Source organism: Vanellus vanellus, assembly GCF_965231255.1.
Source record: "Vanellus vanellus genome assembly, chromosome: 12".
In the NCBI taxonomy this organism is placed as follows: Eukaryota; Metazoa; Chordata; class Aves; order Charadriiformes; family Charadriidae; genus Vanellus; species Vanellus vanellus.
Window position 1 is genome coordinate 6,286,820 of NC_138917.1, and position 72,089 is coordinate 6,358,908.

Sequence of the window (72,089 nt, forward strand, 5' to 3'; positions counted from 1 at the left end):
TGGTTAAATACCTTTGAGCATCCGGCTGGGTGTCTGGTTCTCTCCCGCTTCTTTCCAATGGACCAATATTTTACTCTTCAGGCACTAACAATAAATAACAGGTCATCTTCCAAAACCCTGTGCAGCCTTCCGAATCTGCAGATTCACAGCAAAGTGGAGGTACCCCTGGAAGTGTAATCACCCATGTCATTACAGAGTTTGTACACAGGACGTGCGTTATGCAAAGCCAGGGGTGATGCGGGTGGCTGACCAGACTTCCAAAGACTGTGGAAAGGCAGCGTGCTTCAAATGTAACTAACTGCTGTGCTTCCTCCCTCCCCGCAGTTGTCCAAGCCACCAAAGGCAAGCCGGTGGCTTGCTGACCATCTTCTCATTAAATTCAAAGAAAATTTGGTCTCTGACTTCATTAGGAGCTGCCTCAAGCTTTAACGGCTTGAAAAAAAAGGCTTTTATCTGCGTGCTTTTTCCTTAAATTAAAATTTTAAAATATCTCAAACACTCAAGAATTTTTATTTTGAACTACTTTTAAAAAATGAAAAGGAACTTAGAGGAATATTAATTAGCATTAGAGCTGAGGACTTGCAAGGCAATTTCAGCTTGGTATGGCTTGAAATAGCTGCTTTATAAACCCACCTGAAATGCAGTTTCTGACGAAAAGAGCAGATAGTTTAAACTTACCGCTCCGTTGCAGCAAACAAAGAAGAAGGACACAAACGATGTATTTTGCTTGGTTAATTGATATTATTCTGATAACTGTTTCCATGACCACCAGCTGTATGCTTCTCCCTGGCTTCCGCTTCTGCTAGCCTTTAAGGCACTAAAATCATCTCACTTCTGAGCAGGTAGAGCCCACCCAAAATTATCTTTAGAAATTATTACGCCTTAAAAAAAAAACCCTATGCAGTTTTCTCATACCAATCATTATGTCTTTGGATGATGTCAATGACTAATAGCACCTATTATGACTTTTAAACTTGACAGATGTCAGCTTAGCATCATATTGAGAAGATAATCATGTGTAACTTATGCTGTAACTAAGTAAATTGCAGTAAACAAGCAGCAAAAGTCACTGTCAGTAAACAGAGCAAACGTCAATTCTAAAACAAGGTCTGTGGTTTCCAGACTGTCTGCATTTCATTTTAATCTTTCAGAAGAAGTGGCACAGAATAGACCTTTGTTAGTGTGTCTCATACTTACTCTTACGGATCATTAATTAAAGTTCTAAAAAAATATATATAATTTTGAATAAAATTGGCTGAATAATTCATAACAGTTACACTTGTCTGCGAGTGTTGTCTGCAAGTAGATCACGATCAACTTAGCTGTATTCATTATTTAAAGTAATTTGCCGAATACCTCCTACAGATAGTTCTTGATCTGTAGTTATTTGGGAGCTGCTAGTTGCAAATATTTCCAATTTATATGCTGAGCACCCACAGCTTGATAATTGGTCAAAACCGTACCTCTAGTTGTTTGCTTGTGTATGCGTTTACCATGCTTACAAAATCCCTCAGGCATCCTCGTGTAAACGTAGACCCGAATCAGTAAGAGTCAGTGCCATGAACCTTCAGCACTGACCAGTAAGTGTGTCCATCAGGCACAAGCCACGTGTTTCCTCCTTGAGACAAGAGCCTTCTGCTCCGCAGAAATGCAAAAAGAGCAAAGATTTTCTTGCCTGGAAAAGTGTCACACGGCAGAGACAGATGGCAGGGAGAATATGGGAAGAGCATCGCGATCCTCTGCACGCAGGGACAATTGGTTTGGGAACTAATTTTCAGAGATGAGAAAAAGAGGTGAACTGAAAGGACTGAATCCCATCTTCTCGTGCATGAGGCAGAAAACTTAGCGACTGAAATAGAGACAAACTGTCAGCTGAAATGCCAATATGAAATCCTCAGGAAAGAGATTTACCCAACTTGGCAAAAGCAGGTGCGTTCCAGATGTAGATCTTTCAAAGGCTCTTTGTTTATGCAGACAACGTCCAAATATTGCAGGAGTTTTAAGTATTTGATGAGCCAGAATCTGGTAGCAGACGCTCCAGTATAAACCCATCTTCCACCACTGCAGCCACTGGAATTACTCTGGATTTACTACAGCACAAGGGAGATGCGAATGTTTCTGAGTGAGAACTTCTGCTCCTTGATGATCTTTAACAAACCAGAATTCCTTAGACATATTTCTCCGAATTACTACAATTAAAACTATGATCAATCTTTCATGCGTATTTGAACGCTCTAGTTCAGTGTGAAGCCTGTTCTCAGTGCCGCATTAGGAAGGAAGGTTCTTTTAACTCTCACTCCCTGAAGCCACAGTCTCAGAAGGATAATCTGAGCCATAAAGAAGTGCATGACTGAAGACACATCAGATATAAGCAATTCGCTGATGTCTTCTATTTCTCCTGTTCCAAAAGAAGATGGAAAGGAAGGTGGTAACAGCAGCCTAAAAAGCAAAAGGATAGTGGAAAGGCAGCAGTGGAAGAAGTTGATTGCCCAGGCAAAAAAGGAGGCCAAATTATCTCGACGCGCCTCTGAATGTAGACAGTTGTATCATATGGAGAGCAGTGACTTTGGGGGGACCAACGTAACACCCGGATAACTAGTGCAGCTGATGTCTTTTCCTAAAGGGAGCAGTAAGCTTCCTGAAATCAGCCACAATTATTTCTAGTGCTGTTCCGGTTGAAAGAAACATCCCCTGTACATCAAGTCAGGAATTTACACTTTTTGTAACAGAAGACATCCGAACCGCCATCTTACATATATTCACAAGACCTTAGATTAAACTTAGAATGAGTCCCACCAGGAAAAATATTGACCTGCACAGATATTTTCTCAATGGTTTATTAGGTACAGAATACTAAATGGGCTGTCATCCACATAACTGCTTGTGCACCATTTGCCAGATGTTGTTTGTGTGTCCACAGCAATGTAGTCATATTAAAATGTATGAAACTGTGATTTTTGCCGGCTGCTCAGCAATACCACAGCCTCCGCTGAGCGTCCTGGCCTGATGCAGGCTTCTAGCAAGATACAGTTAAGCAGACATGAGCTGCAGATTTCATTTCTTCATTGACCTACGGTACAAGTCAATTAGTGGCTTAATATCGCTCAGACATTCATTAAAGCTTGAAGTGGGCAGAATTTCATCTGTTTGATTCTTGCTGTTTAAGAGTATCCAGGGAGAATATTTACAATTGGTGGGTTGTGACCACTTACTTTTGGAGGGAAACCACAGATTTTCTCGGCAGTAAACAGTATGTTATCCTGTTAAGAATTTGTACTCAGTCAAAATAGAGAGATATTCTCCCATTATTAGAGTTCTCAATGGCCAAGTTTTACTGTGATCTTAGAGACGTGCTACTTCCGTTACCACCTGCCTCATTTAATGTATTACATTTTGACAACTCCTGGCTCTGTACCATCCCTTTCTGTTGTCTCCTCATTTCTGATGGTCTGTTATCACCACTTAAGTAAGAAAACGGTCTTTAGCGGGAAGATAATACCAGCCACTAATTATGTTTCCTTTAAATTATTAAAATAGGAAACATTTTATTCTTTGATATTACTAAAAAGTAACAAGTTTACATTGGTTCAGTTCTGGCCATCCACAGTCACTGTCGTTTGTGTTTCCGTAGCACGTTAGAGGGATGCCTCCATACTCCTGATGCAGTACGTGGCTGCAGATTCAAATTTGTCAGAAGCTGAAGAGAGTTCTCATCGGGGATTAGCCTAGGTGCCATCTGCGACGATTATAAATCATCTTGATAGGAAAAGCCTGGAAAGTGCGTTTAGGAGTATGCAAAGTAAATCAGGCTGGGCCAAACGCATGCCGTCTGCTCCTAAGCACCAACTCTCATCTCCATATCCACCGCGGCTGCTCAGCGCCTTCAGCTCTGCCAACCTGCGCCCTGCTGCTTCTCTCTCTGTGCCAGTTAAGGATTGGGTTTCCGAGTACCTCTTCAGAAATGTCTGTATTTTCATCTGCCCAGTTGCTGTGAATGCATACAGCTAATTAACTGCATGACCGATCTAATACGCAGCTACTGTATTTCGTGTGTACAAATGGTATAATCTAAAGTTTTGGCATGCTGACCCTGCTCCAGCTCACCACCCCGGCACAGAAGGGACCTCACTCTTTTGGTCTTTCGTGGAGAAAACAGAAACAGAAGGAAAAGGGTGCAAACTCTCGTATAACACATATGGGGAAGAAAGAGAAAGATCCTCGATTGAAGTCAATAAAGCTATGATGATTTATACCCCCTGCAAATCAGCTCCTTAATCTCCAAAAGCTGGCTGTCAAAGGGAGGCCTGGGCCGCTGGAGCGCGTACAGCTGTGGAACAGCCACTCCGCTCCATTCTTGCCTCAAGCATCACTTGCAAAAGCAGCCGGCAACAACTCCGCTTCTCACCCCGGTATTGATTGTGGTGGTTGCTGATGTATGAAGCAGAACACAAGTTAATTATCAGATTCCGGGTTAAGTTTGCCTGACTGGCAGTTAGAGGAAACCTTATCTTGATGTGTAAACTCAAAGAATATGTTAAGGAAAAGAGCTGAAGGAAAGTAAACACGGAGAGCAAAGACCGCAGCCAGTGGGTTTGCCTTCTTACGCATGCAGCCCACAGTCTGCAACCTGTTCCCTGCAAACAGCTTTAACTCCACAGTTAAAACTGGCATATGGAAAAGATACTATAAAAAGCGACTCTACCGATGATTTATAGGTCTCTGGCTAACTGTTATCAAGCACAGAGGGTCTTATCTTCAGGTGATTTGTTCATGGCACTATCTTTACAGAACAGTAAAAAGTATGAAATATCTGTCATGATAGCACGCAAATGTCCCAGACTGTCCCCTCTTTATAATGGACGACTGCAGGCAAGTAACAGCGGGTAAGAACAATTAATATCTCAAGAAGAAATTAAAAAGGCGCTTTCATGAGCTGAGGAAATGACCGTGGATCCTTCCAGTTATCCGTGCCGCACCTAAGGGCCTGTATCTCCCATATGTTTACATATAGATTGAGGTTATTGCTCGATGAGTGCTAATGCCTCCACCTATGAGGATACAAAGGGTCCCTCATACCAGGGGATGGAGCCGCGCGGCCCGGCCCAGCCCAGCCCAGCCCAGCCCAGCCCAGCCCAGCAATAATGATCTCTCACTCTTCCAATGCCTTCTCTGATAAGGCCATCTGCCCCCAAAATTTAGCCTAGCGTTTCCTTTCTCAATTAAATTCCAATACTGTCCCCTCCAACATGGTATAGTTTAATGACTATAATACTTAAGGAAAGCAAGACGCAAATCCAAACTTCCACAGGTAAAGGTGGTACCCAAATACACGCTCCAACAGCCTGACTACGGCTCAGTCGCTGGGTACTGTAAGAAAAGGGGGCTATCGCTGGGATGCCTGTTCCCCCTCACCAAGCTTTAAAGACAGCAACATTTACCAGTGTATTCTGGGACGAAGCTCATCGAGTCAGAGTGATAAACATCCCCTGAGAAGGTCCCCCAGGTGAGACCTCTAGGTGACGTGGATGGAGAGGCACCTCATTGCAGATCAGGACCAGATGCTCAGTCTCATCAACACATTTTGATGTCTTGGATGATCAGAGATTTTGGGTGGCATGCAAGAAGCATTTTTGTGCCTTGCAGGGAACTTTACACAGAAAAAGGAGTTAATTCGCGAGTTAAGAGAACTAATTCCGGAGTTACAGAGTTAATTCCAGCAGAGCAGGTGCCTACCCAGGGTGACAATTTTAGCCTGAACCATTCCTGACTGGCGGAGCCGAGAGTGGGACCAGCTCCATTAATTCATCCTTTTCTTCAGCACTTTAGAGGAGGGGGAGTACATTTGCACACACTTGCCGCCCCCCAGCCCCACTCTGCGCCTTCTTCTGTTACTCCAACTGCAGCGAAACCCTCCTCGGCCATACGGCGCACGCCACAAAGCAATCCTATCCGAGCTACGTAGAAGAGGATTGTAACAAAAACCTGTCCTCTGCCAGGTTGGAACACAAAAGGTTCCTCCGACGGCTGCCTGAGCCCACAGCCCCGCTCCCACCAATAATCCCCTCCTCCATAATTTAATAAGCTTCACGGTAGCGAGGTTTGCCCTCCCCCACCACGCGATTCCCTTCCAGTTCCCCAGACAAGCTATGACAGCCGCAAAGAAGAAATATTCCCCGGTGCATTGTTAAAGGCCTACCTCCCCAAGCCAAAGACAGGCTCAGTTAACATTAAAGCCTTTTCCCTTGTGAGCAACCTGAGCTGAGATTAAGGAATGAGCCCACACTGTCAACCTTAACCCTGATATGAGGCTGGTAACTAGGGCAACAGCATCTCACAAATAAACCCTGCCACGCGATTCTGTCTTCTCACGCTGCAACACAAAATATGATAGGTAAGTGGATGGGTAAATAAAAACCAAACATCGCCCACTCCTCCGGCTCATATTTTAGACCCGGAGTTTACTAAGAGCTGCGAATGGTTATTTATTAATGCTGACATTCATGCAAAAAGATAATCTTTTTCACTCTGTATGTGTGGCGTAGACCAGAGGATAGCGCGCTCCCTTCTCGCTTGGACTCCAGTGTAATTATTTGCAGAAGGTAGCACGAAAGGATCTTCCCAATATTAGACTCAAGCTGCTTGTCTGGTTTAGCTTGATCTTTATTTATAGACACTGAGTCTGGGAGCTTTTTGTGTGCGGAGCAGGACACAGTGACCTACTCTGGCTCCCTTATATAATAGTTTCAAAGCAGACTTAGTGTAAATTGACCCTAATCTGATCTTGAATTGTAACACATTATAATTCCAAAAATAAATCAGCATTTATCTCACTCTATGCAATTCACTTATTTTCACAATTGGAAATAACCAAAGACCGACAAATCTAAGTGTTACTTAGTAATTCCTTAAATGTTTTTTAAAAAAATCCCTCAATAACTATGAATATTACAATTGACTAATATGCTATTGTACCACGCAGCTCAGGAGAGCTCTTGTAGTATATTTAGCTCAGCTTTGGAGTCAGTTTCCAAATGCAAATTCTACATGCACAGAAAGCAAATTTAAAGAAAAAATTTCCATGTAGTCTCAAACCATACCCTTAAAATACACCCACCCAAATTTGCAAGGAGATGGAAACCTGTGCACACCTTTCAGCACACAAGTAGCACTCTTTCCCCGTCAGTATTTGAGTACACAAATTTACAACTCCATCCCCACAAGCACGTGAGTGCACAAGCGCCCGCCATGGGCATCTTGATGGTACGTTTCAATTGTGCTCATGGAAAGGGAATACAAAAGAGGTATAAACATGGCTCATCAAATTAATTTTCAAACCTGAACCCGAATTTACAGATATTGTTACAACATCTGCTTAACCTGCCGATGAATAGCAGCTGTATGTAAATGCAGAGATGCGTTTGGGTGGGTTTTAACAACTTTGAACGATAACTCCCTGCCAAACAACTGATATAAAGGGATCTTAGTATCAACGGAAAACAGGTCGATGGCCTTCTTCCTTTATATCAGTATTAAAATTAATCGGCCAAACTGATTATGCACGCTATTCAAATTTGGCCTTTCTAAAATGCCATAGCTTGGGTTCAAAGAGATTTCTTACACGGTCATACTTATATTAATTTATTGTGATTATTTGCATGGCACAAAAGGCTCCAGTCCCGCAGAGTGGCCCGGTGTGAGCAGATCGTTCTTCGCAGGCAGTTGCCGGCTGAAGTCCTGCACAGATCAGATTGTGCAGAGGGTAACTAATTGACATTCATCTTTACTATCAGTGAGGAACATACAGAGGGGTTTTGGCGTTGTGCAACGGCAGTGAGTGTGTATGCTTTCAAGTGCAGCTATTAAGGGCCATATGATAGTCTTTGCATTATGCAGGTTATAAAGCATTTACGGATGATTAGAAGCCACCTTCTGAGATACTTGTCCATTCCTCTATATATCAAGTAATTCATTCTCTATTTGTTGAGTAGAATAGAGCCTCCTGCTTACTTACAGTATGTACAATATTTCACTTTGATGTGTGTGGGGGGGGGCAACAACTTTTTCTATTGCTGCTATCTGTTTGTGAAAAACTTTATTTTAAACTATGTTTGTCTGATACCTCTTACAAACGAGCATTTGTGTATTTTGTGTGTGTGTGTGTGTCAGGTAGTTGATTCTTGTGAAAAAATAAAAACCAACCAACCAACCAAAAAAACCTCTTGATGCAAGGCCCTCAGAACAAGGACAGTGCTCATTTTCTGTGCAGATTTGTATAAATTAATGACGAAACACTGCACCATTTGGAAGGGTATTCTCCTTCAGACTTCTTGGCAGCTTGGTTCCGGGCAAAAATACCTCTCTGGACACTGGCAGTATGTTATCACATGGAGACGCAGCATCTGATCCCGCTGTGATACCCACAGAGAGCTCCAAAACAAGAGTTCCGTACTGTCCTTCCAAAGCATTACCTAACTTGCATTTTCCCAATGCAGAGTCGGGGAGGGTTTGCTTGCTTGGGTAAAATTTCAAGGACAGCATACAGGGAAGAAAAAGGTCTTATTTCACCGTCCCCTCTGAGTCCTCTACAGATGTCTCTCTCTTTCCCAGAGGAGGCGGAGGAAGAGATGTCACCAAGGGAAGGCTGTAGGTAAGAGGGAGACAGCTTCTCCCAAGGGAGCTCTCAGCCATGCTGCAGGCACCGGCTTTGTCTCCAGCTGCTCCCTTCCCTCTATTACAGCCTTAAAGCCATGTCCCAAATCCCACTCGATGCTCCAGGCACCAGTTATGGGATATTTACACCCTTTATCCCCTACTTTGGCCTTCCCTTGCCACACAAAGGCTCTGGCATCATGGTGATGGTCCTAACATTCACTCCTGCCTCAGAAGAGCCCCAGGGTGGGGGTAAAGCCCTGCCGCATTCCTCTGCTTCTACATGTACCATCTCCCAGCAGAATAGATAGAAGCGAGGCTCCAGGCCAAAACTTTAAAACAAAATTAAGTCTTACTGCATCAGTTGCATTCCCATTAATGTGTTTTAATAGGCACCAGTATTTCATTTTTTCTTCGGAAATAATCCTTCTAAAGACACTTGTGTTTGCAAGTAGACATTATTTTTGGCACGCTGAATATACTGTGGAGGAAAGACTGTTGTATGCTGCTTTATCTGGGAGTGAATAAGGGGCAGTAGGAATGAATTGCTCTCACTCCAGAAGAGATTGGATTACACAGGTTTGGCCTGGAAGGAAATAAAAGTGAAAATGGTGCATGCTTCCTTTGAGATTTTAAAAAATAAAAAATAAAGCTTCTTTTAATTGACGTACCTTTGCTCTGAATAAATATTTTCATTCTTTACCCATAATACAAAAGATCTAATTGAATCTGTACTAATGAGCTTAAAATAGTTCATCTTGATATTGATTTTCCTTTTTTTTACTATCGCCATGTAGCATTTTTAATTAAGAGTTGAAGAAATTGAAAGAAAAAAATATAATCAATCCCAAAATATACCTTCAAAGAGATTTTTCAAACTGTACAAGAACAATACAAAGATAAATCAAGTGCAGAGGGAAGAAAATCTGTGTGCGTGTGAATCCTCAGTAAGAACTGTGTCTTGATAGCATCTTTGTTTTCAGAATGGTTAAGGAGCAATTATTACTCAGGGCAGGTAACCAGGTTGTGAGAATATGGCAAAACACTCGGAGGTAAGGCAGAGCAGTTTACTATTACAGGCATTTACCAAGAAAACACAGAAATCAGACAACCAAAACCCCACAAACAAATGGTAATAAACTTCAAATCCCACCAAAATAAATCGGATGATCACAGACTGCAGGACTGTATGGCAGGAATGAAGCTTTCCAGAGGCACAATTACTGAAGGTGTTCAAAATAGCACCTTTTAAAGGTCAGGTTCTAAGGCTGTCTAAAACTGGACCCCTACTGAGTACTTACAACTCTATCCGAAATAAATTTTTCTGATACAGATGGTTGGGGAGTTTCTGCACTGACTCTCCAGCTCCATGATAAAATGAAGGCTCTGAGATTAGCAATATGCCAAGAACATCTGTACCCAACTCAAGTTGTCTGTGATATTATGACTCTCAGAGATTGTGATGTCCCAAAGAGGTATTCTTGACTTAAAACACACCTTTATTTCAAAACCAAAATTCAGAAGGCAAAAGCTATCTCTCCTCTCTTTCCTGATTAGAAGGTTCAAAGTCATGGCTTGCACGCTCACCATCTGAAGTCAAGAAATCAGCACCTCTGAGAAAACCAGAAAAGCCTCAATACACCAGGCATTTCAAAACTTTTCTCTAATGACACCACCTGGGTGGTTTCTTTATAGAAGCCCACATATAGCTGGCAATTCAATTCCATAAGCTCATCGCATATAGCATTTTCTCTAGTCTTGCTAATGATGCCTGGATTACAAACATCTTTGGGACATAGTCTACCTCCCACCTCAGAGTTTTGCATGCCGTTCAGGAAAAGCGCACCAGGAGCTTCTGCTTGATTAGATCCCAGGGTACTGCTATAATTCAAACACTTATTACAGAAATACATCTGAAATCAGTAAGACTACATTGTATCTACCCCCTCATAGTCTCGGGGTCTTCAGGCAATATGCCTCGTCACGCCTCCCCAAAGAGAGGAAGAGAATGCACAGAAAAACTCAACCAGGTAGCGAAACAAACTCCGCTTCCAAGGGAAAACTCTTCATTTTAATTACCAACACACTCCAAACCTCCAGTCTAAGTAAACCTTAGAATTCTTGGGAAGGCTCACAGTCTGACCCTTTCAGTCTGCAGGGCCTGCTCTGCGCAGAGGTAAACTGGTTTACAGGCTGGAGGTGTCTCAGACCAGGAGCAGCTGGGGCTTCCTCACCCACCTCCCGCTGCGGGAGGGCAGGGGCCAGCTACCGGAGCAACACGGGCCACCTGGGCAAACCTCTGCTTCCCACCGCTTGTTTGGTGACCTGCCTGCTCGCCCAGAGCGGAGGGGCCCCTCTCCACCTGGTGGTCTCATCACCGCTCCTCACAGGAGCTGGTGACCTCCAGCCTCCCAACAAGTTCCTCCGTCCTTACGTTTCGGGGAACAAGATTAAATTAACTACACTTGAGAAGTCTTGTCGCACTCTACCAGTGTAGCTTTACAATTCCCTACTTTCTCCTTCCCAGCATATCCGCTTCACAAATTTCTCTATACCCACCCAATAACAAGAGTATTTATATTGCAGGTGCTCACTAACTACCCCAATTACCTTGAAACTTGAAAAATCTCGAAAATGTGAAAAATTTGAAAATCAGGATAGGTGAAGAAAGGAATATAAAGCAACCAACACTTTTCTATAAAACTATATAGCAAACGAAAAGATGCAAAAATATTAATTGACCCTTTATTTTGTATTTCTAGTTTACCTTTCACCCAGTGTTCTGCAATTTGTTGATGAAGAAAGTAATGCAACCATAATGCTTTTGAAGCATCATTATCATTTTTAGACCTATAATTCTTTAAAAGAAATTCACTTTTCACTACTGGTAGCAATCACACTCTAAATAGCACAGAGCAGGAAAAAATCCTTTCCTCAATAGAAGGCTCACTGGGAAAGCACCTTCAACTCATGGTTTTCACCTGAAAATTACTATCTAATCTCTATCTAGATTAAAAACTACTCACATTTTTTCTAAAAATTTCCCTTTCCATGGCCAGGTATCCATGCCAAGACTATTCAGAAGTGAGGAGTCCAGCGCCCGCTGCCCAGCCCTGCCTTAGCTCGCAGACAGCGCAATAATGCAGCGAGTCCATGGGAAAGATTCTTCCCACCTTTCCAAGAGAATAAGGACCCCAAGTTTCACTCATCTTCCTTAGGAGTTCCTCTCTTAAATCACCCAGAATTTTGTAATCAAGGCCCGTTGATTGTGCAGCCAATAGCCATCACTTTAAAAGCCCGCCTGTGCCCGAGGGCTGAGGAGGGAGAGAAAATGACAAGAAACCTCTCCATGCACTTCAGACGAGAAATGCCAAACGGATGCCCTGAAGAGCCAAGAAGCGGGACCTTCGGCAGCTGACTGTCCACACAACGCCAGTATGTACCGAAAACCAAGCTGAGCAGTAGTAATACGTTTGCGAACAGCTATGCTTTCCTCCAGCCTGCCTTTGGCATGTATTTTTTCCCTGCAGGGTTTCATGCGGGAACCAATTCACTTTCTCCGGGTAGATTTCAAATGTCATTTTCAGGAGAGAAGAATAATTTGTGTTGTACGTTTTTTCAAGCTTCATAAGCATTACTAGCTCAGTATAACATTAGTCATATCCTTACAGTCCAGCAGTGCTATAATCACTGCTTTACTATGCAAACACTATCACTCATGCTTAGACTTTAACTAACTCTTTTCTCACTGCGCTCAGCCTGTTAGAAATCTCGCTTGACAGCTCTTTGATATCTACACAGTATATTTTCAAGCCCTCAGCAACAACACTGAAGCATATACAATCTCTCACGATGTTGAACCTCGTCCAATTGAAGGGTCGAGTTTAGACTTCAATTATTTATGAACTATTAGTTTCCTGAGCTAATCAAATAATTTCACCTAAATAGTAGAATAGCTTTTACCATGCGAGACAGCGCAATACTTTATAATCCTTCTTGACAATCTGCTGCCATAGGCAGGGACAAATCGCTGTGCACGTGCCATTCAGATTTCAAATTGATAATGGACAATCAGAAGATAAACATCAATCTTCCAGACATGTTATACCATACAGAAAAGAAGCAGTGGCAAAAATGTTTAGGCAGAAGAAACGTCTGGCTGTTCCAAAAGCAGTCTAAGGCAAATACAAAAAAGGGACATTATTCTAAGAGAATAGTTTCTGTACGGGGACCTATTCCAGCTACTGTAGAAGTAATCTCTTGTGCAATGCTTAATGTCGTCCCCTAAGCAAATTTACACATATATTTACTTGGAGGACAACGTAACTCGCAACGTGAGTACAGCATTGCCATGTACTGTAAAAATCACAAACCAAGCCCCTCAAAATCATGAGACGAACTTAGAAATTTCGGGGGCGTCTCTCTCTGGCCTTGCCCCGCACTCTGCTCTTGGCGGTCACGTGGGTTGGGCACTGCACAGGCATCTCCACTGCCCCGTCTTCAGGTGGACTTTGATCTCCTGCTCACCTACTTTGGTTGCTGTGTACATTAGCTTCTCCGCCTTCCTCTCCTTCACCTTGACTACGAATCACAGCCTGCATTTAGATTCCAAACTCGCCACCACGCTCAGCTTCTCCACCTATTAAATACGGTTCGATCACAGCACCTAGACATAACCACTGAGAATGAGCGATCATATCTTGGTCTTGTTCGCCTAATAATAAGATTCTGATATGAATTAGTGAATTACCAAAAAGATATATGACTGGCCTAGTTTTGTTGTGTGGCTCTAGATTATTTTTGTATAAACACTGGTCATATTTAAAGCTTTTTTACCGAGCCATAAATCTGTTTTCTGAAGTAACAGCTATGATTTTTGTTTAAAGGATGAGCTTCTACAAACATCAGTATTTCATCATTTATGATAAAAGTGTGAAAGCTGGTAGTACTGTAAAGCCAAAGATAGAAGAATCTAGCCTAATTTTAACAACACACAAAAACGGTTTTCACATTAAACCATCTTTTTTTTATTTAGTCTTAACTTTGAGTTTTCCAAGGTTCCTTATCTGTTAGTTAGAAATGTTACCCTGAGCATGACAATTCAGAGTATCACCAATCCCAGGAAAGAATTTTTCTTTTTTTCTTAGTAAGATATTTTTCCACCCAGTTTATGCTGATAAAAGAAATATTTTCGTAGACTGATAAGCTCAAATATTTGCCTCGATGAAGCATTAACTACTTTTTATGGTAGGAATAAGTATGGGTAATTATGACCCCACTGCCAAATACATACAGCTGGCTTTGCACAAAACTCTCTACCTCCTTTCTGGAGCATTTTATAGTGAATAAAAATACGTATTCGCTATATTAGATTTAAAAACTACTGCAGTCAGTTGAAAACAGTCCATCAATATAATTGGATTCTGAAGTCTACTGCACATTTCACCCACAAAATTCTTGTCTCTTGACATATCTATCATATCCATCCATTCTGAGCCTGATCGACAAAGGCCTAAGCATCTAGATGCTCGAGTCCTCATCCTACATGAGCCTAGATGCATTCCTAAGGTCAGAAGAAGATGAAAGAGCTTTGCGAGTCAAGCTCTAGTAGATTTAGGAGTGGCAGTTCAAAACAACACTGTTTCTAGGTCTCAACCTCATCCTCCTGCCAGAGGTTAACGTCAGCCAAATGGGATGTAGTTATGCTTGAGATGCCGCCGTTTATTGCCCAGGGTGATACTTTAACCCACCGCTGATGACACATGGATACCTGAAGAGGGGTGGGTGGGACAACTGGAGCGACAGTTCCTTAAACTACTGCAGTTAATCGTCCAGAGCTATACATTGCATCTTTACCCACCTCTGAAGTTGGCCGTGCAATTCTAGTTCATACTGGTAAACCCAGTACGTGTAATTCATGAATGTGGCTTAGAACTGGCATTTTATTTTTATGCAATATAATTAAATTTCAAAGTACTACATTGTTCTTTACTTCCAGGATTTTTTAGCTCTACGTTATTGTTTCGTATTACTAAACTTCAACCCAATCCAAATGCCATCCCCCAGAACCACTGTACTCAGCATACACGGGAAGTTCTTTAGATATATTTAATGCCAGAATTACTGGGCTGGACTATGAACTTGTTCCATTTAAAAAAAAAACATCTTTATTTGGGAAAGTAAACAACTAAAAATGAGATGTAAAGCCTAAATGCAAGGATTTGGGTTACATGTTGGCGCTGTGCCTCATAGTAAGGATCTATTTATACGCGCTATGCTATGTTCACCAGGGGAATATTGGAAACACATTCGCAAATTAAAGTCTGAGTCAGAACAGTCTCTTGCTTAAGTAAAAAACAAAACCAACAATGACAAAGAGCCAGAGTAAAACAGCTTAACTTATGTCTATAGGGAACGTGTTTTTCCTCTAGCTTACACCTCTACAGTCGGGCCCATCAAACCTTCAGCTGATGGATGATTCATTTCAGACACAGGCATTGGTTATTTTCATGAATATGGTGTTAAACGTGGCAGGTCACCACTTCTGACTGCTGCTGCCCCCTGCTCCACGGTGCATTGAACACAGCCCCGTTTGCAGTCCCCTGCTACAGTTGCCATCTTGGTCAATGCAAGAATTATAGAATATCTCAAGCTGGAAGAGAACTGTAAGGATCAAGATTGAGGCCTCCAGCGCCAAATCCACACATTTCCATAGACATCATCTTAAGATCTGTAAGACACCCAGCTCCTCAGAGCATCAGAAACCATGGGAGAGTTTGCTAGCACAAGGGATGCAGCCGAGCAGGCCTCACTTTAAGAAAACCCACCTGTCCTGAGTGTGTGTGGAGGCCAGAGCACCCTCCTGAGAGGTCTTTGTCATCTGGTGGCAGCCGAGGGCAACCTGTCCTGCCACCGCACTGGAAGAGCCTTCCCGAGAGCCAAGTCCTTCTCTTCTTCCAGTCGTGCTCGGGGAGACGGATACAAACAGCCATCTGTGGGCAACACCAGCACAACCCCCACACAGCGCTTTGATCTCACTTGACACAGTGAGGAAGGTTTATGATGACGGTAGGAGACACGCACTCTGCTGGGTGATGAATCCTCCGCTCAGAAGCTCACTGCAGGATCCAAGGGTGATGCTGTGTGGGACCGACTGATCCCCTGCTTTTTCGGGTGCTTTTCTTGCCCATGGTATCATATGCTCTACCAAAAAAGTGGGCATATGCGTGCAGCAGTGGAGGAGTTATAGGATATTATGTTGTTACAGGATATTAGATTAAGTCTTAGAATACAAAGCAATATGAAAAACCCTTTCTCAATTCAAAAGATACATAGAAATATTGCCCCTAAAGTGCTACTGACTGACGTTAAACTACACCTGACCCCTATTAACAAGAGATATGTGCGTTTGTAACCAGTGACTGCAGCAGTATTAGCAGCGTTAGCAATGTGTAAACCATGTTTTATGTATGGGGACTATTTAAGCCAACAGCATACACATAACCACATCTGTGCAGATGTACTGGGTTTACATGCCCAACTTTCACAACAAACCCAAAATGACCTTCAGAGGGAGACATCCTTGTTTTATATCCCCACACGTAAACCCACTGATGTTAGGGATTATTGAGGACTGGCAGGCGGGACGTGGGCGTTCAGGCCCTGTGGGTCAGAGCCAGGCTAGAGCAGGGTTTGGAAGCAGGCGCAGACAGAGAGGCAGACCTATCTCTGCCCAAAACCAGAGAAGACAAAAAAAAAAAGAGTTGGGCTCAGCCAAGTGTTTAAACAGGAAGGCATCGTCAGACTTTGGGCCAAGAAACCCAAAACTACTGAGCCGAAGGGTAAGTTGAAAGCAGGATGAGAAGCCAAGGGCAGGGTCGGGAAGGCAGCGCGCGCGTACGACCGGCAGATTTGCGAAGGGGATCAAAGACAGGCGGTGAAGCCCGGGCAGGCTCGTCGGGGGAGGAATCAGAAGCAAAACAGACTTACAGCTTCAGCCAAGGGACACATCGAACGGCCAAGAACAACTGGAGGTGTTTCCACATCTGACTGCCAGGTGGGGCAAACCACCAAGAGCCCCTCCAGGCGCTGCTCGGCAGGGAAGGCTCCGGGGGCTCTGCACCCCAGGAGCCCCGCGGATGACCCGGCGGAGCCTGTCCGTCCTGCCCCTGGGCAGAGCTGCTCTGGGATTGCACACAGATGGAATGCAGAGGGCTTTTAGCCACTTTTGGGAACGGTGTTCCCAAATTAAACATATCTCCGCAAGAGCATGAAGGAAACACTTCAGTGTATCAACAACACAAGGCATTTTTCCCCTCATGGGGTTTCCTGCTGCTTTTTTCATCTGCTGTTATTTTCTTTTTGAATTACACAAGAGCCTCTCTTTCTAGTAATTGTTTTATTGCTTATAGTCTGTCAGGGAAGATCTGCTAGTGCCCTGCAAAATTTATCCTTAGCAAAAGAAATAACAAATATGTCAACTGAACCTGTCTCTCTTTCTAATGCTTTTGTCATTATCCTTCTTTGGATATGCGACTACTTTCCATAAAAGGTGATATCATATATACTAAAACTAAGAGTAAATAATCTGATTTTAACTTGCAGATGTGCCTATCAGCCAAGAAGATTGACTATTGCCCACATTATTGATTAGAGAAAACATATCAATGCACATTGACTCTACGTTGCCAGTGGAACCCCTTAAAACTAATGACTTTCAATTACTCAATGCAGCAGTGGCAGATGTGACAATTGCTTATTCAAATATTGATTCCAAAGATCACATGAGTGATGCTGTTTGAATTTATGGAGCACTAAACTGTGCCTTTCAAATAGCAGATGCACCTTTCGATCACTGATAGAGTTTGTTTGTTTTTTAATCTTAGTCAATGATGGGGTGAATTTCACTGTTCCGAGTTCTGCCTTGTCGACATCTCCAAAGGAATCTCTCTAGGACCTGTACCTAATGGCTGACAACAGATTTGTCTACAAAATGACTAAACTATCAAAGCCTGCAGTGTTGTGCGGCTTCCTTAACAGGCTGATAATTGCTTATTAATTGTAAAAGGTTTGCACATCATTAAAATGGTGTATAAAATCCTCTGATGACATAGCAGCCTATAACATTTTACTAGGCACTGAAATGTGAGGATTTTGTGGGTATTAACTACAATTGCAGCCTCCAAGAGTTTACATTTCTGTTCTCACTATCCTTTGCCTATTTTCTTCAAAGTGTGAAACAGGTGCGAGTAAATTGACCAAAGCTTTATGTCTTCTTTTTCTGTTAATTCATACGGATCTTTGCATTTTTTATGCTCTCAGGTTTTTTGTCATGTTATTGTTGTACCGTGTCATGCAGAAAAATATGTTAATGAAGGGGAAGAACTGATCTAATAAAAGGATATTATTGAATAACTCTTGCAGATATTCTAGAGAGATGATGATGTAACCTTGGGTATGTGTGCATGTACACATAAAAACACACATTCACATACACATTCATATTGTATATAAATGAAAACACTAATATGATGTAATTACTCATTTGCTTTATCCATTCCAGGCTTACAGAATAACACGGATAGCTGCCTTATTCTTTAATGTTCCAGAAGTTGTTAAACTGCAATTAAACTTGATCTAAAGCACCACGCTCACAACTAATATACACTGGGGTTTGGATCCACGTGATTTTGAGCTTGATATGTCGTCAAGAGAATTGACCTATGCCTGCATGTGTCTCATTAAGGCTGCCCAGATATGTCATTTCCAATTTTTCACGTTGACCCCTCCATCTTCCTTGCTTAGTGAAAGTGTTCAGTCAACTCCATCCTGCCAAAAAAATTCTAAGCATACAGCTGATCCTGAGCTCTTCTCTTGACCCTTCGTAACGCTTAAAATAGTAGATGCTAAGAAATGCTTCAACAACACTAGGATTAAACATTCCTTCTCATAACCTCCTTTAGTGTTTTGCATTAAACGTTCAAGATGACAACGAATGTCCTTAATGAAATAAATAATGCATTTTTCTACGTCTGTGTGCATTTGCAAATAGATCTCACTTTGAAAAATGTGCAATAACTGTGCAGTATTCCCTAATTTGTAACTCTTAGTTACAGGATCGACACTAAATGAGCATCTCCCCAGTGTCTGACCCTGTGCTTTGCGCGGCTGAGTCCACGTGCCCTCACTGCGTTCTTGCCCAGCGCGTAGGAGACTGAGGACATGCTGAGGACTCAAATACGGACCCACTGCCGCTTGCTGTGTTTTGCAGAGAATGGGGCAGTTCCAGAGAGTGCCCGTAAGGGGGAATGTGCCTCTTAAGGGAATGTGCCTCTTAACCTGCCAGATCAGTTAGTCCCAAGCACAGTGCACAGGGCAGGAGGAGCGATCTCTTACTGCCACTGCCATGCGGTGACAAGGCTAGAGGTGTGCACGCCGTACCGAAATGCGGTCATTGAGGTTCTCTGCTCACTATGGAGGGCAGAGATGAGAAGGGAGACAAGCGTGTCGGCCCTGCACCTCCATACACCGTATGGAGCACGTACCTATTCTGAGCTGGCTGCCACTCTTCCAAATATTGCGATTTCAGAAGCTGTTTCTGAGGGCTTCTCCAATAAATGACATTTCAGTTTAATACTATATTATCTGTAAATGACAGCTCGCAGGCCAAATTCTGCTCTCATTTGTCCTTGCAATGCCTGCAGTCCAAGAACAGTGTTACAGATTATGATAATCACCTTTTAATTAATCAGGTGTAGCCTGCTAGGGCTAGTTCTTAAGGAGCCTTATGGAAAGGGGATGTCTTCCCATGTAAATGTAACCACATATAATGTCCAGAAGCCTCAGCAGGATAAGACCTAAAGGTGTGACAGTGACTCAGTGAGCTGCACTAGTCACATCACCTCTGAGGAGGACCTGAGCTCCTGCCACCGCTCACACTGTTCACTATTACAGGTCATTTCTGCATCCACGGGCTGGCTCTTCAAGTGACAAATGAACCAGCTGTGGTGGGTTTTCCTAAATCATATTTATGTAATAGCAAAAGCAGTTGTATGCCAAAGTCCTGATCCAGTTAGGTGGAAATGCACTGGCCTAGACGCTGCAAAGCATGGACGTACAAGTGCCATTGATGTCAATGGGACCGTACACAAATTTGCCTCCTAAGCACACGGCTAAGAGCTCTCCAAGGCTAAAACAAGACTGCTCAGCATCCTTCACTGCTTTGACTCCAGCTGAAGTTCAGATAAAAGGGAACATTTTTTCTTTCACTACAGTCCTCGTGTTGCCACAGAAGTGTACTTGGGAAATAAAAACCCTTTGGCTGCCTGTGAGAAAATTCCCGCAGCACAATCAGTGCATACCATACTTTTGCTGTAATATACACAGGATCTCCTACCAACTTCAGAGTAGGAGGCAAAGGGTGGGAGGAAAAACTACTCCTCCCAAACACGCTGCTGAGGCAATTCATTGTGCTGCTTTATTCAGATTGGAATAGTCATCGCCCCAGTATCTGAGTGCCGAATTATTGTTCTTGAAAAGTAAAGCAAGTGCTAACAACATGAGATTTGTCCACCAGTGCAAACTTTTGCTGGAGGGCACTCAATGCCTTTATCAGAAACAACTGGAAGTACGGTTTCACAACACATACCAGAAGGGCTACTTTATAGATCTCTAAAGAAAACCGAAGGCTTTGGTGGAGATAGTTTTAAGTCTGGGAGAGTGAACGGCTCCTTCCCTGCCAGCAAATGCCTCTTCTACAGACAATCAACAGTTTCCTCTATTCCTATTCAGGAGAGGGTTTGCTTCAGAAAATACAGGGATGTCAATAGATACAGCCTACAACTGCCATTATTCCTGCAGCGATGCAGTTTTCAGAATTAACGTTAAATGATGTAGGTAGTACATCCACAGTGCTCTGCCTGAAGCAGCATGGAGCTCAGTCTCAGCTAATTAGGTACTCGGTACCAAGTGTCTCCATAGCTAGACTGCTACTGGTGTATAAGCAACCAGTTAACATTAGTTTGGGTATTTTCCACTACGCTGCAGTATAGATATATCCACAATGTGATTTACATAGAGCAGGTCTAAGCTATAATAGCAGAATTTTCAAGTAGATGTAAACCTTTATTCACTAAAGTTGACACTTGGGTCTTTTGCCACACTTCAGCTACATCCCTTATTGCTACTTCGCATTTAAAATCCTTTGGAAGGGAGAGAAATTTGTGGTAAATGAAGATTTCCAGGTTGGGAGGGGAAGGGAATATGTATCATTGAGAAGTAATGTATTGTTATTTTACTTACAACTTATATGATTCCAGTCTAGTTTCCTTCTTTTGTGTTGCAACACACTCAGACGCGTTTCTTGTTAAGAGTAGTATGAAGTGAAGACATTTTTGGCCTTACAGCAGGAGCGCTGCAACTCCCTGCACACCTTTTACCCTTTTAGGAACAGATCTTCATAACTCTTTCTATATGGCTTCATGTTTATCACCAGAAAAATCTGACTATATCATAGACCTCTACCGAAAATTGTTGGTCCTGTAGGCAATGGCAGACACTATCTTTCCCTTAACGTTTTCTTACGCTAATTATAAATGATGTGAAGTTCATGTCACTTAGCTACAGGACTAAATCTCTCAGCAAAAGCCTGTGCGATAAAGCCAAGTATTTCTTCTGGTAAATACGAAGTCAGGTACCAATCTGTAAGGAAGTCAGCTGTATGATAATACAGCACTGGATATTGCATTCTTAGCACTTCAGTGCAGGAGAAAATGCCAAAGAAAATCATCAGCAAAATGAATCAGTTCCTGATTCTCATTTACAACAAAAGCCCCTTTAAACTTCTGATACTGTAAAAGAATATTAAGTTGGGCATAAACATAATGTAATATGCTATTCCTCCAAGGCCCCATCCCTGCCAGCATGCTATAAAGGTGACTGGGCAGTCAAATCTGTTTCCTTATAACATTATGTCATGTTATATTCCATTTCAACGTAATGTTTAAACATAACATAACCGATTTGCCCTGAACTTCTAATTTGCAGCCCATTGTCCTTGTCCTCCAATGAAAAACCGCTGTCAGCATCCCACTCCTAGATACCATATAATCGTGTTAGGCAAGCGAAGAAGTCAATGACAGTCTGACCCACCACCTGTACCTGCTCGAGAGTTGCCTTCTGGTGCCTACGCCTATGCATAGGGATCGCTCTCCTGAGGGCTGGCCGAGGAACGTGAGCTCATCGGCATCCACTGCCCGCAGGGCTTTAGTTGAATGATAAAAATAAATTTCTTTTTGAGCTATGACCAACTCAGTCCACACTTAAAACTACATTTTCAGCTGGTGCGTACCCACGTAGCTACACGGATCCCCTCGGCCCAGTCTCCCGCCCTTTGTGGCACAATTTAAGCTCTCGGAGACTCCTCCAGGCATTGCTCCGGTAGTGGTGTCTGAAGGACCTCGTACAGAGCGCCAGAAAGAAAATGAAAAAGCTTGAGGAAGCATGCATCTTTAAATTATTCATTTTCACTGCAAATTCGACAAAGGCTTGTTCATCTTTATAGTTTGTCATCACAGGACTATATGTCTCCTGGCTTCTGCGTCAGTTTGTCGAATGCTCTACATTTCATGAACGAAACCAGCAGTTCTGCACAGGCCACCATCCCATTTACGTTCTTTAGAAGGGACTAGGCACCTTTCTCAAAACAGTTTTTACCACTCCAGACTTTTCTACAGTAAATCAGGTGAACAAGACCAAGTAGTTTTGCTTCTTAACATTCAGCGGTTCAGCAAGATACAATACAGAAATACAAGTATTTATGAATGAAAATTCAACTATTTGCATAAATTTAAAAACTACTTTCGGAGGGAGGGGGTGGTGTGTCACCATTTTAGTTTTCCAGCTAGCACTATTTCCCAGTCTTGCTTTCTCCCCTGATGATCACACAGCCGAGTCTTCTCATACACAGAGATGATGTGAGGAGTTTCTTCATCATCATCAGTGAGAACTCAAGTGCTGCTTACACATCCTCACCAACAACTGAAGAATCAGGTGCCTGACAAAACTAGCGGGAAGCTCCAGTGATTCCCCCTAAAGGGAGATGAGAATTTCAAAAATCTCACAGACTACCCCGCCTCTCCCCTTCCCCAGAGGTTACTGCCTCTGTATCCACGTCAGCAGAAGCAAATAGCGACTTTCTAGGGACTAACTATCAAAATTAGTAACTTGCTATACTGGTCAGCAGTGGATAAGTTAAATTTTAGTCACTCTTACTAGCACAGTTAGACAGAGCTTCTCAGGAACATTTTTGGGTCAGCAGAATTAATTAATCTCAATCAGAACTGGTGCGGGGCACTTAAATTGGCACTCCCAACTCTACAAACAGAACCACTAAATCTTCAACAGCAGTGAACAAGTCTCTCTTCTGTGTTTCAGTGAAAAGACAGCCAACAGTGACCACGGCACGACAATGGCTATTTTGTGCTGTTCCTTTCAGTGGCTGTTCCCCCTAATTGGCAGCCTGACCTGTTGATTCAGCCATGACTCCAAGAAAAAGACCCTCCTGAACATGAGCACCACCTCCTGCGAGATGTGAGCCTTCCTGGCAGATCTCATTCAGTTCTCCATCACACAACTGTACTTTTGCTACAGATGGAGATTCTCAATCACGTTCACTCTGATTTCTTACTGCTTCAGATGTTGGAGCAAAGCTAAGTAATATTAATTCTGTTTATGCAACCTCTAATGCAATTCAGTTTCACAGTACATCATGTGTCATTTGATCCTGTAATTTTGCAGCCACTCCAGACTAAATCTGACCTTAACTGGTTTAACACAACCGGCTCTGAACCAAACCAAAATATTGACTTTGAGGTTGAATATGTGGTCGAGGGATCTTTTTTTTCTTTCCTTAATTGAGGCTAGAATTAAACCAGTGATATTCAGTTATAAGGTCATCCTAAATGGTAGAACCGAGATGGAGATTTTCTTCTTTCGTTGTGATATATCAAGCGGAGATGGAAAAATTCCTGAAATGTTTTGGTTTTGGCAGTATATCTAATTTGTCCTCAGATGAGCCTGCACACATGATTGAATCTATAGCAGCAATACTGCTATTGAGGCTAATATTATACTTGCCTTCAAGATGGTCTGCAATAACAGGACTGAGAGTATGAATTTAACCCAGTGAATTATACAAACTGAATTATATACATGAAAACTATCGTAGGATGAAAACTTTCACTAACTGTGATACTTGGTATTGCAAACATCAATATTTCCGAAGTCATCTATGCAAACGCACACGTCTGGATGTTAAAGGAACAAATGTGTCACGGTCTTTCTCCTTGCCTCTCTAACTGGGCAACACTGTCCAAACACAGCAAAAGTTCCATCAACTTTGATAACATCAACACATCACCCTTGACTCGTGTATTCAGTGTGATGTTCATTAAAGTTCATTCCAATTTATTAAAAGGGTGTCTAAATAAAAGAATGTGCAGTTGCCTTCAGCTGGGCCTGAATCAGCCACTACAATTTCTGAATTACTTTATTAACCACAGCCTACTAAATCAATAATATCTGGATCAAAACCATCTCTCTTTCAGCCTCGTAATTACAGAGTAAGATTCTTCATTGTACTATTATTGTGGATTAAATTGATTCCACATACTTCTAGAGAATGGTATTTTCAAGGCCCCCATCTGTTCCGTTTTCCTTGTCATGTTCTCCTGTCAGCTGAATTGTCAACCTTTCACTCCTTACTTGGGCAACTTCTGAAAATGTGGGCTCATCAATTCAAGTGCATAACCAAGGCAGACGTTTCCCATTGTAACTTAAAAGACCACGAGCATCGGTAGTGCAACAACGTCAAGAGGAGATTTCGGTAAACGAAGAAGTCAGATGAGAAAGTAACATGACCCGTAATCAAATGTATTTGTTCATATTCAGAAAATAAACATCTTCTGAAAGAAAAAAAAAAAAAAGGAAACTAAAAATGATGACTGCACGTGTTGATGATGCCCCGGGACATTTTAACTTGCTTGCCAAGATATGCTGGGTTTCATGAAGCTATTGTGCCTATTCTTGCTGTTCAATAAAAAATAATTAGTTGCCATGGTAACTGCCACATCATGTCATGCTTATGTTGTTTCTGGGATAAAGAGCACCTTCTTCAAAAAAAAGTCATCACTTTGTGGTAAAATGCTTTTGCTTTTTGCCATATCTATGAGAAACAGTTTCACTCTATTTTAAACTTCCTGTACGGAGATGACACCATATGGTCGGACAATGTTTTTTTCCCTTTGCATAGCGGAATAAGCCATTTGTATCTTCATTAAGGAATTAAAACACGGTCACGATAAGAGAGGACACAAAACATTTGCAGTACCTTTGGGGATATTCCAGGTGCAGCTTTTTAATGCAATCAAATAATAAACCAATTGCCTCAACACACCCCTTAGTAACACATTTCATAGGATAAGGTGTATTGATTGAACTTGTATTAACTGATATGAAAAGGGCAGTATTAGGTTTTGAAGAAAGCAGTAACAGACTGTGCACAGATTTATGGCTGCTCTAGAGCATGCAAGAGTTAGCGGTGCAGGTGAAAACAAGCAAGAAAACCCGTGGGGTCTGACTCTGGCCGGTCCAGCAACACTGAAAAGGTGCGATTCCCGCATCTCCTCCGTCTCAGCTTTCACTATGCCAGGACAGGGCCATGTCTTCCAAGCTCATCTGGAACCTTGCAAATGCACCCTGAGAGCTAGTGGCTTGGAGTAAAGCAGATCATAGCTCACGTTTCCCAGCAGCCACTACATTCCTTAGCACTTTCTCTTCCCGTTAAGTCAGTGGCATCCATTTAAGCATAGGTAGCAGAGGCAAAAAATGTCCTTTTCCATTCCCAGAAGCCTACCTCTTTGTGCGACTACCCCACCACCCCACTCTTCCTATACTTAAAGTCCCCTAAGCAGATTCTATGCAAGGTAAGGTTTTGACTTTACTTTTCACAATGTCTTTTTTACAAAACTTCCTAAGAAATAAATAGCAATTGTGTTCTTTCAAAGAGACATTGTAGTCTAATCCAATTTTGCATTCTATTATCAACAAACAGGCTAATATTTGTTTATTATTTTATTATTCAAAGCTCAGATTTCAAAATAGGTGAGGTATGTACGTCCCCTCAGCGCAAGCCTGGTTTGTGCATATGAGTTTGGGATACTGAGTAATCAGACATGCACAGACAAAGAGAGGAGCTGGATGCCACGATGCCTAAGTAATTCTGGTCATCTTTCAAGATGCTCATACAATGTGAGCTCACACAGTATGAGCTTTACAAAATTTTATTTTTGTCATTTGACTAGTTAGAATAAAAATATTTCTTTTTCCATAAAAAGAAAATCTGGTATTCATTGAACAACTTAACAAATTTTACAAACATTGGACCCCCAGCAATGCTGCCCCAAAGCGCTATTCAGCAGACATCCCATTACGGAGGAGGACAGGGAAGAGAAAACTGGCAAAAATTCTTACTGAGGCAGAACGCAATCAACAGCATGTGTCTTTCCAGACTCATAATGAATTAACGTACCTTTAACATTAACAATTTGAGGCAAGGTGCAGTGAAACACACCTTATCTCGGTGCAAGAACCCGAGGGACTGAACCTTTGTTCCACCACTGTGGAATGACTTAACACCGGTTTCTAGAAGTGACAGTACAGCACCACTAAATACAACAAATATCAAAGCCTCAGCACCTGCGAGGTGAACATAAGCCACGAGCTTATTCGTATGCATACAAAAAGCTACATTAAAATAATGCTATTTCTGTTCTATTTCAGACTTTCCAAATGTCACATTTACAGCTGCACGGGCAATCTTAATTTGTCTCCCTTGTGCATCCAGCCTGCGCACGGTGGCAGGCAGGCTCTCAGAGACAAAACGTGACCACATACTCCAACATCACAATACCTACACGCGTAGAAACAAATACAGCTTGCATAGTCACCATAATTCTGAAATTCTTCTAACTTCTGCATGGAATTTTACCATCTCCCATATATTAATCACGAGACTGAATTTTTTAAGTCTCGAATTAAGGAAAACATTTGTGGCGTGGACAACTTCTAACATGCCGTCTGTGTTGTGAATGAGTACCAGGAGGAGGACCCATTCCTTGCTACTTAAAACAGGTTCCCATCACTGGGGAACAGGGGAAAATATATATCAGCTCGCAACAGGAGAATGCTATTATCTTCGAAAGATGGTAATGCATTTTTAGCACCAGTTGCTGGGTTCATCCGGTGCTCCAAAAGTGGGGTTACAAAACAAGACCAGATCCTGAGTAAGGTGAAGGTGGGATGCTCGATGGGGAGGATGGTGCCACCTTGCTGTCCCCAGACCCCCCAGGCATCCTCAGGACACTGCCCCGTGTCTCCTCCTGTGCTGCTGGCAGCACGTGCTGGGCTCTGCAGAGCTCAGTGATTTTAGCAGACTGACTGGATTTCCCTGAGGAACTCCTGCGAGAGAAGGGAAATGGGGATTTTTAACATCTCACAGCTTGGTGAGGTCTGACAGGAATGGCACTGGACCAGTAAAGGCCAGTTTGTAACCGTGGCGGCTTGGGTTTCGCTTTTATTCTTGGGTTGGTTTTCCTTGCTAAGTATATAAAGGTTGCTGCAAGCTGTGGGGCTGATAAAGCTTCTCGAAGAAATGTTCAGACTTTTTGTACTGGATACTATTAGGCAACCGGACTGCAAGAGGTTGGTTCCACTTCTTTTAAATTACAGATGCTTTATGTATTAATGCCCAAAGTAAGACCTGCATATTTCTGCATTTTTCTTTTTCTTCTAGCAAGAGGCTTGATCAAAAATCTAACAAAGACAGAAAACAATATCTAAAAAGAAAAAAAAAAGTTGTCATTACTGTAATTTTGGGGGACGATTTTCACAAATGTTCCTTTGTTACTTTTAAAATGTACTGACAGAATTTACACATTTTTTTTTGGCTGAGATGGTTACTTAAGCATGTAAATGAATTGAAGTATCTTAACATTTTGATCATGCTTATGAGAAAATTTGGAAATTATTACTAACCAGGAATAACTCTGAAAACAAAACAAAAATTTTAAACAAAAAGGGAGCTATTCTAAACACCTTGGAATGAAAATAATCTGCAAACTATAAGAATATTTCCATGTGTCTGCACTTTTTCAGTCATCAGACAAGAGGGGGTTCTGTAATAGCCCTACGTTGATTTTAAAAAAAAGACATTTTAGGACTTTTTTATTAACACAGGAATTTCACTTACACCATGATTTTAGAATCCATACTTTTGACCTGTTTGCCATTAATTACATTTCCACCGTAAAGCTAAGCAAACAAAGGCTGCGTTTTCCTTTCGGTGCCGCACACGCGCGGCGTCCCACGGAGCCGCACTGGGGTGCGCAGCCCTTGCAGGATGCCACTCCCTTTTCCCGAACCAGAAAACATGAGTCAGACGATTTAGCAAGAAGCAAGAGTTTGCCGGAGAAGCATTTTAGTGTAGCCTGTAGTACGTTGGCAGGCGGGAGGGGGCACAGTTTCAGGCTGATTTTTATTTATAGATTCGTTTAAAGGGTATGACTAATGGTCAACATAAATTTGAAATGAAGTCCAAAGTAAAAGTGAAAGCTTATTGTTTCATGGGAGGAAAAAAAATATTATATATATAGAAAAATTAAAAAAATTACAGGAGGAATTTTTTTATTTTATTTTTTTTTTAAATTAGGGTTTTTGCAAGCTCTGATCACTGGCCCTCAGCTTGGTCTTTGAGACAGAAGCCAGTGGCTGCCTCTGCAGTGTCCTCAGCAGCAGCATAAGGACACACATGCCCCATGGCAAGCTCTGTTTATGTCTACGTTTTAGAGGCTTATATTCTCTTTGAAACTTATCCTTAACCTAATTAAATTCTTTATGGGTTTGCCTGCTCATGCTGTCCCTACACAGAGATATGCCCACACACACACACAGAGTTTCTTCTGGAAGGCAGACAGTGGACGCGCCCCAACTATGTGGGCACCCACCATCGTTGGCGCAGAAGCGTAGGTGCAACCACAGAACTAAACGAAGACACATGAAGGAAGATTAAAAGCTTTTCTCAACAGGGGAATCACAAAACAATTAGGATATGTGATCTAATATACAGCATCAATAATAACATTGGCAGAGAGACAGTCGTGCACTACAAGGAACACCTGCGCAGCGCAAACCTGCCCTGTGCTGCAGACAAGGGCCAGTGCACGTTGTGAGCACTTTATTTATGGCTTTTCCAATTTCTTTCCATTAAGTAGGTCTCACCTGCAAGAAGTGTTGCAATGCAGGAGCTGGGCTGTTAGCTCAGCCCTTACCCAGCATCTCAGAGGGATTTTGCCGCCCACGCCGGGACCTGTGCCGCTCCGGCTCCAGCCCAGGCAGAACCCGAGTCACCTCGCCCAACAACAGCTCAGTTCTGGGGGACCTCAGTGTGGCAGTGTCAGCATAACCCTTGTCTTTACTTACCCTCTTTACCCATTGAAATTTGGGCAAAACATACCTCCTCCTTAGTTCATTGATTTATTAGTGGGAAAAGGCAGTCTTGCAGCAAGAGCTTGTAAATTAGACTTCCCCATTTCTGACTCTTTCAAGGGTCTTCTAGATTCCCCCATCCGGTAAAAAGGTCTGGCCACCTATAAGCTACAATGTCATTTCACCTGTTAGCGCTTGGGGCAGCCGTTATCTCTCAGGCCGGGTCTGAGCTGGTTGCACCACAAAAAGCCCTGATTTCAATTGCAATCTCCTTCCGGCACTGCCCTACGACGCTGAGCGATACATAGCACTAGAAGCAATGGTTCATACAATGCTCATCTGGTGGCGGTTGTCTTGAACACCGTCCATAGCTGAGTCACCACCATTACCTCTTCTCCACCGGGGTACTGCAAGAGCCACAGGGAAGGCAAAGACGGCGGCAGTCAAAAAATCGGTCCCTTCACTTCGGGCTGGAAAGCAAATCATTTTCTCCTTCCGCTTTCATTTTTCAAATTACATTCATCTAAGTCCTTGTGCTGTCTTATTAAATCATATATGAATAGATGTTGCCGAAGAATTAAACATTTCTCTGAGAGACCCAATTTAGCAGCTAGCCATGGTGCAGTGTTTGGAGATAATTTCACGGTGGGCACAAACAACAAAAATCATATGGAAACTGTCAAAAATTAAAATAATATTTAGCCCAAAGCTGTATTTCTAGAATGATGCTTAAGTCTCAAAAAGTGAGATCAGATTACCGGTTCAGTGTACTAAAAAGAAGCAATAACAAAAGCCTTACTTATAAAGGTGTGATGAAAAAGATTAATTCAAACCTGAAATCAGTAATCTGAAAGACTACTTTATCATACTGTGGCTGAAAAACATTGGGGAAATATTGATTCATTGGTCATTCGGTGTTTGAAAACATCACATTTTTCATTACACACATACCAAAAGAAAGGTCTTTCCGTTTTAGCTCTACAGGGAAACTGTTATCACTACATTATCTCAGCACTGGCTCAAAACCCAGAGAATGCAACGAGTTCCCTCCTTCACGAATGGTTTAAAAAAGAAAGGCACAGACTTCCAAAGGCCTTGTAAGTCGACATGGCTTAAACACCTAAATGCTTAAGTGAGTTCTGACTTAAGTAAGTCCCTGATTCTGCCTGGTTGCTTCGAAAATCTGAAAATAAATTTTCTATACAAAATACTTCTGGGCATTGTCATTCCACTATTTTAACTCCCCAATCCACCCGTTATTTATGAAGTATGGACTACGTTTACACTTAATGCATTAGCATTCAACTAGGATTCAGTTTCTGATTACGCACATTAGAGATGTCCTTATCAAAAACACACAAATGTGTGGGAGAAGATGTAATAATTATTCTTTTTATATAAATTCACAGAAAGAAGTCAGGCAAATATTTCCTTATAAAAAGTAATGGAGGCCTACTGAACTGCTCAATGGTTGAAACTAATTTCTTTTAATCACCAAGCAAATTAAATATTAAGAAGCCCTATTTCCCATTTATTTCATAAATTTCCATGCGAGTAGGAATTAAGATTTCCCACATGGTCAAAATCCGAAGAGAGGATGAATTAAACAGCCACATTTTCAGACTTAACCGAACCCTGTGGTCTCCACTGGAGAGAGACATTTGCTCTTCAGTTACCTTCCTCTCGCATTCCATGCTGCTACCGAGCGGTGCTGGAGGTGAGAGCTACGTGTGGCCACCAGCGCTTCTCCGGAATAGTACTTTTTCCTGTGCACACACCCCTGAAAACTGCCAGACCTGCGGTGGAATGGAATAAAGGACAACTCCGCCTCAATATTTCCTTAACTTCCCTCCCTGCCTTGGCTTTAAAAGATTCATTCCTCTTCCCACACTGACTTTCTCTTTCAAATTCCTCCTGTACAAAGCGCACATGTCAACGGCTGAGGAAGGTTTTGAGGATTAAAATCTACGCGTTTAAAGCAAGACTCTTATGCCAATTAGTGCTCCTAGGAAACATATTTTGCTTAAATGTATATACACACCAAGATGTCATTTTACACTTAAACAGTGCTGGTTTGTATTCTGACACAGCAAAGTAACTTGTGTGAGCGTGTAGCTGGTAAGAGGCAGCAGGCAAGCAAGGGCTCTGAAAAGTTTAGCAGACATCATTACGTACAATATACTTCGTATTTCTCAACAACGTGAACAAATTCTGGCACCGCTATTCTTTCTGAATAGCACTTGACCCCCAAGTGGACCATTCACATCATCTTGAGAAAGGCTTGAGGAGTGCGGCCCCTGGCGAGCCCAGCGTGATCCGAGGAATGAAACGTTCGAGCGCAACAGCTCAGGTCAACGCTGCTCCATGGACAACTCTCATTCCTTCGAGAGCAGGAAATTTGACATTGTCAGGCAGAAGAAAACCTGCTCTTCCTGGAATGTTACAATGCTCGTGCTAGGTAAGGGCTCTCCCCAATCACTTCAGTAAAGTAATATGGTTGAGAACCTGTTTAACAGAGATTTCAGGATGGATATTGGCCATTCCGGGGAGTGCAGTTATCTCTTTTTTCTGCCCCCATTTTATCTCATTGCTGCCTCCTAAACTTTGCCGGTTGTGAACATGCTTTTGGCTACAAGCTGTACTTCTGCTGGGCTCTGCCGCTGCCTACAGTGCATTAGGTAACTGTACTCCATCAGGCTTAAAATACTGCTCCCGGCTGCGGTTCAGGAAGGACAGGGAACTGCCGGAGAGGGTCCAGCAAAGGGCTATAAAGACAATTAGGGGACTGGAGCTTCTTTCTTATGAGGAAAGGCTGAGGGACTTGGGGCTTTTTAGTCTGGAGAAAAGACGACTGAGGGAGGATGTTATCAATGCTTATAAATCCTTCAAGGGAGGGTGCCAGGAGGATGGGACCAGTCTTTTTTCAGTGGTGCCAAGATAGGACAAGAGGTAACAGATACAAACTTGAACATAGGAAGTTCCATCTGAACATGAGGAGGGACATCCTTACTTTGAGGGTGGCAGAGCACTGGCACAGGCTGCATAGAGAGGTGGTGGAGTCTCCCACTCTGCAGATATTCCAAACCCTCCTGGACGCCATCCTGTGCAACTGCTGTAGGTGACCCTGCTCGGGCAGGGGGGTTGGACTGGGTGAGCTCCAGAGTTCCCTTCCAACCCTGACCGTTCTGGGATTCTGTGACTCTGTAACTGCTGCGTTCCCTCCTTCCAGAGATGAACATTCAGAGATTAACAGATTTGTGGGTTCAAGGGCCAAGAGGTGTCAGCATGGGAACCACTTTCCCTCTCCTGAAATCAATTCCAAATAACAAGGCGAGGAATAACATCTTCCTAACGTGGTTAAGTGCCTGAGCAAGCCGCACCCGCAGACACCGAGCAGCCCGGCGTGGCTGTGGTTAGACACGGTCAGGGTGCCGCCGCGCCGAAGGGCAGCTGGGTGCTGCGCCGGGTGCCGTGCTCTAGTGGCCTCCTCCGTGCCACTTCCATGGTCACCAGATCCTGCCAGGGAGCTGAGAGTGAAGATGCGTCGCTTTGTAGGAGAAGTCCGGAGGGTGGTTCAGCCCTGTGAAGCGCGGCGCCGGCAGGGCACATGAGCACGGCTCCAGGAAGCGTTGCGAGCGTGGAGAGGCCAAGCCACAGCTGTAAGTTCAGGAGTGGAAGTACGGCGTTAGGGAGGGTCGTGCTTCTGCCAGCTCCGGCAGGCTGGGCCCCCTTTCGCCAGCACCCCACCACCCTGCCAACGCAGGCGGCCGGGAGCGTGCGTAGGAAGCCCAGACACAAACCTAAAAGTGGGGCGGAAAGCTTTCAACTCACTGGAAAAATGACATTATTTTTCCTCTAGAGCTGTTCCTCAGTACAGCTCACGGTTCAGCCACGCAAACGTTTGTCCCTGTGCAGAACTGGAGCCAGTGAACCGCATGGCCCCACCACCGCTGAAAAGCTCGGGGATGAACCACAGCCTTTGGTAGGCTTCTCCCTCTTCTTTATCCAACGCAGGAGGCTAACACAAGACTTGCTCACAACCAGCATCTATTCACTGCTATTAAGTATTTTATAAGCAGCGTGCATTACGTCGCTCCCGCGGCAGGGCCCCAAAGACATCACTGTCATCTTTTAAAACCCATTTAGATTGCAGCCAAAAAGCTTGGGCACAATTACGCTTCCCTGGTCGCTCTGAACTGGTCCTCCTTAGGGCATGACATCTCCGGCAGGGTTTGCGGTATGGTTGGTGGGGAAAAGCATGCTGTTCCTATGCTATGGAAAATGGCAGTGGTCTTGTAAAACCAGCGATGCCATTTGTTGTCAGGGAGAGGTTTTTTTCACAGCCATTTACATCCCGGGGAAAAAAAAAAAGAATTTGTGCATATTTCTCCTCCATAGCGAAGCGGTGCTTGCAAAGCCTGCCTTCCCAGCTTGTTCTGTACACTGAGCTTCTGTCTGCCTGTTTTGTTTTGGCTGTTCTAATTTACATAGTATTTCCTCTCCCTGTGTAGATTTCAAGGTTACGCTGGGGTCAAGCTGTATCTTTTGCAAATCAGGATGTAAACAAGTCTGGATAACTCATGTGATACTGCTCTGCCCACCCCTTTTTCTGTTTGGGGTTGGGTTTTTTTAGATTTGTGTTAGCATCAAAAATGATCTGGGATCCTTTTAAAGATCCAATTTCATACTTTCCAGCATCCAGCAAATTGGCTACATAGCAGGGAAGTGCCAAGTGCTCTGAAATAACCATAGCAAAGGAAGCTACGGTAAGAAACCCAGTGCACGAAAACCTCACCGAAAGAGCCATATCCCGGCAACTCGAATTTCCTCGTGTAGTAAGAACGGCTTTAGTTTTATGTTCAAACAGAAACGTCTCCATAAGACACCTTCACACACCAAAATAAAAAAAGAAAAAGAAGAAGAAAAAAGGTTTGATTCGGGATGATTAGGAATGGAATAGGCTTAGAATAATTCAGGCTGGTGAATCCTTGCCAGCTCCACTCCTCCACACATTCCTGCCTGCATTCTGATCTCATTATGCGCCGGGCGCGAGCGCGAGCTTCACTGGAACAGTTCTCACCCATCTGCATCCTCTTCTTACTTCTCAAGCTGAAGGAGGATGTATATTTATAACCCCCTTCGAGATGCTGTGCGGCTCCATGGTGCAAAGGCAGCGCGTGGCGTTTGTATGCCGGGCAGCTCAAAGTCACGGGATAGCTTGGGCAAAAGACACACACGTGGATTTTCCTGTTCATCCCGGTTTATGAAGCTGAGGCTTCACTTCAAATGGCTACATGAACTGCCCTAATGCCTTGATGCTTCCAAATTAAGACCAAAGCTTATGTTCAAACACCATTTTTTCCTCCCACAGGTATTGAGTGTATCTGGATGTATCAAGCGAGGTCCCCTAAAGATCTGTCCCGAAACCTGGTCGATTCAGCATTCTCACTAATGACTCGGCTCCTAGAAAGGACACTGCAGAAGGTGCGGATTCCAGGGAAGGTTGCAAATGCTTTAAACGACTCTTTCAGAACTCAGAGCAGTCTTGACGAATTGAAGAAACAGCCTTAAATCAAGCAAAGACACTCAATAAAGGCAAGTGTGAAGTACTGAGTAAAGGAAGGAGAAATCAAACGACCAAATACAAAATAAGAAGTAACTGGTTAAATAAGAGTACTGCGAAATGAATGCTGGGAGTTATGGAGGGCTCCAGGTGGAATATGACTCAGCACCACGACACACTGCAACGAAAAAAGTAAAGCTCATTCAGTGATGTATTAATAAGACTGATGTATGTCAGACAGCGGAAGTAATTATTCCCTTTCATTAAGTATCAGTGAAACTTCTCTTAGGGTGCAATTTGGAACACTGTATTTTACCAAAAATGCAGACAAATTTGAGAGGAAAACATCCTATATGGAAAGGCTGAATTTCTTCTCTATTTGTTTGGTCTGGAGAAGAGGAGACTCAGGAGAATATGATAGGAGCTTTCAACAGAGTAAACAAGAATGTGTGACAGATAACATAAAAACTCATTTAATTCAGAGCAAGCAATATATAAGCTATATATTAGGAAAAGTTTTCTAAGAATTGTTAAGAGCTGCAGAAGGATATCTGCAGGATATCTCTGTGTCTGCCTAATTATCCTTGCCTCTCAGCACGGCTGATTATCCCAGGCTGGCTACACTGTGCCTGGCTGATAGGCTGTCCAATGTCAAAACTGGCTGCTCCGAGCTAGTTGTGTTCTCTCTGCTCCATGCGATGTTTCGCAGCGCTACGCTGCATTCAAATGACGTCGAGTTCCCCTCAGCACTGCATCGCTGTGATTCAATGCTCAACTAAAACAAGTGTAGCTGGTCCGAGATTTCTTGCCTCACCTGCTCACACCAGAGCAGCGGAGGCAAGCGCTCCTCAGTACAGGTTTCTGCCAAGGACACAAAAACATAAAGGGAAGGTGAGCAGCACGTTAGCTCAGCGTGCAAAGAAAAAATAAGAGACCTGTTTGCAAATCCCAGGAAGGCAGGTCACCTTGTTTCATGCAGAGCCAAGGTATCACCGGGCAGGTCCCCAGCAGCATCTTCTTGTCTTAGGGAAGTGCACCTCCCAACTCTTTCTCAGCGTTGAAGTTCACTGGCAACCCTTGTCTCACAGAGAAGCCAGATCCATCTAAGGTTATCATTCCAGAAAAGAAGGGAGGACAGCAATTCTTCAGCTACTTCTGACAGGAAAAACATTCTTGCTTATCTGGGCAGCATTCAGGACTCCACTGTTCCTGCCCTCGGACTCTACTCATATACTCTACCCGTTTTAGCTGACACAGCAACATCATGGGACAGGTTTTTCCAAGTTCTCTCACAGTCAGTACGAGGGAGCCTTGCTGGAATATCCAAGGTTTAGGACCCTCTCTGGGGTAAAGCAACATGGACAAGCTGAAGATCATGCCCAAAATGCAAGGCTTCGTAGCAGAAGTATCACCAGACCTGCTGACTGGGAGCCTGTCAATGACTCCCTTACAGGTTACTGCCATGGGCAGGTTTTCAGAGCTCTTCTTCAGGTTGTGACAGCCCTTATCAGAAGCCCAGAGGACCTCAGTAGTTCCAGAGAGGAACAAAAAAATAAAATCCTCTTTGTCTCGGAGCTGGAATGCGACCCAATGTGTACATATGGGAAAAAATAATTGGAATAGACAAAGCCATGGGCAATTGGGCAGATGATGCGCCTGAGAACTATGAACATCTGTTGTGTGGTAAATATGCAACCATCAGCTTTTCTCCATCGTCTATAAACAAATTCAAATAAAAGAACAGGATGATAGCTTTTATTTATGTGTAACCGTCTATCATAGAAGTCCAGGAATTGACACGCCATTGTAAAACACTAACTTGACAGATCAGCTCATTTGCAGACCACTGTTAACATTCTACAGAGTGCGGTTCCCCCAAAACAACCTGGATAAAATAGGGGATTCATGGGGTCAACTCTCCTCTGCCCACTCATTCTCTCTGAATGCCGTTGCCACCTCCCCTTCTCTAACACACCACCTCTCATTCCTGCATTGATTAGCCTCCACCTTGGACTCGCGGGTGTTGCTCGGTCACACCACTTGCTGGAGCTTCCAACAAGCAAATTCCAGCTTTCTCTCACTTTGCAGGAGCTGCCTAACCCTCCAGAGCTCCATACTTCTCGTTCAGCTTCTTCATACCTCTACTCTGCCACAGTGCCTATAAAGACAACTGGTCAGTTGCTTTGTGTGGTGAACAATATTTTTGGGGGGTTTCCTTGCACCCTCTACCACTGTCCTCTGTCACCTCCCTCCGGTACCTAGAGGACAGGCTTTCTGAAAGGACAACCTTTTCCTTCTGAGTATCTCCAGAGGTCCCTTCCAACCCTGACCACTCTGTGATTCTGTGATTTATAATGCCTAACACGGCCCAGTCTCTTCCAAAACTGAGGCTTGCGGGTGCTGCGGTAATAAAAATAAATAAAGGCATCACCGTTAATTCACCTTCTCTTTCTGCACAGGAAATTGTGATTGGCAGGAAGAATGTGGGTCAGACATGCATTTTGTGCTATCTCATTGAAAGCAACAGAGCATCAGGAGATGTAACTGGCAACGTTTAAAGCTAGAAAGGACCCAGAAAAACAGTCACCAAAACTCAAAAACACACCCTATTGCAAAGGCGGCGAATTACCATCACTGAAGCAATACTTTTATAGTCTTAAAACAAGGTAAGCACACTTCATTTAATCCTGCTTAGTGGCATACTGTCACCACAGAGATATTTTATTACTATTAAATTGTTGCTTTTCATGAGTAGATTCTTGGCCAATGGCTAAAGTAAAGCACCGGCAGAGGGTCAGGAGCCTGCAGAGAGCTTAGCTGATAAGAGAATGGGTTAACGAGAAACCATTCTTATTTGTGTGACAATCATCTTGTGAGAATATTTTCCGTCTGTGCTATTTTTGGTTCCCAGTGAGATCGTTCCTACAAGAATATGGAATTAGAATTTGAATACAGGCATAGTAAGAGCACTTTGCATGTGTGCCCACACACCCTCCTCCCCCCACACACCTCCATCAGGGAGCTCCACTGCTGAGCAAGGTCAAATTATATCAATAAGGCACTGCAGGAAAATCTTTTACATTCCCAGATTGGTTAGAGAAATTAAAACTCATCTCCTGGGATTTTCAAATCAAGGAATGTTGTTTATTTTAAGGATCACTGTACCATTATATTTATGACTCATTAATCACCTCGCCTTGAAAATCTATGTCAAATGAGGAAACTATTACACTTAGCAGATTTGCACAGAATGGCCAGATTCTCTGTCTTTAACCGCATGGTCTAACGGAAAGAAAAGCCTTCCTTTTCTGCACAGAGAATCTGAAGTTATAGACAAGTCCCTGCAATTATGGACTGAGTTACTTAACCTTTCTGACACCGATTCTCTCCCACAGGTCTCTTCTGGGCAGGAGCAACTCTCAGCGTATGCTTGTGGCAGAAAGAGATTTACTGCAGCGGCTAAGGGAATTAATACCTTTTGGTGCAGTATGCACATTCCCGGTATGGTGTTAGCTGTGCCTGCACCCACCCGCATTGGGCTCCAGCTTTTATAGCGCCCGGCACAACTTCACCTCAGTAGAAGAGCAGCGCAGAGTAGCTTGTTTGCATCATCCCAAAACCAGAGCTCGATAACGGACCCTCGTGGCGCTGGGCTCGGAGCAGCAGTGCAGTCCCTACAGCACAGACATCCCTTCCCTGAGACGAGAGTGACAGCGCAAGCAGAGTGCGGGCAATCGGAGGCAGTTGCAGTCCGGGTTTCGAACAGGACCGGTTAGCGGGCTGGTGCGGGTTACGCAGACAGTCGTCACGCAGCCGCTGACGGGACCAGCAGGTTGGGAGCCTGTATTTCATTCAAGAGTTTAAAAAGGCACTTGACTAACTCAATTTTGTTTTCCATTGATGTAAGTTTTAAAAATTAACCTCCCAAGGGAACTAGAGGATACACTTGAAAGTCTATTTATGTAAACAGCTAGAAAGGTCTGTTTGTTCTACTCCTGCTGGAAGGGATACTCCTGCTGAAAAACGTAATGCGCTTCTTTATCTTCATGGTATTGAAAATACATGGCATTGATTGTGCTTTCAGCAGATGTAAAACCACCACAATCAAGTCAAACCTCTAATGTTGGTAAAGAACTGGGCTGTAAGCTTTGCTTATTGAGAGTTATTAAAGCATTGCATCTCTCCAGTACACATCCATAAAAGACAGGGTAGAACATTGCTGTTACAGGATTATAAACCACATACCCATGAACAAAGACTTTCTATTTACTGACTTTTCTAAGGGACTTTTAAAACGCATTCTTAATTTGTCAATGAACATTCACATAATAACATTAACACTAAATGCACAGTACTGATTAAGCATAATTGTGAAATTATTGCTTTAGGGTTTCAAATCTCTTTCCAGATGTTAAAGAATTGATCCTTGTGCTAGTCAGTGAGGGATAGGGCTCAGCACAGTTAATAGAAGCAGGAGGATCAAGCACCTTCCCTAAATTTTGCAGGCTACATCTGCACCCTGTAGAGCACTATAGTCCCGGCAGTCAGATCATTCAGAGCAGAGACCTGGTAGATTTGGCTGCAGTAGCCTGAAACTCTTTCTCAGCTCTGGGTTTCCACAGATGTCAAGATAGGGAAAAGAGAGATGTGCACTTCCAGATCTTGTCTCAACGTGGAGAGCCTGGACATGGTCCTGGCTCCTCCAGCTCAGACATCGCCACATGGAGAGGAACAAAAGCTAGGGCTAGAATTCGTGACACTCATTTCGTGGCACGGGAGTTTACAAGAGTCCCTTTAATATCAAAAGCTTAAAAGGAAATTAATGTAAATTAAAGAGAAATATTAAGCAATAGCACAGATGAAAGAAACGGCAGGTGTAGGGAACCAATTCATTTTGCTGTGATTCCTTCTGAACTGCAAAACTCGCTCTATCCACCTACAATTTCATCCTCACTTTTCTTCCAGTGCCTCAACCCTGACTTTGCCTAATTCCCAGCAGAGCTCAATGGGAAAGTCACCTCACAAAAAGAATTGTAGCTTACTCTGTTGTTGCCTAAATGAAATAATATGACGGAGGCATTCCGCCAAACGGTTATCAAACAACACGTTCAGACAGCTTAATAAAAACCGTTTGAGTGCTACAGTAATAGCAGTTCTTACCACCTATGAGCTCTCCATTGGCTTTCACGGCTCAGAAGTGTAGGAACTTCTGGCTCACGTGTGCATGACACGTTTCACAAGGCAGCGAGGTTCGGCACTGTGAGAGACTTGTGCAAACCCAAACCCTTGAACCCCAGGCTCTCAAAACCAAGCAGCGTGCCAACGAAAGCTGTCCACGACGCTTCCTACCCCAGTGGCCTACAAGGCTTATCGGAGAGCAAATTCAGGTAGCCAAGAAACATTTAGCAATAGGCAATGACAGCAGAGAAATCTTAATGGGGTGGAGAGGAGAACCTTTACCCCAGAAACACAGATTCAGCAGAACGGCAGATGTCAAACTTTCACCCACTTGCATGTTCCTAGGAAAAAGCAGAACCCGCTATATTGAGTGAATTTTAAAATACCCAGATCTGTGTGGGGAAGTTCAGTGTAAAAACTGCACTCAGTGGTCTGTGCTGGCTTTATCCAAGGACTCTTAGTCCACCCTACGAGTGCCCGTTTTAATCCACTTTGAAAGCAGATTAAACCAGCTCATAAAAAGGCAGTCTTGATGCGGGATGAGAGTGCCCCAGAGCGAGACAGGGCAGCGCAGTTAGTGCACTTTATGTTCACATACCGCCGCACTGTGCTATAATTTCCCCCAAGGGTTCCAGCAATAGGGTACGAGAAAGTCCCAGTAACATTTCACCTAGCAGTAAGTAGTTTCTACTAGACCTCATTTAGGTCTTTTTAAAGGCTCTGATTTGACTCATTATTTTACTTGTTCTACTAAACTGAGGTCAACTCTATTTCTTTAGGACCCAAATAAATAAATAAATGGATCTCACCATCTTACCAGTGTCTTATCACAAATACCCTTGTTAGAGGACACGCAAAGAAAGGATTTGTAAAAAGAAATCTCCGGAATGGTGTACAGGAAATGCCATGGTTTTGAAAGGAAAGTTTGAGGGTCTTTCTCAGAATTAACAGGGTTCTTCCTTTAAGTTAAAACTAGCCATAAAAAGGATGTTTTGGTGAAGAGGCTCATTACTGGAGTTTTCTGCAACAAGCTGCTAAGAATAAAACTGTATTCATTTCCATTAAAGGACAAGAGGCTTCCAGGGGCAAAGGAGTAGTATTTGCTTTGTAAAGTACAGATCAGCTTCCGTGAAAACATTGGTTGAAATGATAAAAACTGATGGGGTGATACGTATTGATACAACATATTTTTCTACTCGTACTTCTCAAGAGTTAGCAGTATCCCCTCCCACTACAGGCAGCAGGAGTTCCAGATGTGCAGCACATCAAAAAATTATAACCTTTCAAAAATTAATGAGAGCAAGTAAAAACAAAACCCAAAGATCATGAATTGAACCTCAGGATCCAATAATTTCCAAACAGCACAGATAACGTGGTGTTTACCCCTGCATGGATACGTAGATACAAAAAAGTTTTCCATTCCCTGGTCTGCAGGCTCTGTACAAAACTTCTCCCCCCCTGCATGAGATTAGGGGAGCTCTACGGTTACTCTAATTTGCACTGCCTGCAAATAATGTCTAGGGGCTAAAAGGGAGTCAAAGATAGGCATGACAAACGGGCATCCCTGCATTTCTCAGGGGCACACCCCTTTCCCCTTGTTTTCCTGACTCTCCTGGCAGGAGAAAGAAAACGCTGATAAGAGTAGCCAATTCAGCTCTTTGACCGTGTTCCCCATGTAGATAAGGAGAGCCTCCCTGGACCAACGCCACCGGCTTTTACACTTAACCTTAAGGTACGTTTAAGTGTACCTAAGAGATTAGACACAAAGTGGCCTCTATGCGAGCGTAATCTTCTTTAGATCTCGCAGAGAAGAGGAGGCACGAGACTTCAGTTTTGAAAATCAGCTCGCTCTATCCCAGTCCCGCAGTGCCTGCGTGTCCAAAAGTCGTATCAAACCCAGAAGGCCTTTTGTCCTCTCTGGAGCCAATCTCTAAGGCCAGGGATTCTGCTGGGTTTGCTTTAGCTTGGATATGTAGTGTCAACACAACAGCAGCTCCGGCTGCACGCAGATTGGTGGAGAAAGTAGGTCAACATGAGACAAGCTGTTCTCAGAGTAGCGTTTCTCTCTCCTCTCCCTTTCCTCTTTGTAAATGAAGAGTGCTAAACTAGTTGCTTTGAAAAGCACAGAGGCGTTCACCCTGTCAAACAGAAGTAGAGCCGTTTTGCTGAATCTGTCGCCGTTTGAGACGATTATTTTATGATGCCGTTTCGAACAATGTGCCGTGTTTGTAATAGGCTTCGTAGGAGATGCCACTTGTTAGTACTAAAATTCAAATTAATTACCAAAAAGCTGTTTTGAGTATTAGAAAACAAGGGGAGTATGTAAGCAAGACTAAAATAATTATAAATATTAAATGAATATTCATGAAAAATGCAAAGTTTTTACACAGTTCATGTTTTCGTATCGCAGAAAATGAGTTTCACAGTTGTATGTCAAAAGAACAGTCAGAAACTGTGTTTTAGCTTGGAACACACTGTATTCAGTGAAAAGGTCTTACATGTTCATCAAACAAAAAAACTGTAACAAAAGCATGTCATCTGTGCGACCTGCCTCAACTAGCAGCACTGCTCCATGGACATGGATCTGCAATGTGCAGAGATGCATTCTCATTTTTCAAATCTGATTCACTCTTTACAAATAACTACCCAGTTATGCTCAGGTGATAAATACGAAGAAGGAAGTGAGGAGTGGCCATGGATGGATTAGTCACCAAACAGTCAAAATGAGCAAATTAATCTGATATACAGTCTATCTCCTGTGCATGCTCTGAATTACACTGGGAGCACTGGGAGCCTTTAGAGGGTAGACTGGTGACTCCTTAAACTTCTCTAGATAGGTTAACTATCTCCCTATATATTTCCTAGGGCTCCCATCCTTAGAAAAAAGAACAAAACATCACTATAAATTTATGCGTGTCAATAGCAGGCATTACCTTGAAAGGGCTCTCTCTCAAATCATATAAATGATGAAGTACTGGGGGCAAGAGTTGTACTACCAAAAATCTGTCTTACTTTCCTAATTCAAGAAATACTATTAATTTCAAGAGGAGTATTCATGAGTTAAGAAAGCCAAATTTGGAGCTGGATCCCATTCAAGTCCCCTGGAAGTCAATGGAGCCACTCTCAATGATTATAAAATGAGAAGGATTGGGCTCGTGCCCATGCTTAGTATTTGATATGGTTTTTTCCATGGTACATATTTTTCCTACATATAATGCAAATTTTTCTCCTAATTTCTTTTTCCTCTGCTTAGAATATTACTTCTTGTTAATGAGCATTAAATCCATCTTGGTTTTATCATACCCTTTGAGTCTCTGCATAAGTACTTCAGCAAATTTTCCCCTTAATTTCCACCCAGTGTTTGAGGGAAAAGTAGCCGTAATTTGTTCCACCTTTGGACACAAGCTACATTTCAGGCAAAGCTTCAGAACAAGAAAGCATTTTCTCTTTTGTTCTGAAACATTACAGCTATTGGACTCATTACTCTTACTATGGCCAATGACAAATCCTCCACTGTCAGTCAGGTCAACGGGACCAGACATGGACGCAGAAGACATGGGAATAGCAGAGGACCTTCCTTTTCATGCAAGACTTCTGGTTCAAAGACCTGTAGGCAAAAGTGCTGAACAGCAAGTAAATGGAATTTTATCTTCAGAATAGCTATTCATTTATTTACAGTCCTGTCGTGCTTGTATGGCTCGATCATGGACTGGGACCCAATAACGCCAGGTCTTGTACAAACACAGATCAAAAAGAGAAGGCCTGTCCCAAAGAACACTCTTTCTCTTACATATATAGTTTACACACACAAGCAGACAGAAACACATGAGAGTTGATCATCGTAATATGTGTATAGACAAGGTTTCAAGTAAACAAGGGGAGAGTTGACTATTGCAGCAATAATATTTCCAAAGAAATTTCAGACTTGCAATGAAAAAGGGGTTTTTTTGAGCAATGTGGAATAAGCTTTAACCAGATCTAGTCTGTAAGCATCTTATTTAATTGCTGTTACATTATTCAGATTACTGCATTGAGGCTCCAGCCAAGACCAAGCCCAACTTCTGGTAAACGGGCACTATGCCTTACATATATCATCAAGTAAGACACAGGCTCCACCCTGACAAGGTGGTGCTGGAGCGCATCCAAAGAGCAACAAAGCTGGTGAAAGGTCTGGAGCACAAGTCTTATGAGGAGCAGCTGAGGGAACTGGGGTTGTTCAGCCTGGAGAAAAGGAGGCTGAGGGGGGACCTTATTGCTCTCTACAGCTCCCTGAAAGGAGGTTGTAGCGAGGTGGGGGTCAGTCTCTTCTCCCAAGTAACAAGTGATAGGACAAGAGGAAATGGCTTCAAGTTACGCCTGGGGAGGTTTAGACTGGATATTAGGAAAAATTTCTTCACCGAAAGGGTTGTCAAGCACTGGCACAGGCTGCCCAGGGAAGTGGTTGAGTCACCATCCCTGGAGGTACTTCAAAGATGTGTAGATGTGGCACTTAGGGACATGGTTTAGTGGTGGACTTGGCAGTGCTAGGTTAATGGTTGGACTCAATGATCTTAAGAGTCTTTTCCAACCTAAATGATTCTATGATTCTATGAAATGGTTGCATGACAAGTACAAAATTATTCCCCCCCGCTTCAGCGGTGACACGCATATCTAATTCCCTCCATTGGTGAAATTTAGGCAGCCTCCACTGGAAGGAAAAAGTGAAAAAGGTCACACAAACTGACCTGGCCGTACCCCAGGTCTTCTGGAGCACAGCTCAGAAATGTTTGAAATAAGAATATCTCCTAGAATCACAGAATCATAGAATTGTTTAGGTTGGAAGGGACCTTTAATATCGTCGAGTCCAACCATCAATCTAACACTGCCACTAAACCACGTCCCTAAGCACCACGTCTACCCATCTTTTAAATACCTCCAGGGATGGAGATTCAACCACTTCCCTGGCAGCCTGTCCCAATGTTTGATAACCCTTTCTGTGAAGAAATTTTCCCTAATATCTGATCTAAACCTGTTCCTTGGTGAGTGACCTGTTCGGTTATATTTTTTGCTTTATTGTAGTCAATGTCAATTGAATTTTACAGTTAACTTGCACATATTATTTCTTTGCTCCATCTCCCCTTTAGTTTTAGCAATTGTGGTTGTGTCTTCCTCTATGATTTGTTTAATATCAGAGGGGGGGAAAGAGAGAAACAGAGGTACTCAATCTGATGTGGGAACACTTTCTCCTTTGTATCAAAGAACCATCTGCTAATTTACAAAATACAAACAAAGTTGCTGGGTGCGCAAGAACCCCTGTTGGGAAGCCAGGCACAAACAGTGCCTGTACCACGTCAAGGAGTGCTGTGTTTATTCTGGAATGCACAGCTCTCCGGGTTTCTTTTATCTTTGGGTATTTTTTCCTCCTTTTTCTCATTTTATTGATTGAAGTTCAGCGTAGTGAATAAGCTCTAGCAAAATAATAAATACAGAATATTTATAGAACGCTTTTCCTACTGTAAAAAACACGCTTCTAGACAGAAACAGAAATCATATGGAGCAGCGAGTATTCCGCAGGCTGGTGCAGGAAAGGTTGACAGCCCTGCCTCCTCCAGCCTCGCTGTTTTGAAGCCCCGGTCTCTGTCGACCCTCAGTTTTCTGAGCAGTTGGGTGACACAAGAGTCAAGTTAGTCCAACAGCTCTTTTCATCCTCTCTCCCCACCTCCTCTGCGCACCACGCAGGGCAAGGCACAATGCAACATTCAGGAAATAGCTCAACCTTGTCCTCTTTCAGTTGTTCTGCAAGTGAGAAATAGGAAAAAAAAGAGAAAAAAGAGAAGCAAGAGATACCTCCCGTGCTCCTAATCTGCAGCGAGCAGAACGATGTGCAGCAGTTACTGTGGTCAGCCAGCTCACTGTGGTCTCACCACAGATTGTGAGAACAAATGTCACCCTCCAGAAGACAGAGAAAAAAAATCATCAAGAGGGAATTTATTTAAAGTGGTTAAGTTAGCAGCAGTGTATGTCTAGCGTTCAGACCTTTTTCTTAATTTCAGCTGGTACTGAGGTTTTAAAACAGCCAGAAATATTTAAATAGCTGTAGACAGACCTGAAAACCTGCTTCCTAAAAACTGGAAGTCTGTATGGCAAAGATAAGGCTGTGGACAAAATACAACTAACACAATACTCAGAAAACGGTCTACCGAATGACCCATTTCTTATAAGCTGGACTAAAACGCATTTAAAATGGGCGGGTTTGGGGTCTATGTTTTCATACAAATTTAGCATTTGAGGATCTTACTACACTGACAGGCCTGAAAAGTGAAGTCCTGTATTAACAGAAATAAAAAGCAGAGAGAGCAGCAAGGATAAACCAAGCACAGTTTCTCTTCCTTATGCCTCAGCTCAGGTGGAAACAAAACCCCATCCCCAGAACATTTCAAAGAAGTCGGTAACCCCAAGGGAGCCTGCGCAGACAGCGGAGTCTGGCACAGAGGGCAACCTGACACAGCGCACCTCCGCAGTACGGCGCAGCTCTAGTAGCTGAGACACAGCTCCGCGTGAAAGCAGCCTCCCCATTTCTGAACCCAAACCGGCTCCCAGAAGGACAGGAGGGTGTTCTCCAGACCACGTTTCCCAAGCCTGATGGATCTGGGAGAAGGTTGCAAAGTGCCAGTTCCCTGTCTGTGTGCTGCTGGCATGGAGATGTGCTGTATCTCCGTGTCCACTGCAAACTCCGGCTCTCTGCGCAGCCTGCCGATAAGGACGTCAGTTGTAGTGACGGGCTCTTTAGCCATGGATGTGTGCCCACCAGAAGGCAGACTGAGGTGACCAGGCTCGCTGTACAGAGCCTACACGGAGAGTTCTTGTCCCTAACAACTTACAGGCTACAACTTCAAGGATATGAATGGGTGGCACAGAAGCCCTGACAATAGTGTCAACTCTGACCCGCTCAACCCTGTAGGTTTGAAAAATAAATTTTAATTTAAACTTGCAACTAAAGTCTGATGCATTGCAGATATGCAAATGCAAAAATAAAATCAGGACACAAATATGTTGTGCTGTAAAACCCCAAGACACAAATGAAAACAAATGAACGTGAGACTGCCCAGCATCTCACAAAAGCAGGTCTAAAATTAAAAGACCTTTTAAATATTGCAACAGTCTCAGATACCACTAATGAGTCCCCACATATAGGTATGTGTACCCTTATACCAGCATCCAGTTACAGTTTGCCACGTAAGCTGACAGTCCAAGGATCCCTGCACAAATCGCCATAGTTAAACCAAAGACTCCTATTTCCTGCAAAATAGATACATGCTAGATTAAGAGTGGTCTTTTCAATATGTAACTTGTACCTACTAAAAAACAAAAGTCTACTTTCTATGATGTTCGAGATAGCTATTCAGTAACCTTGTAAGGCACTGGAACAGGTTGCCCAGAGAGGTTGTTGAGGCCCCATCCCTGGAGGTCTTGAAGGCCAGGCTGGACGTGACCTTGGGCAACCTAGTCTAGTGGGAGGTGTCCCTGCCTATGGCAGGGGGGTTGGAACTCGGTGATCTTCAAGGTCCTTTCCAACCTAAACCATTCTATGAGTCTATGATAATACTTGCTATGTAAGTCACAACGTAATTTCTGCATCCCTCTCCTTCCTTTCCATCCAAAAAAACCCCAGTTTGACTGAAAAACAACAGAAGCGAACCTGGAGCCAGTGGAGCCAGTGGGAGTTCTGATAATTTATAGGAGACAAGATTTTACCCAGTGTATTTTAACAAATGCTCTCGGGAGTACAGCAATGTCTAATCCACTGACCTTTCAGCTTCCTCGTAGTGGAAGGGATGCCGGCGAGCCACGAGTGCTACCGTGCAACGTATTAACTCATATTGCTGTCTAAATTATCATCTGCATCAAAATGCAGATTGCATGCTCTGCCAACAGTAGCTCTGACAACAGTAAATGGCAACGCACCGGTGCTGGTTTCGCGTCACCTCCCGGGGCAGGCTGTCATTATTCTCCATGCACACACGGTAAATCGGCTCACACCCGAGTCCCACGCCGACATGGAAACCTGGCAGGGGCACCCTGCAGTGCCAGCACTGGAATCCCAGGAAGGAAAAATATTTACATCCCACTGGCTTTTAGAAAGCTACAAACGTTTAATGAGTATGAGCTAGCACAGCTCTTCACAAGGGTTAAAAAGTTAATTTCAGCTAAAGCTCTGTCGCCGACCTCTTTTTCTGTTTTTATAAGGAAAACCCCCATTTTCAAGAAACGCTCCAGTATTCTGAGGTATTTCAGTACTCTGCAGTATTGCCACTACTTCCAAGACAGCTACCACGACCTTGATATAAAGCTTATCTGACAAAGAGTCCTTGCAGGTGCCATTATCAAAACTGTGAGCTCGGAATGGGAAAAGGCTGGCTATGACTCCTACAGACCTGAATGGGAAAGTATTAAAGATGAATTAATTTTAACCAACATCACTTCCTGGTTTGTTTTCAGCATTCCTGCAAATAGATGGTGTCATTCATCACTCAGAAGTATTCAACATTTTCTGTTTTCTTGTATTTCTATAATACAGAGTCTATTCACTTAAAGATCCAGGCTATCATGTAACATCTTTCTCCCCGTGAAGGGACTACGCAGAATATTCAGGGCTGGAGCTGCTTTAAATAGTTTCCATTGCTCTGTGTACACAGCATAGAAGTTTTCCCTATCATCCTCCAGCACTTTTCCATTGCAGCCTTCAAACGTCACGCGGTGCCTTATGCACCTATCAACTCTCATACACCATGGGGTAAATTTTAGTTTCACTTATGTTGGCATAATCCCACTAAAGCCAGAAGGATTGCCTGGGCTTATCTGAGATCAGAAGACAGCCTCAAGTTAGGCTGAGCTACGTGAGTGTTTGGAAGGAGCAATTATGTTCTGCAGCAAAAGACACAGGTTTCAGAATGTGGACTGACACGGGAGTTAATATTCCCCACACATGGACGTACTAATTACTGTCGCTACCTGGCCTTGGGAGATGTTTTTGCTGAGAATGTAATTTTTTTTTTGCATGGGATAAAGCCAAATTGCTGATCATTTTGAGTTTTTAATAAATAAAAGCAACATTGCATCTGATGTCATTAACAGTAGGGAGAGTGATCTTTCTGGATAGTAGCGATGTATGATGGCAGAATATCCAGATACTATCAGTGATGATATAGATTAAATAGATCAGAGGAGAGGAAAGAAATAAAATTCAACCCAAGCTCTTGCTGCAGCAGCAATGAACTAAAATTCTTATTCTCTTCTTGTCCCAAACGACTTGGCATTGCGCGGGCTCTCAAACAACTGTCATATTTCACACCAGAAATGCTGCATTCCAGTTTCAGTTTGTGTTTTAAATTCAGTTTTGTAAAGCATTGTGGGATTTTCCAGACTGAAAGGCATCATATATAAATTTAAAATATTATTATTATTTCAACATTATTTATGGATACCATCTGTTCGTAACTCTGTTACTGTCTCTTCTTTTTAATGTTCTTATCACAGACTGCCTTGCTTATTACTTGCTAAATTGGTCAGAATTCAGTTCAAGCTATCTTTGAGTTATATGTTTACCTCAATGAGCGCCTGCCAAGAACGATGTTTATGGCATATCTTGCATTGATTTTAGAATTTCTGAAAGTAATAAAGCACTGAATGAGGTTCATTTCTTCTCACAAATTAGAATCTGTCATATTAATAGAGTAATATAATCCTGTCATCGCTTCCATTTGTTTCTTTCATCAGACTGATAGGAAAGAAAGGTTAACTATGCGTTCATTTAGGCTGTTTGTTTAAAAGGCCTAGAGGAAGCCGTTGGTTTATTTTGAAAATCTTCAGGAACAATCATTCCAAACCTGCTCCTGCTACCCCTTTGTGTAAAACACCCTTATTCTCTAAGTCACCAGGTTGGCACCCGCGAGGCTCCTCCGGGGCCGGCACTGCTCGCGGCAGCAAGAGGACAGGCCCACGCTCTTCGTCGCTCGCAGTGACAATGTTGGGAACAAAAGGTGCGCGTGGGAAGAGCCCGATCCCCACTGCCGCCTCCTCTGACCCTGCTCTGAGGTGGCAGGGTGGGCTGTACCCCATTTCTTCCTGGATAAGCATCTGGCACGTGGGCAGAGATCGTGCACATCCCCACCGCCGCTCTTCCACGCCACTCTCCACGGCTGAGCTCGGTGGGGTCGGGATTACAACTCGGCACTGGTTAATGAGATGCAAAGCGCACGGTATTTCTCTCATTCCCGGGATGGCGACACTTGCATACCACGTCCTCATTACCGCTCTGCCTACAGTCACTATTTAGTCCATATTTACTCTTTTAAAACCTCTCCAAAGTATAAATCTTTACATCAGGTGCTGTCAAGTCACCTTTCACAAGCTTATGCAAACAATAATTCAGTGGAAAAAACCCCTCTGAATAGGATCAGTGAGGTTTTATTAGAAACTATGCAGCAGATTCACCGAATAAACTATTACCCCCCCAGCAGCCGTTGCCACGCTACAGCTGCCTGGAATTTTTATTTTCTTGGTTTTAACTTCATAACTCCACTTTCCTTTTCCTTCTTGCTTCCTCTTGGCTGACATATTATAGAGCTGTTGAAATGATCCTCCAGCCAGGAATGCTGGATGAGCGGCTGCCTGTGGACTGGTGCCAACACTGCACTGGAAACTGGAAAGCGGCACAGCCTGGCTTGCACCCCTGTCTCCTTCCAGACACAGATTAAAAAAGAGTTCCTCGTTAGAGACTGCTGACCTGCAAACTCAAGATTTTCTCCCACCTGCCCCTGTGGACACATCAGCCTTTTAGGGGGCCGGACGCTAACCATACGTGATGCCAAGTTGAGCCTCCCACTTGTCTTGCTGGGTTTGAGAGCGCCAGGCTGATATCTGTGGGGCATCAATTATAATCCTGAATGGATCTCTCCAAATAAATGTTTTTGTAGCACATCACCCAATAATAGCACACAGCTCAAGCAACTAACGGAGCACAAGTCCGCTCCCAATGTGTCAGATAATAATTGTGCTGTAACACCACAGTGCATACATGAATAAATACAATTCTAAATTCAATGAGATATTTTCCTTCTGCTGCTCCTCCTGCTGCAAATGAATACACCAGCAATTAATTACTGTGCTCAGCAACTCCCTGCAGCAATTGTGTAATAGATTCATTTTCAGCCCCTTGTCTTGTAATCTTTCAGATAAGTTTCATGGGTCTGGAATGGCAAGCATAAAAATATATGGTTTTGTTCATTTAATGTTTGTAAATGTTACAGCTCTCAGATACCAGCCATAACTTTCTCAAAGTTCTGCTCCACTGCTTATAAATACTGCAGTATATTTGAATATTCGCATCATTTGAGCTCAAAACTAAGCCTAAGTGATCTGTCTCAATAGGAAATATTTGCCTGTTACATTTTACGGTAAAACTTACTTATATTTAAATTACTAACATTTGAGAAATAGCAAGATATCAGTTCTTCCTAGCTGTCAACCATTTAGGTGGTTCGGACTACACCAGTATATCCTGGTCTCAGTGAAGTCACTGGAAGTTCTGCCACTGACTTCAGTGAAGCCATGATTTCACCCAAGTCACTACTTGTGTATCACCAAAAAAAATTTAAGAATTGAAACTAATATGCTGTCATTGCATCTCTGCTTTTTTAAACAATTATTTTTAGGATGCACCATTATAAGTTGCTGAGCACTTCAGGTGTTATGAAAAGGACTTCCATATCAAGAAAACCACAAAACTATTTCCTGATCATATCTTGCAAGCGTTTAAAGTCCAGTGAGGTCACGTGCCGCAAGCTGACAACGCAGCACAGGATGAACATTGAACAGACGCTGCCTACGTGATGAAATGCAAGGCAATACTACTAGTGTCTTGATGACAATATTATCTACTGTCGCACAGATGTCTCAGAAAAAGCCAACTTTCTCTGGTTCTCCTGGGCAAAGGCAAGTCCAAGAGGGGAAAGCACAGGAACTGGGCAAAAATAGGTAGGGGGAGCAATCTGAAATCCAAGCTTTCTCCTCCTGAAATGCGTCCAAAGATCCTTGGGGAAAGGAGCAGCAAGAGTAGACTGGCAAAGCTGGAAAATAAACCTCCTGAAACTTACAGACCAGGTTTCAGCCCTGAATAGTACCACATATGCAATATACCGAGAATAATTAACAAGAACAAAATAAGTCCGAGCTTTCTGGCTGCAAACACAGCATGGCCCTCTCCTTACAGTAATGGATGGGGACTCAATTCAGTTTCTGGTACTACTGGGCTGTACAACCAGCGCTGTCTTCAATGACAGTGACGCTCTCTCCCAGCCAGATGTACAGTGCCCAGCAAACAAAGCCTTTGCAAACAAATGATGAAAAATAAATAATTCATACCAAAAGTTCTAAGGAGCCCCTTAAGCCGAGACATCAAGAATAGGGTTACCACGAGTTAAAACTAGTCATAAAGTATTTGTAAGGATCAAACACTAATGAAAAGGAAAGGAAAATTATTAAATGTGTTTCCCAAGTTCTGTCTAGCTTTGCTCCTCGCATCTCTGCGCAATGAATACTCACGCAGCTCTGACTTATTTATTAAAGCTGAGCGCAAGACTACACAAGACGCATACTAGGCTCTGGAATCCCTTCTCTAAGAAGTCTTTTATATGGTTATTTCAATCTGTTAGACAGTGCATCCCAAAAATGGAAGAAAACCTGAATTTCCCTCCTGATGAATAGTCTTTGGCTTAATCTTTTTGAATATAAAAGCTGGCGATGCACTGGGTTTAGATCCAAACATACCCTTTAACTGGACCGCGCAGTGCCTAGAGATGCTTCTGGACCTGGCATTTGCTTCTGTAAACTCAGGAACGGCCACAGTCCTTTAATACCCCCGTGCAGCTTTCTTGTTACAATCCGCAATAGCATCTCTAGTTGACATTTCACAATTTCACAGTGGGATTTCTCCCACTGTCTTGATCCATGTAAGTGCCTCCCTACAGTGACTGAAGCCTGCCTTTGAGGCACATGGCATTTACCGGTCCTGACTCCACAGTTTGCAGGGCTTAGCCAGCCACTTGGCATATTCCACAAAGGACAAGAGCCATCGCTCACAGACTGGGGACTCGGCCCATGAGGGATGATAAGCAATACCGCATGCTACTGAGTGACTTCACTAATGGTGTCTGGAGACCCTCCGCCGTGGAAGGTGCAGTTCTTTATCTCTGCAGTTACACGTTGATCTTTGTTTACAACCTTTGCAGAGGCCTTATCATCCACTCTCAATGCATGGGGCTCCCACGGGCCAGTGAAGCCCGTCCCCAGAGTGCTCAGATAAAGTCACGGTCATTGTCTATCTCCAGTCCTTCTCCAAAATCAGCAGACTACAGTAGACTGGGGCTACACTGCGGATCTGAAATACAGAGAGATTAAAACTTGTTTCCAGCTGGCATCTGTCTAATCACTTCTCCACTGAAAAAAAACCTGGCACATAACTGCTGCTCTTCTCTTTGTACCTAAATCCTCAAACTTACATTCTTATTGAAGAGATTTAGTCAATGGAGTCAGGTAGGTTAAAAAAAAAATACAGGAAAACCGAAAAAGTTTTTCGCACGTCACATCAAAAAGCAATCTTTCAAAGATGCATGATTCGTGAAAGATTTTGTCCAGTGTTAGTGCATTACTAACCACTTTTCCATGCTGCCTGGGCCTCTGGAAACAATTGAAACCTGAGAAAACACAGGGGATATGTCCTCGTTTTCTATTATACTTTCTTAATAGGATGGCAGGTGAGTCAGAGTTGAGACTTCATTTGTGCAGGAAGTCTATGGATCCAACTTTAATCATCTACAAATAACAGTAAAACAGAATAACAGGAAGGAAATAACCATAGGGTTGATTATCAAGAGAGTCTATATTTCTGTACATCTCCATGTAACTTTAGTTCCTCCATTTCAGCCTTCCATATAGATGATAACATTGTGGGGATCAATTACTTAATGTCCTCACTTTGCCTTTGAAAACGAAAGCTCTCTGTTGCCTAACAGTTTAGGTGGACATCCAAAGGGATTTACAAAAGTACTTAAGCAGGTTTAAATGCCTACATCCCACTGACTCTCAAAGACTTTCGTAAACCTGACACTATAAATGGAGTAGCAATAAGGGAGAACGCTGTCACCCCATCTCTATACTGGCCAGGACACTGGAGCAGTTTTTCAGATTCTCTTCTAACGACCACACCTTAGTCAGAGACAGCCTATTTGCTCCTGGCTGACACACTGATTTGAAGTAGGTACCTATCTGGCTCAATGTCTTCCATATCTCAAACCTATACCTAAAATCAACAGGGAGCTTAAACCCTTACGGTGCTACTGCCCAGACAGGGTTTGTTAGCTGAGTGAGACCAACTGCGAAACCGGACGCACACGTACAACGACGTTAATGTGGTGCGGAGGTACGCTGGGCCAGGTGCTCTGCCGTAGCAACCAAATTGTTTGAATTTGTCTTGGATTACTCTGTATCTGCTCTGGCATAGCTGGCACGGACAGACTCCAATAAGCAGGACTCCTCCCAAACCAGAGACAGCAATAAACTGGCCATAGAGGCTCCCTAATTGTATTAAGCTGCTGTTGTAACCGCTAGCATTTCTTCTATTAAATGCTAGTTAAGGCATTGCTTCTGAGTTGCTTTCACCAGCAGCTCAGAGAGTTTGTAAGGAGGGTTCAGAGACAAGAAAAGTAGCCGGGCTTTTCCAATAAATACAGCTGTCCAGCCCAGCGGTCCAATATGACCAGTCAAAGGTGTGCGTGGAGGCTGATCAGACCCAGTTACAAGCCGCCTTCCACGAGTACAAATATAGCTGCTGTGTAGGTCAACGTCGGCTGCCCACAAGCATCCACCCTGTTTTGTGGGTAGGTTTTGCGCTCTGCATTGAACTGTCCATAACGTGGTAGTTCGGGGCTACCTGCACCCAAGTGAACTGGTTTCAAGGGTCAGACGTTAGCCCTACCCCTGGATCAAACAGTGGATGTACCCTACCAGCAGCTGGGAGTTAGAACACTGGTTTTGTCATCAGAGAGGCACAGTGAAGGATAAAAAAAGAGGCTTAAATTACACTTTAAAATGAGCTGGAGAAATTGGCTAGTGCAGAACGCAGCAAATGCTTTACTCTCTGGTAGGCAGTGCATCTTACCAGGAGCATAAAATGGTCGAGATCAGGGTTTTGTCCCGTGATGATTACATGTATCCAGGTGGAATTTGAATTCCATAAGCCTTCAAGCCCAAATTGTCTTAGGAGCTGTCTGTTTGAAAGAACACGTTTCTCTTTGCACATTTCGGTCAGCACTGTAATCAAGGGAGCCACATATGCTGGATCCTATTCAACTTAATAGATAGAAACTTGGCAGTGGAGTGTTCTCCATATGGGGTTTTCAGCTGTAGCAAAGCTTCTGCCTTTGCTATAAAATAGATTGGGATTGTTCCTTTCCAGAGTAGGCTGCCTCTTCATCTAGACAGTTGAGGAGAACTGGATTCAAATGCAAGCTAGCTCCTTATGTGGAATTGAGCACTAGTAAAAAAAAAACAAAACCATTCTGGCTTTCAAAGGGTGTTCGTGATGTTCCCCTGAAATTCTGAGGGAGTTATTACCCATTTTGTCTTGATTGTATTTTTGGTTGAAGTTTTATCAAGAATACCCAGGGAAACGGATTGGCACATCCGTCAACTATAACTTGTAGTGAATAAATGTGTCTTTCCAGTCACTGAGCTAACTGTGAAGGTGCAGAGTAGTGTTGGAAGGTTTGGCGCTCTAATAAAAAAAAATAGACCATAGAACATCACAAAGAAGTTATTTCACAAAATAAAATTATACTGGGATAAATGTACAAATACATTTTCTCAATATACTGCAGGTATAACGGCTTCATTGTACAGGCACGGCTTGCTTTCCCATCAAAACAAAGAAGTTTAGCCTGAAATAATTAATTTGGTAGGCAAAGCCTAATATTTCCATAGTTGCCAAAGGGAAAGCAAAGAACAATCGCAAGGACAGGAAAAAAAAAAATCACAATGAGATCACTGGGAATAATTCGAATAGCATGATATTAATGTAAATCACAAATAGCTCCTGTGAAGCTAACGTAAGAATCTGTGAGAAACCAGAATTAAGTCAAATAACCTAAATATGAATCACCAAGAAGAGAAAAGAGGAAAAAACCAGCATGACCACAACAGAGAGGTTTAATAATATATTAAATTAATATTAACACTGAATGATCACTAAAGGAATAAACACATCCCTAATAATATTCAAGTCATATGACAGTAGTTTCTTGCAGGAATGGTACAAGTCTTAATGATTACCTTGTCTCAGCAAATCTTACGGAAGCTACACAATCCAAATGGATCCCGTTACAGCTTTCAAAAGATGCATCTTTCCTAGCTGGGTAACAATTACCTGGTATAATGGATGGCGAGAGGAACGTTATCCGGTAAAGCAGACATCTAGAAACCTACCTAGAATTTGTTTAACACTCCTACTCCATCACTCTAACTGTTTGCAAGTCTCCTTTCCTTAAATGGTTGTTTTGTGGCAGCTCCTCAAGGAATAAGAGCTAGGAGCCCAGCATGGCTTGCACAATGCAAGCAATTACAATTCTTCCATTGCTGCTTTTATATAATTGATACAATTAATGTTTTTCGGTTCAAAATTAATAAAACACATACAACTCATTGGAGGATTTGTTCTTCGAGAACACGTTAAAATTATATTTGTGCTCTCTAAAAGAACTGAAAATATTACCCTCAACCAGTTTATTTCAAACACTGGTTCATTCTTTGAAGGTGCTTGTGTCTTTGCAACAGAGGTTGGGATGAATTAGAATATATAGTGTATTGTGAGATGGTGTCTGTGTTTTCTCAATACTGCCCTGCTTTGGTGAGGCATTGGCTTTTGTTGTCTAAATGGGCTCAGATATGTCATTCTTATTACCAAGGCTTATTTAATTCATTTACTAGGTCATTGCTTGGGATAATATATGCAAATTGTACATATTAAGAGTGATATGAATTACATCAAGCATTGCCATTTATGTGGAAAATTCATCAAATGTTAATGTAAAATCTATAAATAGAAAGAATAAAATAATAATAAAACATGAATGTGCAGCAAGCATAAAAAATGAAGATCCTTAACTGCCCATTTATTAAGCAAATAAGGACAGCGTACCCTTAGCCACCGAGCAAAAAAAGGCAACAGAAAATGACTGTGTGTTACAGTGACACTGATAACCATTTAAATCAGGTCCCCGGTATTCTGACAGGGTATGTGCTTGTGAATGGGGAAAATGAAAATTCATGTCATAAAGGAATTCCAACAACTGTCCTGGCTACAAACTGGTAGGACAGATTTAAAAAATAAGCCCACAGATTTAGTCTTTATGACACAGCTAATCACAGATTGCTTGGGCACTACACCAAACAGTTGGAAAAAACTACAAACCCGAGAACAGTGTTTTATATCGTTTTGAGTCTCTGTTTCCTAATTCTGGGATTCAAATGTTCTTGCTTGCAGGTACAGCCCGAGATGTTTCTGGCTAGTCATAAAGTGTTCTGAATCTGTAACAATTCATTTTTCTCATACTGTAAGAACAAATAGTCACTTATCATTCTAGTATCTGGTGAAGAAACACCCGTAGAATCTCATCTATCCCTACATAATTTGGCATAACTGGCAGGCTTTTCTAAAATGGAATAACTGAATAATAATGAAGGCCATTAATGGCGATTAGAAACATTACAAAGAGTGAAAAAAATAGCAATATAGTTTCTTATATTCATAGACTGCTTAGGAGAAGAGCATTTTTGTAGAAATCATACATAATTATTACTCAAGGAGAGGATATCAAAGGTAAGTTATTTGAATTTTCACTCTTCTAAAAAAAGTTCTCGTTATTGTAGCCTGAATTGCTACACTTCAGAAGTATCGTTAACTTCTCCCTTTTATCCTAGTGATTCATATAGTGTTTTCCTACTCAATTGTTTTAAATCAAGTTCGCCTTTTCCCATACATTGATAACCATTAACACCACCATACACACATCCTTTCAAGAATCAAACACCAATGTTCTGCGTGTTAATTTTGCTCTTATGACTGCTGCTTTAAATGAAGCCAGTTTTACTTTCCTTTAAAATTCCAGATGTCATTAATTTCTTCTATCAGTCTCTAACAGAAAACATACCTAAAGACTTTTCAATACATATTGCTAGCCTTTATAAATCTCAATCATAAAATAGTGAAGCGTTGCTTAACATCTGCTCATCCTCGTAACAGAAAGGGAAAAAAAGGCCCCACTCTTCCAACGGCAGTTGTGCAGCTTTCGCAAACAGGCTTGTGTATTTCTGTGCTATGTGTTGCACAAGCAGAATAATAAATCACCAAAAGTTAATTCTCTTAACAAACAAGTTTATATAAGCACGATCCTCTCAAATATGATCTGCTTCTCCTGTTTTACATTTGCCCATTTTGAAATACACCATTTGTGTCAGCACAGAGGGCCAAATCCTGCAGTGCTAGTTTATTCCTAATAAATACTACTTAACTTTTAAAAAATCTATATATCTGTGTTAGTGAATTAGCAGCTTTTCATTGAATTTGATATTATCTGGATAAGGTAATTAAACAGAAGGCAGGTAGCTTGTGTCCTTCTCAACCAGAGTTATAGGATACTTTCCCAAGTCATACAAAATATATTTAGTATATTTATAGGTCGAGAAAGATCACATTCTTTTGGATAGGCTGATTACATTTAGCAGATACAATAGGAAAGAGGACCTATTTTACTGATGCTTGGACAATCCCTAAAGCACAGAACAAAAATCTGCACATTTCTGCACTCAAATGTGAAAGGATACATGATGATGCTTCATATGGATAGTCCATTTTTAAATACTTTATAAAGAGGAATAATTATTAAGATGTCCATTAAATCATTAATAAAGTGTTACAAACTGTTTGAGAGCAACTGCTTAATAGACTGCTAATAAGATTGATTTCTACTGCCTCTTCCTCTATACTTTGCTTACTTCTTTACAATTCCTATTACTGCTGCTCAGTTTATTAACCCCATGTAAACAAAACAGTAATGTAAAATGTTACCAGATGTTTCAAAGAATCTATGAAAACCCTCCCTTAGGTTCTGTAGGCTTGAGTCATTAATCTATAAATTCTTTGGTTTCTTCTCTACTTAAACATTATACGATTTTTCCAAAAGGATTTGGTGCTCTCAAAGGTAAAATCTCGCTTGCCTATTAATGCATGAAATCTCACTAAAGTCACTGAAACTACTCGTGTGAAAAGACATACTCAAGTTCATTATGGAAAGATTAGCCATTTGGGCTTAAGGAAACTGTATACAAAATGCCACAGCGAAGAGAAGTAGTTTCAACTCTTTCTCATTTACATGCAAAGCAAATTCTTCCACCATTTGCTTCCAATTTGATAACTGAGCAAAAGCATAATAATAAATAACTCAAAAGAAAAAAAAAAGTAATTTACTTTAATAAACTACAGCTTCAGACTACGGCAACCCGAGGATCTATTTCTTCTGTCACCCAGGAGGGAAGGGAGGAGCTGCCATGGAGACCTCCATCTCACTCCAGTCACTCCACGGCCACTTTCTCCATCTGCGGATGCCCGGACAGCTGTCCCACGCACTGACTGTGCGGATCAGCTGAAGAATTTGGGGAAAATTTAATCAAGGGCAAAAGAACAGCTCAAAATAAAATAGAAGCCAGCACACATCCCAGTATAGATGTTCGTACTGGGGCCCAACACAGTTGCGTGCAGCTCCTAGCCATGCTTCCCAAGGAGGATAATCCAGACCAAGACCCCCACAGCCTCTCCTCCTGAGAATGCCTGGAAGCAGCACAGTGCTTTCCAGAAAGATGGCTGGAATGGTTGGGAACTGCCGAGCCTTCCACAGAAATTAAGACTACTTCCTCTTGGCAGCCTCCCAGGAGAAGATGCTGGCCGTCATGTTCCCTTCCCGTCCCCGCAGGCTCAGGAAGCAGAGTGGCTCCGACTGCACAAGGAGACTCTCCCTATTCAGCTGTCCCGAGGTCAGCGAGGATTTTAGTATGGCTGTATTAACCCTTACAGCAGAGCTCTGCTACTTGTGTTCTGTAGTCCAAGAACCATAAATAACACCTTTCTAAAACTCTTCCCACAAATTATAACCATGAATAACTCCTTGGGTGTGCGAAGCAACACCCCACCTACCACTTTACTTCATCTCTCCGTGCCTCTGCCACGCTGCGCCGGGATCACCTTACATTCAGCAAAGCAGCCGCTGGCTCAGGTGGCACGCTGAAGAAACCTGTGAAACCTGGCTGCGGGTACCATTGCTGGGCCCTCACCGGCTCGGAAAACCTGCTACGGAAAGGAGACTTTGCCAGTTCGGGGCTAGAAAGCTTCCACAAGCAGTGCGTGCGAGGGGCTGCTAAAGGAAAGGTTCACACGTCCCTCCAGAGCTCTGAAGTCGAGACAACTGCCCAAGAAAGGCACTGCAAAAGAAAGCTGCGCAGAAGAAAAAAAGCTAACTGCTCAGAAAAAAATATTGCTCGTGGAAAAAGTCTTACAGAAATCAACGGGCAGGACACCGGGAGGCTACCAGAAGCACCTCTAGAGAAAGCGCACTCAGAATTTGGTAACTTAATAGAAAATTGACTCCTTTTTATGGATTACTGGATTGACACTTTATAGCAAATGGAACTTGGAGAGATGTTTGGTAAAATTCCAGAAGAAGGTTAAATGCTTAAAAATATTATTACTTTTTTAAAAAATAAATAAATCACTATTTCTTTTTCTTAAAATACCTCTGGTAAGAAACATTTATATCTTTCCTGAAATCAAAACATTTCCTGTATTTCTTAGTATTTAATTTCCTCACATTTGTTTTTTAGCACCTTCGGTATAACCGTGGTCTCTCCAAAACTGATGGAAATTTTGCCAGGCTTCATATTCATAGAATCATAGGATGGTTTGGGTTGGAAGGGACCTTAAAGATCATCTAGTTTCACCTCCCCCTGCCATGGGCAGGGACACCTTCCACCAGACCAGGTTGCTCAAAGCCCCCTCCAGCCTGGCCTCGAATGCTACTCATTGATGCAGAGCCTCTCACAAGACTCTTCCCACCTCATTTCTAAGAAATGTTTGTGCCCTGGTCTAGGAAACCTCCAAACATCCGTGTATAAATACCTATGATCTACTCAACTATGGTGGGTTTTGAATTTTGATATGCATGACAAGGCCAATAAAAACACTGGAAAAAAAAAGAATAGCCTATGCCTGTCTAAGTAACAGTAGAGTGCAAATCAGTAATAAGACTATATATATAGCCTATTAAATTAATTATTTATTACTTATTACTGGTCTCATACTAACTAACGAGTAAAGGAAATTCATGGTAAGGTTAAGGAATCAGTAACTCACTTTGTGCAGCAGAATAGAGTTTGACCATCTAAAGTGTCTCCGATCCTGTGGCAAAATTTTAGCCCATACTTTAAAAATAAAACCCCCTCCAGAATTGGTCACAGCAGTGCCATTATCCATTACAAGTAAGAAGCAATGAAACGACATGAAATCTGGCGTAGGGCCCAGACCTGAATAAGGCTATTGCAGACTAGCCTGACACTGATATATTCTCTGGTTTCCACAGAAGTATTCAAAGTTTTCATGGCTGCAGCAAAACCCCACAATTCTGTGCTCCCCGCCAGACGCCCCGCTCTAAAAAAGGCTGATTCACAGCAATAGGAGGTGGTGCAGCCAAGCGCTGGGCATGAGCGAGAAGCGGCAGAAAGGACTCACGTTACTACTGATATGGAGATTATCGGTCAAGTGTTTGACTACGCAGACCAAGAGGAGCCTCTGGACACTCTTTGGAGATAAATCAGTTGTCTGTGCAATGATAGGAACGTAACTTCAGAGGATGGACATCAATGTGTATGTAGAATATGAAAAACTACGGTTGAATAATGAATGCATCATCGTGCTTTTTATAATATTTTTTCTTTCAAATGAAGAAACGCAGGAGAGCAATTATAAGCTATTTTGATGGGCTCATAATCATCATTTTCCATAGAAACTTCAGACACTGTCAATGGAAAATACAGAAATATCTGAAACGCTAATTGTCACTGCATAATTGCTACAAGGCTGAAACATGTTAACTAGGAACTATCTGGGCACTTAAACAACTACATCTTTGAAAATAACGCAAAGGCGGCTCTTCAACCCCCTTCTGCAAACCTAATGAAGGACTGTGCAAAAAAAAAACCATTACACAGCAGTCAGATGAACACACCAGCTCTGTAGATACACAGTACAGAACAGAATTTATGTAGGCAATGGTACAATTCTGTTATCTCTTTTCAAGGAAAAAAAAAAACCTTCTCATTGGTAAGAAGGAAAACTGCTCAGATGGATGGGGAGGCAAATGATCTGAATTTTTAAAACTATTTTTAAAGACTGGGATTTCTTTGACCCAAGCAAAACAAAGGCTGAGAAGATGCAGCTACTGTTTCCAGATATACACGTGAGAAATGGGAAGAAGAGATACTTAAGCAAAAAGAGACTGTTAGCAGTAATCATAGATACATTCCACATATCTGAAGGACGTCTCTAATAATCAGTGAAGTTCTGAAACAAATGCCTCCTAGGAGTAATGGAAAGAGGAGAAACCTAGCTAGCTTCTAAACGGACCTTTAGCAGTGAAGAGGTGCACAAATAAAATACTATTCTTACACATAAGAATAGTTGCTGATTTATCTAAATAAACATCAACATATTGTTAAATTTAACACAGGAAAAAGGTAACAAATTTGCAGCAATTTTAAATATTAAAAAAGAAAACTACCAAAAGACACAGACCCCTTTGAGCTTCAAAGTTATTTTTCTAAAATGGTAGAAGCTACTCCTACAGCAAATGTGTTTCCAGTTCCATTTCTTTCAAATAGAAAAGCTCTCAGCTTGAAATATCAGCATCGCGTACATTTGAACTGAAATGGTACTAACAAATAACATCCTTTCTTTTTTCCATCTATCTAAGTATAGAAGTGTCTACTAAAAATAACAATTTGCTGGCTAACCTGAGCTGGTGGTATATTTTCAACTAATCATATCATTCCTTAACAGCGCTCTATATGGCTTACAAATGTGAAAAGCAATATATTAGCAAGTGCTATACTTTCCATGGTATTTAACGTTCTAAATGTTGGTTTAAAGTGAACACCTTCTTAAGGAAAACGAAATATTGTCAAGATATCAGCCTACAGTACTAACAACAGAAAACTGTGAAGTCTTCTTTTAATAAGAAATTATCAACTTCCTGCACCAATTAAGAGTCTGTCATTACTATATTGCTACTAAAAATCTTTGCTCTTGTTATTTGTAATTATTCTTAAGAGCTCTGTAATATGCTACGGGGTGTCTAAATGTCAGTGTATTCTATCTGATATTTCTCTTCTGGGCTTAGATTTCCTCGGCTGCATTGCTCCTCCGTGGACACAGAAGTTGGCAGATAGGCTGAGTAAATTCAGGGATTCCATTAGTGTGGCAGCAAAATATAATGATCAAGGAGTGGTCCAGTCATTGATTTCCCATTACATTTCCATCTGATAGAAAGATTACACTTGGCTATTACCACCAAAGAGAACTTGTTTTATTTTGGGTAACTCGTATTCAGATTGATTTTCCCTAAAATAGAATTTTTATAATTGCTCGTTCTTGTTCTAAGTCTGCCTTTAAGGAACAATTCCCAACATGGGAGGAGGAAGACCCATCATACCTGTTATGAGAAATTGCAGCTGAAGAATTCAAAACCTCAACCAGAAAGGGACGTAGGCACCAAACCCCCATAAAGGTGCTGAATTCCCAGGGAATGGGCACCCGCATGGTTTTAAAATAGGCACTGGGTTAAAATACTAACAATGAATCAAAATTAACCACTGACATTCCAAATATAGCCATTGGTAGAAGACCAATCCAGAACTCAGCATGAACAGAAATATCCTCGTTGTTCTGCTTTGTTCCGTGTATTTTTGGTAGTTTCTTTGCTCTGATTTGGCAATACTGTCCAGGAATGTCAGACATCTACACTCTGTATAATTTTGGTAGCACTGGAGAACTTGAAAACTGAACACACTGTAATGGAATAGGAACTGAGCGGTCTAGTTTCATCACCAAAACTGAGTGCAACACATGAAACAGACAAACTGCAGGAACGAAGAAAATTAAATTCAGTTCTTCTTTCAGTTTTAATATCCTAAGACACAGATTCCAAAATATGGTATGTCACCAGCTGCATGCAACAACCACAGCAGAAATAACCGCTGCTTGCTCCCTCTTCCCCAGAGAGCAGTGACCAGTAACAGATGCATAAAGAAAGGCTCTCCGAGCGTTCCCCCAGTAACTTGCACAGCTCCTGGCAATCTGCAGTCTGGGGACTTCCTGAGCTGGAGGTTACATCAGCATCTTCCTGTTTAGTAGCCCTCAATGGACCTTTCTTTCATGGATTGTCTAATCATTTTTTAAACCTATATATATTTTGGCATACGAAACATCCTGTAGCAATGGATCCCATGACTTAATTGTGTGCTGTGCAAAGCGAGTACTTCCTTTTGTTTGCTCTCAATCTGCAGCACAACCGTGTGATCTGATGCCTTGTAGGTGCCGTTCAGAGAAATGAGTAATATTTCCACCTCTGCCTTGCTGTTCAAAACCCCCGTCCCATGATTTCTGAGCACCCTCTTTCCCCGACGAGGAGTCTTAGGCTGTTAGTGTCTCTTCCGTGGCCATTCATACTTTACCATTCCCGATATCCTCTATGCCTTTCCTAATTCCATATTGACTTTTTTGGAGTAGGCTGATAGACCTCCACATCATATTCAAAAACATAGATGTGCCATTGAGTACACTGGCCTACAGTGATTTTTTAATTTCATTTTCCATTTTCTTCCTAATAATTCCCAATATTTTATTAGCCTTTTTCACTGGGTCAGAGCGTCGAGGTGACATTTTCAGGGAATTAACCATAAGTGATTCTCAAAACACTTTTCTCAGCTTTAATTTTGACTAACATCTTCAAAAACAATTTATCACCAGAAAACCTGATCAGCTCCCTACTCCTGGTCACTTCTTTAGTTCAGCTACAAATATATTAAACAGCAGAGACTCCCAACCCAGATGTCTGAAGGACAGCACTTTTTCTCTTTCTAATGAAAAATGAGAAAATTTATTTCAGCTGTGTTGTATCTGCTTCTCATTTCTATTTATTCTAATATCTCTCCTACCAGCACCTGAACACAAGACAGGTCTTCAGCCTTGGCACCGTAAAGGAGAAAATAAAAAATAAAAAATAAAAATAAAAATCAAACTTTCCTCCAGAGTGAACACCAGTGCAAATAATTCATTCAGCTTTTCTGCCATGTCATTCTTCTCGCATGTGTATTTTACACATCTATTGGCTCTGCAGCTTCTCTGGCAGGATCTCTTCTCTGGAGAAAAAGGGTTTTTTCTGCAACGGTTTTATGCCTTCAGCAAGTTGTTCCTCAAAATCTTCTTAGGTCTGCCTCATGGTTTTATATTTATATATGGTCTGGTTTTATATTTAACCAGTCAAGGTTATGCTCTTTTTCCACATCCCATTTTGAGCCAGATGCTTTTTTATTTATAAAAGCCTCCTTTTTGCTCTACTGTTTAACCATGCTGCTCCTTTTTGATAGTGGTATATATTTACTCAAAGCCTCTAAAATAGCATAACAGTCCTAAGAAATATTTACAAGCACTACTACCAACTCATTCTATAATACAGTTATATATACGTTACTTTGAAACACTGTTTTTAAATGCAATGAAAGTATAAACAAGGCATTCTGTTGCTCATACTAGAAAAATACCAGAGTTATTAATTTTGGGGAGGGGTTTTAATGTTGACATTGAAACACTTGCAACTACCTAACAAGAGAACTAGAGACCTGAGGCATATATCACAAAGAATGGAAACTCTCTCACATGCAGCATATTGATTCCCCGAGACTCTGCAAATGAAAAAAGGTACCTTCCCTCACCTTCTTTGGTGAATTATTGATTAGCTCAGCCTTAAAAGTGCCCATTTCTTTCCACTGATTTCAGAGGGAGTTTGGATAATGAGCTCTTACATTGACATCTATGCTGTAGATATTTAAAATTAGGTGACATAAATCCTGCCAAGAGGAAACTCAGTTGTGACGCTTTTTTACTCGCTCCATGCTGGCAATGAAGATGACACTGTATGGGAGATGTGACATTCTGTCACTACTATTAGAAGACACTTCTGTCATGGTGTGATGGTGTGTAGCTTTTTACAGATTTAGCAAACACTGAACATTCACATCACACCTGTATTTAATAAGGTGATATAAAAACACTGTGACCAGATTTAATTCAGTTGGCTGCTGGACAACCATCTGAAAGAAAGGTCTGTTGTTGCAGCAAACCCAGAACAATCTTCTGACAGTGACTTTCAATAATGGATGGGTTTTCAACCTGCATTAGGTGGAAACATGGTAGTGCTTATTTATTTTTGAATTGTAGAACCTTGACTCCTTGATCCTCATGTTTTTCGGGTATACAGTCAGGGCAGAAGATTTAATTTACTGGCACTGATGTGGAATTTATATTATCACCTGTGGCCACAGCATTTATTCTTGCGATAGTGTTGGGAAGGGATCCTCAATCATTCCCAGCTTCTTAGCTAAGCAGAGTAAAACAACATTCAGCATATTCTCTGCCAGTTTTTTCCAGCTGGAACTCTAACTCGAGCTGCTTTTGGCACTGACCTTTTCCATTACTTGCAAACAAGGTCAGCATTCTTTGTGGGCCTTTTACATTACTCTCCTATAGATCAGTATGCCTGTGGTTTTGCCTCCTAATGCCTGTCGTGTTGGCAATAACTATGCTTTTGGAGCCTAAGAATGGAAGTTTTGCAAGTGGTGAAATTGAGGAATATATCTTTTTTTATAGTCACTTTCCAGATACACTTCAAAGCCCGGTCTCCCTAGGCTTCTACCATTAGAGACTTTGTGCACCCATGGAGACTAATAGAAGCTGAATGTTGTTACAGAAATTGCTATATTAACTACTGTCCCACGGACTGCACCCTCTGTTGGATCCCAATTCTCCTCAAATTGAAAACAGTGGCAGAACTCCAGCATTATTTATTTGTGGGGAAGGGTAAGATTCATAGGAAAGCCTGGACAAGCTGGTAATAGGTTGTCTGACATAAATGAAACATGCCATTTGTCCCTAATGATCTCTCTCTGCCAGCACAGAAAGACAGCAAAATAAAGCACTTTGCAACATACCGGTAGAAGTGAAGAAATTTTCTCGCCATCCGCAACAACATCCACATAATACAACAGAACTGGTCCAGGTGTTCGCAGGTTCCAGCCGTCATTGAAAGTCTGAGTTTCTCATGATGTGGAAGGCTCGGGCAGCGTATGGATCTGCAGGATCGGAGACATTTAACATTTGTAAGTATTTGAAACCTTTTCCCTCTGTGCACCAGATCTGTAATTTTCAGTCTAGGTGATTCCATGGAAACATCACCATTTGTGTCTTGTGCATTTTCTCATTGTTCTGCTTTTTCAGCATACCTGGGCCAGACTCTCTCAATAGCCCGCTCTCTATTACATAAACACCCATTAGAACATTAAGCCCAGAACTCAGCGTATGCAGTTCACGCTTTTCTCTCATAATATCATTCACATCAAACACAGACAGCAAAGCAGGAGGCACAGGCACACAAAACAGCTTGGTAAAGGAAAGTAGAAGACGTTAGAAGCCTATAAAATGCCTAATGGCACTGCTGATTCAAAAGCTAAAAGTTGCCTCAGATCCACATATACCACATTAAGATTAAATAAAACTACTAAAGGTGCTATTAATTCCAACAGTTTTATGTGTCTGAACAATAAATTGGGCATAAATGGTTAGTGCAAATATGCTCTGCTTTGGGTTTTGGGTTTATGTGTGCATCATTTGTAAGTATTTAACACCATCTAGCACGCTCCGTTATTGCAATTACAATGGGGACACTGAGTCAGTATTTGTATCTTCCACAGATGAAATCCAAACTCCTGATAAGAACATTTTCCTCACCATTTCAGATCACTGCAAGATTTCCACACCATTTCTTAAACATATGCACATATGCCACTGGTATCTTACCGCCTTCACAAAAGTGGTCCATGAACTTCCAGTTATTATAATTTGTTAATATTATTTAAAGGATACATGAGGCATTAAAAGAAACAAAGGACAATGAGCCAATGTTTGTCAAACCTTAGAGCATCATCAGTCACACAACAGATGCAGTTAAGTCACAGTATTTTACCCTGAAGCATAGTATTGCTGATCCCCTCTTAGCAAGCAAGCTAAGCTCAGAAGTTGGATGCAGTCCAAATCTTTCCAGTTTTAAATAAACTTCTTCTCCGTTTTGCCGTATTATTCAATAAAATGTTCCCAAAACAATGGTTTTGTAAGCTATAAACAAGTTAGGCATTTAAATAATTAAGTTTGAATGGAGGAACAGAGAATACGTTAAAGGCTTGTGTCTTAAGTCAATACAACTAACAATAATTCTCAGCTTTAGTGCTCAAAGGAACTCCCAGCTCCTAAAGAAGATCAAGGTCCACCGATGCTAAATGATCTGCAGGCACAGTCCAGCAGGGTCTCTGCCCGGTACACTTTCCAGTTCTGCAACGGGCAGAAGAGAAGGATGGGGGAAAACAAACTAAAATCTTACGCATTTGCTGTTCTTGTAGACCAAAAGACGTATGTAATTTATTAGCAAGTTTTTCTTTTATTACTTTCCCATCCTCCTCTTTGATCCAACAGAGAGAGCAGATTGCTGGGAGGTACCGAGAGCTGAAGAATACCCCTGACTGCCCCTTTTATCCCCACAGAGCGGACACACACTTCCACTGGACTTTGCCCAGCGTCAGAGAAGCCACAGGGCTGTTTAGACATTTTCTGAGTAATAAACCATTAGTTTGGAGTCTGTATCGTAGAAAGAAGCCTCACCCAAGAATCTCATATCTCCGTTCCATCAGCCTGCCTGTCATCAAAACCTGGGAGACTGGCAGTGCCAAGCCACAGCCGTACGTTCAATTCAAGGCAGAAATAATGAAAGCGAAGATAAGATGACATAAGTATTTTATGAACTATAACAGGAGGATGTGATGTAGCATTTCTTAAGCATGGCTTGCACTTGCATTGGGAATGGAATCAGAATCTTTTCTGTTTGCAAATAAAGAAAATTTACCCCAGTGGAACGATCTACATAAATTCTTCTGTACAACAGAAAAACCACATTAAGGACCTAAAATTGGCCTTAAACAACATAAGGTGCTGTGCTGGCAGTTTGCACAGAGATGAGCATCACTGCAGGGCAAATTTCAGCTATGGTATGTATTTGCCTATCTAGCATCTAAAGATCTGGGCAAAGCATTCTGCACACAAATATATACCTCAGGAAAGAGTGAGAAAAGCTCTAGTTCCTCTTAATGCATGTAGTCATTTGGGAAATCCCCCCAAGGACTTTGCTCGGAAAATTATTGGGCAAATGTGTCTGAGAATGTGAATTTCAAGAGTGCCGTTAGAAGTGAAACTGCATCCATCAAAAGAAACTGGTTTCCTGTTTCTATTCTTCTTGCCTTTCATTTTTCAGATGTGTAAGCTAGATAATGAAAAGCCATTCCAGACCATTTTAGGTATTGCTGGGATGAGGTAAGGTTGTTATCTATTTGAAGGAGAATCATTTTTCATTGTCTGCTGGTATAAACGGGTAGAGACTTTTTTTTGCTTTCCCCTCACATCCAACTGACATAAAAATCTTAACATTCTCCAAAGAGCAGTATGGAATTTATCCGTTCCATTTGCTTTAGCCCACAATGAAAGCAATAAGGATTGGTGACTATAGCTATGCTTTTTCTTGAAAATTTAGAGCGTACAAATTTCATGTTGTTTTTATGCGGTTTCATATTTTTATTCTTTATCCTTTTTTATTTCCTTCTCTCCTCATCAGTTTTGCAATACATGCGGAGAGTAAACTAAAGAAAGCAACTACCTCATCTTGAACTTTGACTTTTCTTACAATAGCAAATTGATATAATTGAGACCAGGATCTCAATTTCATGCGATATTTAAAGATGGTTCTAGAAAGCCGTGTCCCACCCACTACATCGTAAGATTGGATCTATTCCTCTCAGTGTATCACCAACATTTTCTGCACCTTTTAAAGTATAACCCATACAACTGTTGAGCCAACTGAACACTAGTTAACAGTGTGTATAGCAGCATCATTTCTCAGGGGGGGTTGGCTAAAGACGTTGACAGCTAAAGGCAATCCAATTCCGAATTATGCAAAACTACATAAAAGAAAAGTCAAGGAAAAAGCGGTGTGTTTCACGGTCATTGTACGTTTCTTAATTCTCTAAGCCTTCCTCTAATCAGTCTTTTTAACCCACAAGCCTTTCAGAATCCAGACTAAACTCAACAAACCAGCCCACTGCTTTTGGGTCTTGCAAATAAACATCTCTTACAGTCAACAGGCAACCAAACCAATTCCATAATGTCAGGTGTAAAAAATCCTCATTCTGGAATATCAAGAACCATTATGCAAGCGAAATTCACACTCATTTCACAGCACCAACTTTGCTGATAAAGTTTCTTGTATATGAAACAACGTGACTGCTAATTCTCATGAAAAATCAAAACACCACTGCAATTTATTAGCATAGAAAACCCCTCTTCTCTGAGGAATGACGACTCACCTCATTCCTCAAACTACGTGTGAATTTCTCAAAGTGCTCGGGCTGCTTTCAGAGCTGAACGTACTTTTGAGTTCTAAAATTTACATAGACTCATTTTTCAGGGAAAACGTATTTGTGGATTAATGAGCCCAAGGCTGGCTGCATCAGGCTTTGAGTGAAATGGATATGCCATGTGCAATCTACTGTTTCACATTCCAGGACGAGGCCACTGGATTTAACCACACTCACATCGTGCAGCTTTATGGGGAAAACAGCTTTTGTCAAATCAGCAGTTTTTAACTGATCTCCAAAGCTTTCGGATTTTTGCAGTTAATATAAAAGTTGTCACAAGAACAAAGGTGAAGATTATTAAAAATAGAAACCTGTGTAAATATTTCTAAGCCCAAATTTAAATTGGGCAGATCGCCAAAAGTACTCCCTGACTGCAATGGGAAAGACAAACGCTCGGGTTTCTTGAAAATGTGCCATTTATTAAGTAGCTTAATTCTGGGTTACTCTTTGGACTTCTGAAAGTGTCTTACATCCTTTCACGCTCCAAGACCAGAGGGGAAACTTTTGATCAGCTCCTAACAGTCAACATAAATTCACCCAGAGAGTCCTACATCTGACCTAAGAACACATCAGTGATGTAGGGAACCGCTCAAGTACAGCCCAGAAAACAAACACTGATTTACAACATGAAAAGCTACAGGGATTTTCAATCCCTCGCTTCAGGGCATGGTCCTCACAAGCTATTGTGTGGCTACAATCCTGCCCTTCCCCTTTCAATATTCAACATCACGAAGTGCTCTTCGATTCAAGTCCTACAGCTCGCAACTGATTATCTTCCAGTACACATTGCCTGAAAACAGTGGGACACGGCAGCAAGCTACAGAGCTATCCCTCAGCCAGTGCAAAATTAATAAATATTATACTTGGCAAGATTTTTCCTGAATTCTCGCTGGTCTCAGTTCTGCCTTAGGACTGGCACAGACCTTTGCACCTGCATCAAGTCAACTTACAGCAGCGCAGACCTGCCACAACACAGTTTTGCTAAGTCATGTATTGTTAAATTACACAACGTTAATTTATTTGATTCCATTTGTCATTACGCAAATGACCGCCTTCTGGAACAGCACTTGCAGCATGACTCCATCATCTCATAGATTTTCTCAGGACAAAAAAGTAAAAATAATATGTCCTCTGCAGCTCTTGCACAGGGATTTGCTTTGGCACGGCACTTCCTTCCCCAGTCCCTGCCAAATGTCAGAATGTTTGGAGAGAGAACATTTCATTCTTCGCCATA